The 60,948-nt window shown below is 43.1% G+C and overlaps 4 protein-coding genes and 1 long non-coding RNA gene across 5 annotated transcripts in view; 4 read left to right on the top strand and 1 right to left on the bottom strand.

Annotated features, from left to right (window-relative positions):
- Positions 1-3,796, top strand: part of LOC134180837 (uncharacterized) — a 7,800-nt gene extending 4,004 nt beyond the window's left edge. Inside the window, exons 6-13 of the mRNA XM_062648022.1 lie at positions 1-118; positions 194-334; positions 393-1,671; positions 1,727-1,858; positions 2,165-2,250; positions 2,600-2,720; positions 3,546-3,668; positions 3,771-3,796. The exon at positions 1-118 is cut by the window's left edge and continues 25 nt beyond it. Coding sequence (XP_062504006.1) covers positions 1-118; positions 194-334; positions 393-1,671; positions 1,727-1,858; positions 2,165-2,250; positions 2,600-2,720; positions 3,546-3,668; positions 3,771-3,796 — 2,026 coding nt within the window. The remainder of the gene's footprint in view (positions 119-193; positions 335-392; positions 1,672-1,726; positions 1,859-2,164; positions 2,251-2,599; positions 2,721-3,545; positions 3,669-3,770) is intronic.
- Positions 3,797-8,167: 4,371 nt separating this feature from the next.
- On the top strand, positions 8,168-10,026 carry LOC134181586 (kinesin light chain-like). The gene is made up of 8 exons (XM_062648856.1): positions 8,168-8,288; positions 8,387-8,512; positions 8,577-8,702; positions 9,025-9,156; positions 9,217-9,342; positions 9,402-9,524; positions 9,574-9,699; positions 9,779-10,026. The coding sequence occupies exons 1-8, from the start codon at positions 8,279-8,281 to the stop codon at positions 9,829-9,831; spliced, it is 822 nt and encodes a 273-aa protein (XP_062504840.1). The 5' UTR covers positions 8,168-8,278; the 3' UTR covers positions 9,832-10,026.
- A 23,676-nt stretch (positions 10,027-33,702) lies between these two features.
- On the top strand, positions 33,703-33,976 carry LOC134181101 (uncharacterized). Its single transcript, XR_009970079.1, has 3 exons — positions 33,703-33,727; positions 33,798-33,890; positions 33,944-33,976. It is a non-coding gene; the product is annotated as an uncharacterized LOC134181101 (long non-coding RNA).
- A 12,440-nt stretch (positions 33,977-46,416) lies between these two features.
- On the top strand, positions 46,417-48,349 carry LOC134181608 (kinesin light chain-like). The gene is made up of 8 exons (XM_062648874.1): positions 46,417-46,633; positions 46,732-46,857; positions 46,921-47,046; positions 47,368-47,499; positions 47,560-47,685; positions 47,746-47,868; positions 47,917-48,042; positions 48,123-48,349. Exons 1-8 carry the CDS (start codon positions 46,624-46,626, stop codon positions 48,173-48,175), a joined length of 822 nt encoding a protein of 273 aa, XP_062504858.1. The 5' UTR covers positions 46,417-46,623; the 3' UTR covers positions 48,176-48,349.
- A 2,352-nt stretch (positions 48,350-50,701) lies between these two features.
- Positions 50,702-59,593, bottom strand: LOC134180838 (AP-1 complex subunit gamma-1-like). The gene is made up of 15 exons (XM_062648023.1): positions 59,484-59,593; positions 58,831-58,890; positions 58,035-58,095; positions 57,520-57,642; positions 57,330-57,392; positions 57,202-57,222; positions 56,159-56,286; positions 55,862-55,966; positions 55,630-55,733; positions 55,491-55,555; positions 55,313-55,427; positions 52,824-52,910; positions 52,558-52,724; positions 52,398-52,496; positions 50,702-50,803 (listed from the first exon to the last, which is right to left on the bottom strand). The coding sequence occupies exons 1-15, from the start codon at positions 59,591-59,593 to the stop codon at positions 50,702-50,704; spliced, it is 1,410 nt and encodes a 469-aa protein (XP_062504007.1).
- Positions 59,594-60,948: the final 1,355 nt, after the last annotated feature.

Below are 60,948 nucleotides of genomic sequence, written 5' to 3' on the forward strand. Positions count from 1 at the left end.
GAGAAATTTTCCTCATGCGTGTGGTCGGAATGCAATTATCACCACAATGTCGCGTTACTTTTGGAAAGGAGAACATGAACATGCAGTGAATGTCGACATTAGTGATTGTCGTTTGATGGTAAAAAAACCCATCAATGTTTCTGTTTAGGTAGTAGTTATGAGTTGTACTTGATTTTGATTTTTATGTTTGTAGTGCATTTGTGCTCAAGGTGGGGCGGGCAAATCATGTGTAGCAGCCAACTATGCAAGGATTTACAGAAAGTCATACGAAGGAGGAGTTTTCTTTATCAGCTCAAGAACAAGCGCATCTTTAAGACACTCAATTCAAAAATATGTAAAACAAATCATTAACGTTTATTTGAATTTTGACTCTACAATTGTATTTGTGATAGATCGTTCGCCTAAGTTGTGAGAAAGATGATGTTGCAAGTCAATCATTGGAAGAAATGAATGCGCGCTTTCTAGATCTCGTCAGTCAACGTGGAGGCAATGCTTTGTTGATCTACGACAGCAGTGATGATTTAGACGTCATCAGACATGTAGTTCCTTCTTGCAACATGAAAGTTCACGTTATCATTACGACGAGATGCAGAGATCACGTGCTGATGCGAGAAGGCAATGTGATCCAACTGCCAGAGTTGGATGAAGACGCAGCCGTCGAGTGTTTGTACAGTTGGGCTGGAAAATGCAACGATGACGGGAAGATGTCAGAAAAGGAATACAATGAGATCAAAGGTATAGTGACCGATGGACAAGTAAAGCTATTGCCACTGGCCATTCGACGTGTTGCAACATTGACGAAGAAAACAGGGGTTACTTTCAGGCAGATGAGAGAAAAACTGTCGTTGAAGAAAGAGAGCGTTCGTTATCCAGTCGATGATCTAGAGGACATATTACGTGGTTGGGGACTGCAGCATCTACAGCACAAGCTAACCAGTTCGGGCATTGCACGGATCGACCAAATTCTAGATGTCGATGTCGCCTCACTGGCCAAATCGTGCGACATTTGTACGAGTGATGAAGAGAAGCTGAAGAATATGAAGGAAAGACTAAAAGTCGACAGGGAAGCACCGATGCAATGGGATCTCGATCTAGAAGAAGTGGCAAGAAGGTCCGAAGATGCAGAGAAAATTCTCAGTTTTACTTCTCTGATGGAGACGAGCGCCATTCCTACTGATGTTCTTTTTGCAGCTGTGATGAGGGAAGGAGAGTCGAGGATTGGAGGAAATGAGTTTGACGTCTCTCTGCATTTGCTGTCCGACGACTTTTCTCTGCTCACATTGAATGACGAGGAATGCACATGTGCGATTCATGCGCTTGTTCAGCAGTCCGTTGTAAGCCACATGAAGAGAAGAGACAAATTCCTACCTTTTCTCATTTGTTTGACAAAGTGTATGCAAGACATGTTACCAAATTCTGGTGAGGCCATGGCACGCAACCTCAACAACAGCAAGTTGATTGCATTGGCTCCACACGTTTACAGCGTTTGTGATCACATCTTGAAATCGAAATGTATACAGCAAGAATGTCTAAAGCTCTTGCAGTTTTCTTGTTTGTTGGCAAAATGTTTGCACGACATTCCAACAGCCAAGCATTTAGCAGAAGAGATATTGAAAATTCGTCGTCAACTCGGCACTGGCAGTATTAACGATGCAATTGAAATGAGCAGCAGTGAGTATAAATTAACGTATAATTACAGTTTAGCTTTTGCAATTTGATATTTCAGGTCTGATTTCTGTTGGTGATGCGTACAATCTAATGAGTAGACCTGACAAGGGGAAGCCATACTTTGAAGAAGCCGTGCAAGTATTGCAAGCATTTGGCGACGACAGTTCTCTTCCTATGATATATGGTGTGGGTAAGATGAAATTGAAATAATGAGTTAGCGAGTTTTGTTTAAAGCAATTATGGGTTAGTATTTCCTGACCAGATGTTTAATACGGAGGAAGGAAACGTCTAGTCACTCTAATTGCCCTTAAGTATTTGGGCGACGGGAAATTGTTGGCACTCCATCAGCTTGTAGAAATGTAAATTTTGAAAAAGTGAGCTTGAGTTGTCACACTGTAAACAGATCATCGCTAGTTTTTATCATATTCTTTTCGTCATCAACACTGCATTCTAACCTTCATTGAATCAAACTAAGATCACTAGCGTTTGGTGTTAGGGTTAAGACGGATTTACTTGCAGATTGTGATCACTCTAGAGCTGTCGAGCTCTCGTGGCCATCACGTTTTCTTTGGCGATAGCATGGTATAGTAGTGACTAAACATTTCTTTTCCTATTCGTCGTCTGTTTGTTAATGGTGCCATAAGCCTAACTCTGGGTCATGACAACGATTAAAGTGTACAGTATATATACTATAGTTTACAATCATAATTTTCTTTTCCCATGTCGGCAACAGTCATAACATTATATTTATATATAATACATTTAAATAACATGAATTGTTGTTTTGTACTCGTACACGTGAGGTTTCACATTATTTACTAGTTCTAACTACATGAAAAACAATCGTTGCAAGATCAACGTAAGAAACGACGCAACTAGGAAAGTGCCAATGTTGCATGTTGTACACTATAGATGGTTGTATTTGTGTTAGTTGAGCCATGTCTACAATGGCAACTGGATCGCGATCAAATCGCGATCCGATCACGATAGATCATCCGATCCACATCGCGAGGTGGATTCGATTCACATCGGTTCGCTATCACTTGAATTCAGTTAGAAATGGTAGGCGTTACCTTCACGTACGCTGCGAGTATAGTCGGAGCATAACTCTCCTCGCTCATCTTTGTTCTCGCTTACCTTACGTTGCTGTATCAAGTACTGTCAACGCTTTGCACAAGCAAATAAACCACACCTACACATCAGTTAATAGTCACGTGATACCGAAAATTTGTGTGTGACGTACAGACATGTGACATAATATGTAATCGTGATTGGTCAGTAGACCGATGTTGTGTTTGACTGCGTAGATTTGACTGGGGAGCGGTAGCGAGTTTGAGTTACGTTGCTATATTCTAATAATCAGTATATTTACATAGAATTAGACGGCACGGTCAGCCGTTGGTGCAGTTTACGCGCCTTCTCTCGTAAGTGCTCCGTCTGCCCAGAGGCGTCGCTGGACGTCCAAAATTGAAGGGGCCAGCACTAGGATTATTGTCTATTGTCAATTGTCTAGACGGCCAAGCCTACTAATATTGGGGGGGGCATGGCCCACCCAGGCCCTATTGAGCGACGCCTCTGGTCTGCCTTCGCAAAAGTCTGACAATGTGAAAGTATCGTTTGCAAAGCGCAGTGTGGACACTCACGCTATCCCGATAGGATCACAATCCTTTATTGCCTAGTGTGGACGCAGCTAAGTGAAATTAATTAATTAGATCACACTACAAATTGCCATAATTTTAAATGTGATTAAATTGATATTCATGTGTGTAAGTCTGTAAGAATGGTCGACAGATCTTAATCCAGTTGTGTTATTTATCTGCTTTATTTAACTTAGTGTTGTGCTACTTCTATGTCTATTTGCTACATTCTTGTTACAGCTCTGCAACGTTTAGCAGATAGCTACAGGCAAATGAAAAACTTTGAAGACTCAGAGCGACTGTTTACTAAAGAGCTTAACTGGAGGAGAAAACGGGGAGGAGATGAAGGAAACATTTCAAGTGGTATGCGTTCTATTCATCTGCTAGATTTTGATTTCTTACTAATTTAACGTAACCCAAATAACAATTTGTTGCGTGTTGAATAAAGTATAATATTGTTGGTAGGATTTACATCTGCATCTCAATTTTAGTGTTACATCGTTAGCTTCCATAAACTAATTTGTACATCAATGTACATGTACAACTCTACTCTACAATTACGTCGAGGCCATATCAATACAATTTCTTGATACTTGTATTCGTACGTCTTTAAGGTTAACCAGAATGAGAATATAAATTGATGTGGGCATGCGTATTGATATTGATAAAATAAAATGGTACATACATTCCTTGTCAATGCACGAGTGCGTATTAATGGCTCCACAAGTGTTAACACTAAATGTGACCCATTGGCTATTCTCTCGTGGGTACATGTCTCAGCCAGGCTTCGGGGATTAGAGAACAACAATTATATACAGGCGCAATTTCTACCCTAGGCCCGGATTCCCGAGCTGAGAGTATATTCATCGTTCGATGACCGACCGATTGCGCGACAGTACTTGTACTCGATTAGAGCAGATGCAAATGAAGCTATTCCGACCTATAGACGAGAAGTGGTGTCATTACCGGCCAATAGACGAACGTGATGTCATCATGAGGCTCCACCTCTTTTTGTTTGGTAGGCAATAACCAGTCGTCTAGCTAGATAAGCCGCACAAACAACGAGACGCCTAGAGAAGTTGCACGACGACTTCATTCTTGTGACCTTAAAATTCGGTGGTGAGCTGCTAGTTTAGCTCTACATTTGTAACATATGTTTTCCAACAAACAGAGCAATGATCATGCGCGTTATTTCATCACGTAGGGCGAAGATGGCCAGCCTGCCTAGCGTCGAGGCTCTCCGACTTGTAACATTTGGCTTGTTCCAGCACTTCCAAACAACTGCAATTGTAACGTGCATGTTTTCTCTCATTACGACAACTACCAGACGTCTAGAGAAGCTGCACAAACAACCAGACGTCTAGAGAAGCTATACAAACAAACAGATGCCTAGAGAAGCTGCAGAAACAACCAGACGTCTACATTCTTGCGAGCTAAAAAATCGGTGGTGATCTGCTTGTTTTGCTCTACATTTGCAACGTGCCCACCAACAAAGAACATTGATTACGCGCGTTACTTCATCACCTAGGGCGAAGATGGCCAGCCGACCTAGCGTCGAGGATATACCCGACTTGTAACATTTGGCTCGTTCCAGCACTTTGGAACATCCTGATCTACATTTTGACGAGCCAACAACCAGACGTTTAGAGAAGCTGCACAAAAAACCAGATGTCTAGACTGTTGTAAGCTGGAAAATCGGAGGCGAGCTGTTTCTCTTGTTGTACTTGAGGGTTTAACACTTATAAACAACGCCTAATCTAGCTACATTTGTAACATTCATTTTTTCCCACATCTAATTTTGTTTTGGTTTTTCTGTTACTTATGCCACGCATAAAACCGCCCATAGCGGCTCCTTACGACCTCAAAAGCGACACAAACAATCAGACGCCTAGAGAAGATGCACAAAGAACCAGACGTCTAGAGAGAAAAGGTTGTAACATTATGCTTGTTCCATCAATAGTGTCATCTTCTGAAAGCTCAAAACATTGTAGGTGCATGAAATCGTGTTTCTGTTCACTGAAAATCAGTGCTGCTTCTTTTGTACCTATCTAGCCGAAATCTGGTTTTCCTGTGTTTTAGACTTTCGCTGTGCGTGGCGGTTGGTGTTATTTATACCATTCTGTCATAGCGCGACCAATTACCTTCAAGGTGCATACCGGCCGAAGGTTTGCACTTATAATGCGTCTTCATTTAATTAAAATAGCTGCAGGCATGTTGCAAACTAAAAATATTAGTTTTAGCTTTTCAAGTTTTAAAAATTAAACACTTTTGGTAATTGATTAACGAAGAAGTCAATTTGCATGCTCCAACGTTTAAGATGAATCTACTGTCTATACAGAAGACAGAAAACTTAAAGGTTAAATTAATTAATTTCAGCTTGCAATGATTACTGCTTCGTAGAATTTATTTGAAGGGTTTCCCGAGGAAGTTTCACTTATTACTAGAAATGTATAAGTGTAGTTTAAAGAACGCTACCTGGAAGTCTCTACGGGCATCCAACAATGTACATTGTAAAAGCGATAGACAAAGAAATGTGGAATCTATAGCATTGGAGAAAACCAGAAGTTTGACCGAATCGTATAGTATACAGCTACAGTATAGCTATTTATAAGTTAGAAGTTAGAAGTGAGGAAACTGCGTGTACCAATTTAGCATAATAGTACTGTACATCTCTATATAGAGTAACTTAGGGATCTCTACGAGATCAATCTACTGTCTATAGTCCATAGAAAATTATGAATCAATTTTAACTCAACTCTACTCCAGTTAGAAGTTACTCACGATAAACATTGCTTCGTGGCCTTCATTGAAACGACGTTCGACGAAGGTTCACGACATGCGGCAGATATATGGGCACGTTCTTTTCTTCTTTCTCAAGCAACTGAAATTTTTTACGCAATTGTCAACATTTTTATCTTTGTAGTAGAAAGGAAGCGCATGGTTTTCGTGAGAGGAATGATGTCATACCCAGGGGCATATCGTGACTTCTAGAAATTGGGGGCTAGACTTTACGATGCCACGAGACACGCCAACTTTTGGTTTCTAATTGACTGATACGGTAGAATTAGTGGCAGATCAAGACTGGAAGAAAGGCTGGTGCACATACTATATACAGCTTTCGCCCTCACACGTATGTACAGACCGCAATTATTATGACCACGCCAACAAATGATTGGGCTATAGCCAGGTGTACGTTTCTTTAACTAATTTAGCTAATCCAGATTAGATGGATTACTAATCCAGAGTAGTCGAATTAGGTAGACGGATGAGAAACGGAGCGAAGCAAACGTCTTGGATGTGATGAGCATGGGTATTGAGTTTGCCTCGCCAAGATGGATATGCCGTGTGGAAGCGAGTCTCGACCTGTCGGCGTTCTGACTAATTCCTTACTACTTAGGTTGAGAATGGCTTCTCTGCTAAATCGACCGCTCATTTTCGAGTGCAATCAACAACTCAGCATGCGCAAAGCTTATCTAATCCGCATATCTGCTAGATTAGCTGGAAGAGCTGGATTAGCAAATCCAGCATCTCCGAGGAGATGAAAGAAATGCACGCAAAGCTCATTCATGTAATCCATCTAATCTGGATTAGCTGGATTAGGTGAAAGAAACGCGCCCCAGGTACAGCCCATGCCACGTTACGCCTCTGTGACATGTCATACCAGAAACGTGAAAGATACGCGCTTTTCTGACCGACAGAATTTGTCCGCCATTATTGAAGTACGGTTAATCGGTGGCTGCGAATAACTGAGGTTGTACTTTGGTAAAAATAGGAAAATGCAAGATGAGAGGTATGCTCAGTAATTACACATATATGAAATAGATACGTACATTCTCAATGTCTGTTTCTTACGCAGTCTAATATAATCATTGAGACTAGTTGTACGGTATCCGTAGGCGACTCGCGTTGGCGAGTAACACGTTCAACGGAGTTTTCTGACCGTCTACTGAAACGCCGCGTCCTATAGCTAGACAATACGTATTTGTTGAAACCCTAGCTGTCATGTAAGTAAACATGCAAACTTCCTAGTAATAGTAATTACGTATAGAGACCTGGTATAGGTAGTCGTCGTTTCGTGATCAAGACAATTGAAATGATGTACAATTAAAGTATGCTCTCAGTAACGTTGTAACGATCAACAGCAATTATGATATTTACTGACATATAAATTGATATCGACAAACATCGACTATCAACAGTGTTAGATGCAGCACAGTGTGGTAAAGGATTGATCCTAGTACGGGACATGTGAATCGTTGACTGTAGGTGGCATTCAGCTAATAAAGGTGTTTCTTGGTTGTCAAGTATACACAATCCCTAGCTACAATACAAAAGGATGGAGCTACGGAACTTTATGAGGCTTTTTCTTCGCCGTTTGGTCACTGGCACGAATACTGATCATGATCTGTAGTCGGACACGAAAACGATTTTTTGAAATATATACCGAGAGCTCGATGGATTGCCATATGACCACGCCCCTTTCTGTTTGGCGACCATGATTAGAAGCCTCGATCGGCAACTAGTAATAGTAATATCTTTGGGTATTTTTCCTATTTACCCATTTGAGTTCAATGATAGAACATATCAATATTTCTCCATTTGCAATCTCTTAATTAAGGAAGACTTGAGTGCAAAGAGTATTAATTAACAGATGTAGGAAATTAAACTACTAGCACATGATGAGAACATAAAGGAAAGCTTGAGATAGAATATAGTAGATCAATGATAGAAAGAGATCTAACTATAAACGCGGTGAAAGAGAAGGCAAACAATATAATTAGTCAGTAGTATGGTTGGAAATGAAGAATCTAGATTATATTAATTTACACAAAATTAAATATTTAATTGTATTTTTAGCGCTACATAACCTTGCTCTCACATATCAAGAAGGGGGAAAATACGACCAGGCGATAAAAACATACCAAGAATCGCTGAAATTGGACAGGCGATGCGATGACGGGAATCTAGTGGAAATGTCTGCGAGTACGTACATGGAAAGACGCAGTGATTTTCATTTTTCTAATTGTCCATGTTGGGATATTTGAAAGATGGAAATTATAAGCCAATGTTTTCTATTTTAGCTCTCATCAATCTTGGTTACTGCTACAGAGAGAGCGGGAAACTTGAGAAAAGTTTGAGTTTCATGGAGGAGGCAGTCACAATTTGCCGATCATGCTACTCATCTTCTCATCCCTCCTTGGCACTTGGTAAGAAATCGTGAGTCATAAAAGATATAAATTCATATTTATTAATATTATCATGTTTACCTAGCTATATATCACCTTTCCTCTACGTACGATTTACTTGACAGAAAAGATGAAGCTTGGAAATTGGCAAGAGAAGCGTTGGATATTGCAAGCGTATCATTACCGTCATCACATTCTCAATTGCCCGTGTGTGAGTACAGTAGTCTAGACTTTCTTTCTATCGTAATGATATGTAGACCGCACTCACTCACCCAACGTACATCACGTGATCATTTTTGTGCAATGTACGATATGCCTAAAATCTAACAAGTAACTACTGTTAATCTCTGCTTAAGTTTCCATGTCCAAATTTAAGTTATGAGCCTGTTACCGCAACGTTTGCAAGACTTTGAGCATGATGCATTCCTGGAATGAAAATATTGTCTTGCGAGCATTTGTGTTCAAGGATCGTCTGCTCTTGATTGATGGTACTTTCTGTGAACTAATGTTGCTTGCAATTTACTATGCTACAGATATGAATCTTTTGGGCAATTGTTGTCGATCACGAGGAAACTACGATGAAGCCATATCGTGGCATGAGAAAGCAAGACAATTGCTGCAACAACAACATCAATCACCTCAACGAGACGAAGACGTTGCTACAAGTTAGTTTACATTTTGCTTTCAACGTGAAGTTGGATTGCTGCAATCGAATTAATAATTAGATTTATATTACTTGTCTCGAGACCATGACGAGAAAGGATGTTATGAAGAAGCTATAAAGTTGTGTTTGGAAGCATTAAAAATAGACCAAGAAAGTCATTCTCCAAATCCTCTTGATATTGCAATTTGTAAGTTAATTGATTATCCATCCTCGTCACATCAGCTGGTTGTATGTGAATGTGTGTAGATACGATGAGGTTAGGTTCGTATGAAATGAAGGCCGCACGACTTGAAGCGTCTATAACCCATTTGCAATCTTCCTTATCATTTTTGCAAGACACACTACCTACTAGTCATCACACCGCAGATTGTGCGTTGATCTCTTTTCGTCGTTCGTTTTTCTGATTGTATGTGTGCAGGCCACTTTTACCTTGCTACGTCGTTTCTTGCTATGAAGGAAGCGTCCCAATCCAGTCTACATGTAGAGAAATGTCTTGAGATACGAAAGACGATTTTTCCAGTTGGTCACAGCAAGATAGGGAAAGGTGAGAAACATGTCATACATTTATTCTTTAACTAATAAATCTATTAAACGATCACTCTTTCTTTCTATTTTGTTTCTAGCCGAGTGTCTCAACGAACAAATGGAAGGGCTGAATGAAAATGCAAGTGACTGACATGATATTCTTACTTTTCTGATTATAATTATGTGTTACGGTTTGCTTGTGCATGTTCTTATTAAAATCGATGGGATTGGTTTGCATGTCGCACAAACTCTATAGGTACGGATAGGATTGCATGGCGCTTGCATCTTGTCAATATCCTAGCCAACAGTTTGTACACTGTTGCACTCTGCTGTTTTAGTGACAATATGTATGCATGTTCACTATCAATGATGTTACACTGGTAGTTAAGACCCAGTGGTCTACGCCTGGGTTCACTCATAATGGGTGGCTCATGGCTAGCGCGCACTAGTTTGCTGTCAACTGCTCATGACGCTTCTAGAAACGTGTAAAGTATTACCGTTGCCGTGGAACATATCTCTACTCTCCGAAGCAGTTGACTGTTAGGCAGAGTCTCAGTCACAGTTACTACGTACGCACTCACACCACTTCACTAGAATTCGATGACAGACTGAGACCATCATCATTACTTCTCAACAGCATTGCAAGTACGTGTACGTGTACCAGGCGAGCTGCGGAGGGACGCCTGAACGGGCCTGGGCATCCCCAACTTTTAAGCACAAACTCAATTTTTTATGCAACTAGTACTCTTGTAGTCTTTCACGCCTCGCCCACTACTCCTACCTTGCGAGTCGCTCCGCCGATCCTGAGTACAGTACTTTACTGCACCACATGTAAGCACCACGTGATAGCCTTGAATTCCAAATCTTGCCGGACTTGGGACACCAAACATCAAACGAGGGCATTAAAGTCGGTTGGGACGGGGATGAGAGTCCAATAATTTTATTTGGCCTATAGCGTTGCATGTCACGTTAGACGGATAAAGTGTAGCTATACTTCTAATCAGACTGTAGTAATTACCCGAGACCCGGATATCTGGGCTAAGGTTATAGTACAGTCGTCCGACGTGCAACCGTATTTATACTCGATTAGCGCATATGCAAATGAAGCTATTCCGACCAATAAACGAACGTGATGTCATCATAAGACTCCACCTCTCTTTGTTTGGTAGCTGCTAACGAGAATTCGGTCATCGGGCGTCCGTTCTGTACATGGTGTTTAGTCCTTTGCTTTACAGGTTTAGAAACAACGCCTACAGTCTACAATTGCACGTGCATGTTTTCCAACAACCAGGCGTCTAGAGAGCGAAGGTGCTGAATAGGAGCTATGCGGTACGTGTTGCTGTACCTGACGGTCACTTGTAACATTTTGCTTGTTGCACAGTGTTTCTGCATAGTGGTTTCGCAGTCTGACAGCTTGAGTTTTTGGTGCGGGTAGATGAGCGGCTGCAGCGTTGTTGCAACCATCACTAGTGTCGTCTTCAACAGAACTTTGGCGCTCCGTGGAACCTTGCGAAAGAAAACGTGTATTGTCCATGACAGCGCGTCTGCATGTTTGTCGGCCGAAGCGACTGACCTCTAAGTACGCTAGTGCGTCTCTATTCATTTTTGCTACGGTATCCAAAGTCAGAGCGAACAGAGACGGTTAATCTACATTTGCACGTGCATGTTTCCCATATTAATGTTTTGTTTCGGCTCTGGGGTCACCTCATTACGACAACCTGTGCCTATTTAGCTATTTAGCGGTTAGACGGTGACAGCTGTGTAATACGGTAGACGAAACCACCACGTGAGGGGATTTCAATGGTGTCACATTCATGAGCGTTTGTGCCTCCTGATCCTCAGCTGCCTTAAGCTACATTCAAAATATGAGCGTGCAGCTGATCGTCGCGTCGCATCGCTTTCCAACGCGTGGTCAATTCACAATACGTGACGCGTTCTTCGATCACGTTGTGCAATCAGTTTAGCGCTCGCTGCCACAGTCGGGCTATTCTCACGTTGACGAACTTAGTCTCGCGTAGTCATAGATGCATAGGAAACGCCGAACACCTTCAATGAGAAGTTCAATGTCTAGATCCTCCATGATCTAACAACACGTGTCTTGTACCTCGCAATATTATTGGATAGTGTCAAGGCGTCAAATCCGGTTGGACGCAAGAACACTTCCGGCTGGACGCTGAAATAGAACTCTGTTCTATCCTCGCGTCGCGCCATTCAATTCACAAATAGCCGGCATGCTTTGACGTCAGGCGACGCGACTCGACGCGACGGTCAGCTACGCGTCGCATATTGTAAATCAGCCTGTATACATAATGTAGACGTGTCTTTAATGACTGATCGGAAGGTAGGTCAACGAAAGTGACGACGGTCTACATATTTATTCTTGGCGACTGAATAGTTGCGGTGCAGTGGTAATGACCGTCTTTCGCATTAGTGTCATTACAATACCGAAACATAGCGCCTCATGATGTGACGTTAAGGCGGGTCGTAGGCACGCTCATTCTTCGCTATGACGTCGCACCCGCAGCTAATTCACTAGTAATCAAAAGCTCCGACAAAGGCAACGATTGTATTTACCGGCCTTGGCATGTAACATTCTGCTGGTTTTTCACAACTGTCAAAACCTAGGCTTTTGTATAGCAACACCCACTTATAAAGACGATGACTGTCTCTTCTGTTGCGGTTAGTCAAGAACTTTCTGCTTTCTTGGAAGAACTTGAAGAAGCCGCTACAAACATTGCGTTTACTATGAGCTCGGCTATTGAAGATGTGCAAGGCATTGTTTTGCAACCGGAGTTACTGCTGAGGGATGTTACAATCATAGAAGAGATACTCGAACCAGAAGAAGGTGATCTCTTGTTTCAAGCAATTGGGAGTTTACTTGAAAGTGTTCGCGAGCTAGCTGACAGCTACCGTTGTTCTAAGAGCAGAGGCCGCCAAAGAATTCAAGTGACAGAAGAGCAGATAGCTACGCTTTTAGAACTACATTTCTCTAATCGGGATATTGCAGGCTTATTAGGTGTCTCTGCGCGAACAATTAGAAGAAGAATTATTGAGGACGGACTGGAGCAAGATGCTGAGTACAGTGAACTACAAGACGGAGAACTTGATGATTTTACCAAACAGTTTGTCGACACACATCCAAACTCAGGCCAGAGATCTCTAGCTGGATATTTAAGAATGACTGGATTGCGAATTCAGCGTTCCAGGATTAGGGAGAGTTTACTACGAGTCGACCCAAGAGGTGTTCGGACGCGATTCAGGCAAGCTCTACACCGAAGACAGTACAATGTTTCTATGCCGAACAGCTTGTGGCATATTGATGGCTACCACAAGTTGATAAGATGGCGTATTGTCATACATGGTGGTATTGATGGCTACTCAAGGTTGCCTGTGTACCTTCAAGCCTCCACTAACAACAAATCAGAAACCGTTCTCCGTGCATTTCTAGGTGCTGTAGAACAATATGGTTTACCGTCACGAGTGAGGTGCGACCATGGAGGTAAAAATGTTTTAGTATCAAACTTTATGCTAAGTCATCCAGAACGTGGGCCTGGGCGAGGGAGCTAACTGGTACAAGCGTGCACAACCAGCGAATTGAACTCCTATGGAGAGATGTGCACACAGGATGCATTTCGTTGTTTTATGATCTTTTCTACATGCTTGAAGATGAGAAAATGTTAGATGCTCGCAACAACGTCGACCTATATGCACTTCACTATGTATTTGTTCCTCGAATTAACAATCAGCTAAACGTTTTTAAACGAGCATATAGTCACCATCCTCTGCGTACCGCCAGAAATCGGAGCCCACTACAAATGTGGATGTCAGGTTTCGCGCAAGTATCCACAGACGATGCAGTCTTAGATGGAGTGCTAGACGACAGTTTGGTAAGACCAATTGAGATAATCTTAGTTGCATACTCAAAGTTATGAACGGCTCCATCCATTGTATACTCTCTTGTTTTAGGATCATTATGGAATCGACTGGGATGGACCTGTTGCAACAGACCTTTCCTCAGCCCTACACATTCCCGAAACGCCCGATTTGCTAACACCGCTACAGCTAACTGAACTGCAGCAAAATGTACATCCCTTAAAGCTGTGCGACGATCTGGGTGTTTCGCTATATTTGATGGCACGCGAGTTTATTTTAGCTGCAATTAATTAAAATTTTTGATTGCTTTACGAACAACGCCATGGTGAGTAGTTTCACTCACTACAACAGCGAGAGTACACGTCTGCACGTAAGTACGTATGTTTGTATAGGTCCATCAGTCTGAATTCAACCACGGTTTAGTTAGTTGTGCCGATCTAATCCAATTTGTAACACGTACAATAGCGCCGCTACGTTAGACTCAAATCAGCAAACAAAACAAACCAGACTTCTCTAGCAACTGCTCTTTGCTATTTCTATGCTAGATCAATCCAAATCCGCCGTGATCATGAAACGCATACAACATCTTCTCCTTGAACAGCACAGCGTTATTGTAATGTGTCGTTGGCAACGTCAACTGCAACGCGCACGTAGATGCTGTTGGAAATTGGGATATTGGGGAAAAGTAGAGTGACGCTGGACATTCAAATCTTCCTGCAGGAACTTCTTCGGCACCAGTAAAAAGCTTAGCACTTGATTAAGTGTTACTTCTGGAATGTCTGCGTCTGCAAAAAGAGCACCGAAATAACAACAAAGAATGGCACTTACGTGCTCTTGTTTTCTGTACATTACGCAAATACTGTGATGCGTCACTGTGACAACACCGTACCTTCTGCCTCATATAAGAGATCAAGAAATAGCATGTTCGTCGCTTCTTCTTTCTCCCGTTCCACAGTCCCAGTATCTGAAAAGTGCTTTGTAGCAAACAGGTTCTTAATAGATTCTATTGATAACACAACCAGATGATTAAAGCAAAGGACTAAACACCATGTACAGGACGGACGCCCGATGGCCGAATTCTCGTTAACTAACAGCTACCAAACAAAGAGAGGTGGAGCCTCATGATGACATCACGTTTGTCTATTGGTTAGTAATGATACCACTTCTCGTCTATTGGTCGGAATAGCTTCATTTGCATCTCCGCTAACCAACTATATATACGGTGGATGGGTCGTTGGGTCGTACGTACGTCGAACGACTACTATACCCTCCACCCGGAAATCCGTGCCTCGGGTAATAAGGCTGTAATGAGTCTATCGAATAGGAAATAACGCATGTTATGATGTGTACATTGTTGAAAACAATGCGCATATAGGCTAAATTGATATTAATTATTTAAACAACTCAAATTTTTAAAGCGCGTTATAATTAGTAGCGCACGCTGCATTTTTGTACAAGCTACGTAAATAGGGTGTAGCTGTGGCCGAGAGTTGCTTGTTGATATAAATGCACCTACCCGCTTCGGGTTTGGCTATAGTGACACGTCCCCGATCCACACACCCGTATAATGCTTGCGTGCGCTAATAAACCTCTCAATCCACTCACCCGTATAAGGATTGCGTGCGCTAACCAACCTATACTACAATCCCGTAGGTCCACGCACAACACGTGCATTGACACGTGACACGAAGCCTTACCATTACGCGCGAAACCAACACCATCCTCAGACAACTCCATTGACCTGTATTTACAACAAGCAAGAGAGTCGAAATCGCTACTGTGTGAAGTGTGTAAACCGGTGCCCAATTGAAGAAGTGGCAGTTCTAGTAAACGTATCGAAATAGAAGTGTGGGGTGTGCACGTGTCTGACTGTCAAGGAATAAATTAAACTAGCTGTGAACGTTCAGTGATTCACAAAAAGTGAGTGACTGTAGCTAAGCAGACGGTATTACTGTATTTGAACGTGGTTACAGCGAGAGACCAAGGACTGGAGACAGTGATTGTGACATATGTTGGCATGTCACTTCCTATTTGGTCACAGAGTATCTGTGGAGCTCACAGAGATGGAAATTGTGTTAGTGGTCATGTTGATGGAGAAACATCTCTTGAAGCTCTGCTCCAGACACATCAATGTGCTACCACATCTACGTTTGTGACACGAACGTCTACAGTAGCAGACATCCACCAATCTTTGAAAGAAGAGTCTAAAGCAGAGCTGAAGAAGACTCTTTCGAGGATTCTATTTCAGTGTTCAGCTGGTGAGATAGTTGTTCCATTTGATGGCACACCATTCTGTTTATGTGGAAGGAAGCAGCTGGAATGTCAGTTTGGTCCCTCTCGCCTGAAGTCTGGAGAGACGTATTCAGCAAGGAACAGAGACAGCAGTGGCAGTGGAAAGAAACGTCTCCTACTCCAGACAACTAGAAAAAAAGGATGCACAGCCCATATTAGCATTCGACAAGTCATTAGATTTCCTGATTTCAAGTTACCATATGATACTCCATCTACAACGTCCGACTTCAAGAAGGCAAGAGCAGCCATAGTGAGGGAAGTGCAGAATGCAATGAAGAGTGGTACAGCCAGCTACACCAAACGATATTTTGTTTCACTTCCTGATGTTGATGCTCATTCCAATCATTCTTGTGGAGGAGCTGCAGGATTTGCACAAACAGTTCACCCTGCAATCATACATGAAATCAGTAACATTGTTCGTGATGGCATAACCAAAGTGACTGAGGTGAAAGCAGCCTTACGAAGATTCGTAAAAACCAGACTAAATGTTGATCAAGGTATAAAACGTGAAGAGACAAACAGAGCCTACTATCCCTCTGGTGTTGACATAAAGAACCACATCAATTTAGCAAAACAGAAACTCAAGCTATCAAAACTAGACCAAGAAAATTTGTCATTGGGTATTATACAGTGACAAATAGAATCGCCTGGTACTAAGTATCATTTCCGACCTTACAGAAATGTAAAGGGCCCTCTAAACACAGCTACATCCTGTACAGGTACACCAAATAATGAATCAGTCAGTCTGTCAAAAAACAATTTTAGCAAGTCATGCAAAGCCAGTCCCGACGCACCAATCACCTTTAGCTCAACAGCTTCCCAATCTCAGCAACACATGCTGTATGTCCATCAAGAAAAGTGGCAACAAGATCTATTGGTACGCTATGCTAATACCATCAGTCTTATTGATGTAACATATAAACAACCAAGTATGATCTTGCGCTCTTTTCTATCTGCGTAAAGACTAACGTTAACTACACAGTAGTTGCTGATTTTGTAATACAGCATGAAACAGCTGAACAAATTGCCGAAGCACTACAAATCCTCAAAGATTGGAACCCAGCCTGAAAACCACAATTTTGGATGACTGATTACTCAGAAGCTCAAATGACAGGCCTCACTACATCCTGTCCAGAATCAACTCTGTATCTGTGTGACTTTCACAGGGAACAAGCGTGGACACGATGGGTAAGAGATTTAGAGCATGGATTAAACACCACAGAGAGTGAATCACTGCTAGAAATACTGAGAAATATGGCGTATGCCCCTCCATGCCAAGAACATGATAAGCCATTGATTACTTTTACAGAAAAGAAGAAGAGAACTTAAAGCAGAGTGGTGTGTGGCGTTGTCATGACCAAGTCAACCAGTGGCTGTCACGAAAGTGGCTGTGTATTCCTGATGTAAGACTCTAGTGTGTGTGTGTGTGTGTGTGTGTGTGTGTGTGTGTGTGTGTGTGTGTGTGTGTGTGTGTGAGTGTGTGTGTGTGTGTGTGTCTGTGTGTGTGTGTGTGTCTGACTGTCTGTCTGTCTGTGTCTGTCTGTGTATGTGTGTCCGTACATGCGAGTTTGTGATATCTGTGTACATGTCAGAGAAGTTTTTTAGCAGGTTTCTGATACATAGTTGTGTTTATAAATGACTGCTTGCTGATTAGAAATGGGCTCGATGTTTTCGTGACAACTCCTATCATGCTGCAGTTGAAACAGACAATGGGACTGAGGCTCAAAACAAGCTATTGAAATATTCGTATCTGCCAAGGAAGAGAGACCTGACACTATCAAGCATTATCAAGATTCTCATTCACCATTTCCTACCAGATCAAAGAGAAAGATATCTTTTCCTAAACTGTAAAGCAAGCACAGACTATCGTTCCTATGACAAATCCATACCATCATATCTACATAATAGACCATCTAGTATTGTGGCTCATTGTCTTGAAAGGAAGTCATCTGCTCTCAAGTTTTGTGCTGAAGATGTTTACTGCAATCCTATTAGATCTGGTGTCTTTCATGTGAAGTCACAGTCCAAAACAGATGTTTGGCATACCGTTGAATTCGGATCTTTTCATAAATTACCATCAGGTACTTGCACAGACTGGAAAAAAGAACAAATTCCATGCAAGCACTTTTTGCTCTGTTTCGCCTTGTTGAAGGATGGGATTGGAAGAATCTGCCTCCAAGCTATCTAGAGGGGCCATACCTGTCAATAGACAAAAGTGCTCTTTATTCTAGATTTCATAGCAACCATGAATCTGTGGAAGATCACAGTGTAGACAGTCTGGACTATGACAGCCAACCAGATTCTACCATGGTTACAGAACAAGATTGTAGTGAATCAGCCAGCAGCGTGCTTCACTGCCTGCCAGAACGAAGGGTATGTATTGTGTCCAAAAGAAATATTAACTTATAAGACAATCTGATACTAACCCAGACAAGTTCAGGCCCGGATCCAGATGAGGGTTCAGAGGGTTTCAACCCCCTATTTTCCAATAGGCATGGTTCAATAATTTCATTAGAAAAGAGAAATTTAGTAATGCTATAAATAACTGCTACCAGGTCAACCCCTCTTTCAAAAATAACGGGATCCGGGCCTGAAGTTACATCTAGCACCATGTTCATTCCCGCTTAGGTGTACTTAGACAGTGAAAATGTGGGTTTACAGCTTGAATTAACGCTGTTGTATTGTGTGTGGAGACAAGCCACAGAGCTAAAGGATGGTCACTTGGATGCAAGAGAAACCATAAAGGAGGCAGAACGTCTTACATACCTAAGTCAAAACGTGCAAGCATTACGATGTCTGGCAATAGTTATTCGACAGTCTGTGACAAAATCGAAAGAGCATATGCCACAGTCAACAGAAGGCCTCTTGCTTCTACCATCATTACGCAGGAAATCCTTGAAGAGAGCAACAGCCAGAAGACTGGTAAAAGAAGCCAAACGAGTAAAGCAAAAACAAAAAGTGAACAAACAGTAAGTGAACTACCACCAAGAAAGAAACGTAAGACAAGTCATAGCAAGAGAGTGGGGATAAAGGCTGACCGCATGAGACACGAAAACTCAACAATGAAAGACCGGCAAAGACGGAAACGGAAACTCACAGATGCAGTCAACCCTCACACTAGAGAAACAGAAGCTACAATCAGCTGTAACGCCTCCATTGACTTCAATCAGAATGCAGCAAATGTAGACTTTCCATGCAACAGTAAATCACTCCTCCCTGTCACATCTACGTTGTGTGAACCAACCTTCCAGAGCAAAAGTAGAAGCAGTCTTGACTTTCTAAGACGGGCATTCAGCATACTAACAACTTCAACACCTGGTTTACAAAAAGAGAAACGACTTCAACAAATAGCTCATTCCTATGCCTACAGTCAGGCGAGGGTAACACAACTGCCACTTGAGTCTGTAGAGACAAACACAAATTCTGCAAACCATGTAGAACACTTTGATGAGCCAGAAACTGATGGCGCAAAAAGATTTGAAATCAGACAACTACAAAGACAACTGGATAAACAACAGAGTGACATAGATAATTCAGTGAGGAATAGATGAAATTATATTATGGATTGTTAATGATCACGTGTGCTTTCGTTGTTGCAGGCAATGAAATCGACACAATCTACAGTAAACTGCCAAGTGATTAATACTACACGTGATCCAATAGGTTCTGACAATGAATTTTACAATTTCATCATTTGTTGCTATAGTTCAGTTGCTGTTTTCTTTATAGATTGCACAAGAACATCAACACAGGTTTGAAAATAACACATTATTGTATGATCCCTATTATCATTCGCCAACACTCCAACAACAATCATCATTATTCACTACTAAGAGGTGAATAATGATAAATGTTAGAGTGTTGGCCTCCCTTTGATACATGCAAGCAAACAGACACCCTCATCCCCACCCACCACTTACCCTCACACAATTTAAATTTCTTTATTACAGCTATCCTATCTTTCAAAACCAAAGGAAGTGCTACATCACCTGATTAGCAATGCTGATCGACCCAACCGTTGCAGACGGCCAATTGCGTTTGACATTAGAAGACGTCCATCTGATAGCCAGCAGCAAACAGTCAAATGCCAAACCAGTATAATCTATGTATCAAAGCAATTCTAACACTTACAGAATGAGACATGTCTGGGTCTTTATTTGTTTAATTGTTTGCTATACTTGTGTGTTTAACTAGAGCAAGATTCAAGGACTAGTCTAGTAGTGTTACATTATTCAAATACATCTTAGTGTACGAGGGTACGCCATCATACCTTCATACATTTTCACCTAGGCTACTATGCTAAGTTCACACAAGTAAAGAGAGACACACAGACACACAAGTACACAACTACAAACTGACAGACACACCAGATGTACAGAAGCATACACAAACAGACACAGACACAGAGTCACACACAGACACACAAACACACACACACCTAAAATCCAAAATCCTAAATGTCAGGAGCTGCCTCTCAGAGGTCACGCCCCCAGCTGTTAAGCTGGGCCCTGTGCGCTACTCAGGAAACTTTGGGCCTGCGCTAGCAAACTCCTGGAGCCGAGCCAGGCACTCGCAGGAGCACCGACTTGTGAAGGCAACTGTGGTGTGAGCACCCAAAGTCTCACCAGGACCCCAGTGGCTGATGTCACGTCACAGCCGATGGCCGCTTAGGACCCCAGTCAATGACCAGCTACTCATTTATACTCCTGAGTCGAGAGAAGCAAATGTGTGTTAGTTTCTTGCTTAAGGAAATTATGTCATAGCTCGCCATCACTGTGACTTGAACTTACGACCCTTCAAGGTCCCGGATGTAAACACTCCATAAAATTGACTCTCTAACCAACTGAGCTATCACACCACACACACACACACACACACACACACACACACACACACACACACACACACACACACACACACACACACACACACACACACACACACACATACACACACACACACACACACACACACACACACACACACACACACACACACACACTCACGCATACAAGGTAACGTAGATAATATTTGCAATTCATTGGTGTTGTCGGTATGTCACTGCTGTAGAAAATTAAAACAGAGACCAAACTTCAAAATCATTTAATATGTATTTGCAATCTTTGCTTAAAGCCTAGATGGACTATGCATCTAATAATTACCAGCATATTAAATCAATTACCATAGCGATAGTCTAACAGATTTGTTTATTTCACCCTTCGCAAATAGAAGAAAGATCTTTCTGCTTCTGAAGACAAGAAAGCATGTGTGCCTTGCCTACCTACAGCATCTTACCAGTCGCGTACCCCTAGAGTTAGGGGAACGTAAATCACTCTAAGTAATTTAAATAATATAAGTATAGTTTCACTATACAGAATTACATACTACCGTAAACCATCAAACAGATGGTGACTGTCACATTAAGCTTATACAATTCAGTTGAATGTTTCACTTGAATAGAAAACTTACTGAAGCGTGGTGTTTCTGCTTGACACAATAACTCGGTCACAATGTTTGGGGAGGCTGAAGCCTCCCCCAGCCTCCCAATCCTACGCCGGTGCATGTATTATGTTTCCAATAAATATACCTTTGCTATAATATACATATATTCATTTTATTGATCGCCATCAAGTTTTCTAGCTTTGAGAATAATCGCTTTGAAAACAACTGGCAAAAGTGCTATTACTTTTCAACAGACTTTTGAAAACTTGATGCAACAGTTATCAGTGTGCTTGTAGAAACACAATGCCAATATATATATATATATATATATATATATATATATATATATATTATAACATACAGGTTTGGTCACACCCTAGTCACGTGACCTGACTGCATTACTATCCATAACGTTTCACGTGTCGGGTAATGACTAGCATTACATCTCAGTAGTAGCTATAATGTAGGTACACATCACTATGTTTGTATTATGCAGAGACGTAAATAGACACTACTGTGTTTCTACAGTAATAGATTGCAATTGCATGTGAACCTCCACTGTACCCTAGTGTTGCTGTACTTTATTCAGAATCACAGTAACATATCCTTAATTAATTATTACAGTAGTATATGTACCATGGTTCACCGGATTCTTTCAGGATGATGTCCAGTAAGTAGCTAAGCCCTATATACTAGCACTCATTCACTCTCGATTGAAAGAAGAGACTTAAAAAGATTCCTCATGCTCCTGTTGCAGAAGGAGCGGACAGAAGTGTGTTGCAGTCACATTACAACGTACGAGCGAATGAGGCTTCAGCACACTAACGCACGCAAGTATTATACGGGTGTGTGTACTATAGCCAAACCTATCGGCTTCCGCACAACGGACGTGACCCCGCGCTCAAACTGCGTGCGTCATGGACTCAAGACAAGCAGGTCAGGCTGTAGTTTGTCTTCGTTTATCAGAGTTTTAGGACGTTGGAAAGAGGGCTGTTCTCGCTTTTGTAGAGAATGGGCGCGGCTTAGACGCAGCTTGTCTTTACCAGAGTCGCGATGCGTTTCAAACAATGCCAGGCTGGGTTAGCGCGGGCTGTCTCTACAATCATTGCGGGGCCACGTTAACGCAGCACCGGGATAGAGTGGTGTTGCAAATTGGCGGGTATTTGAAATATCATTGCAGATCAGGAATGCCTTTCTATGGGTAAATCATTTTATATAAGGACACTCCCCTAAATTAGCGTTTTCGTACACTAAACACTTACACTAATTTTAGATCCTTTAGTTGTTGGCTTGAGTGTTTGCTCGGAAACGAAGTATCAATTCATTAGACCTAGCCTCGTACCCAGGCTCTCCTGCGCGCCTAGCCTCGTGTACCCTCTCTTCGCGCTGTTGTGCCCGTATGGTTCAAACGTTGCAGATAATTGTCGAGGGTAGCGAGGCTTTTAATCCGGCTCGCACAACAGAAATGGGCGTGATCCTATATGGCTTTTGGTGTGTATATATATATATATATATATATATATATATATATATCCTATAGAATAATACGGGAACGCTCACTTCCGTTTGTCCACCTGTCCACATGTCTGTCCGTAACGCGCCGATCGACACGACGCCGGTCTCGGATCGTCGCCAAAAGCGGTGGGCTGGTCGAGATCGCGCGTCCGAGACGAACAGTCGCGTCGGATTTCGCCTCAACCGCCTCCGACGGCCGGAAACGAGACTTTGCCAGCCTGAAATGAGATGCGCGGATGTATCTTTGAATACATCATGACGTTTTAGGTTGGGAAGAGTCTGAGATGGGGATGCTGGAAAATGCGTTGTCTGAGACGAACGGTCGCGTTGCATTGCTTTGGGCGCTGAAATTAACCTAAAATTAGATTGCCCCACGAATGTGTCTTGCGGAAGTGCCGACGTGACGTGTTTGAGATGCTCTGGAACGCCCACTTCCGCCTATCGACATGTCTGTTTGTCTGTCTGTAACGCGACGATCGACGGTCTCGCAGAAGGTGCGTCTTCTTTGCAGAAGTGGCGTACAACGATAGATTGCCACCGCTCAGATTGCCACCGCCCATAGGGCGGGTAGTACTAGTATATATAGATGTGTGTGTGTGTGTGTGTGTGTGTGTGTGTGTGTGTGTGTGTGTGTGTGTGTGTGTGTGTGTGTGTGTGTGTGTGTGTATGTACACACAAATTTCAAATTGCTCCTCCCCACGACCACGTTTCATGACAGGACCTACCTTAAAATATCGTTTCCGTGTCCGACTACAGATGAGTGTAGGAACGATTCGTTTAAGTAAGCAAACGGTGACGGAAATCTAGGGATTGTGTTGTACGTGACAACCAGGAAACAAACACCTTCAGGAGTTGAATGCCACTTACAGTCAAATATTCACACGTCCCGTACTACAGTATGATCAATCCTTTACTACACTGTGCTGCATCTAACACTGTTGATAGTCAATGCTTACCGATATCAATTTCTATGTTAGTAAATACCATACCACTGTCGTTACAACGAAACTGAGTGCATACCTAGACTGTACATTTCAATTGTCTTGATCACGATCGCAAAACGACGACTACCTATACCAGGCCTATATACGTAATCTAAACTACTAGGAAGTTTGCATGTTTACTTCCATGACAGGGTTTTAACAAATACGTATTGTCTAGCTAGGAATCGGCGTTTCAGTAGACGGTCTGAAAACTCCGTTGGACATGTTACTCATGAACGCGAGGCGCCTACGGATACCGTACAACTAGTAATGTAATATTTCTCTTTTTAGACTGTTTGTTAAAACCAAGCAACCAAACCAAAAAGTTTTGTGAGGAAGGAGTTGCAGAACGGTCGTCTGTTGCTATCAGTCAGCTAACGGAAGAGCAGCCAACGTCAATAACCAATCAGAGTAATGGAGGAACAGCAACCCGTCCTCAAGAGTACGAATAGGATATATTACGTACAAACTGCATGTCAAAAAGGTCCAAAATTCACGGGTATCATTACAAATTATAACTGTGAACTGAATCTCTCTTCACAGTTAATTGGGTTTGATTAATTTTAATGGAATTAAATAACGAAACGTTAATGGTACGTAATAGTCTAATAAGTTGCCAGACGTGTTTTTGCAGCTTTTAGATGGACATCATTGAAGTGACTTTTCAGGGTTGGCCTCTAACACTTTATGTTGCCACAAGTGGCACCAGAGGCTAGTCTTGGGTAGCCTCGTACCCAGGCCCTCTTGCGCGCCCGGAGAAGAGGGCCTGGTACACATTGTATTCGCATGCGCGCATAAATTAGAAGGAAATCGTGGTAATACATGCACGCATGCGGAACCGACGTTGTTTACAATCTCGAGCCGATAATGTCGCGCGCAGCGAGACTCAATTTGGCTGAAGGCAGAGCTTCTGGTTTTGATATGGTGTTGCACTACGCTCTAGGCAAGCTTAAGCTGTGTAATGTAGAGCTGAAGGAGCAGCAGCGTGTTGTCGTAGAGCACATCTACAACGGAAACGACGTCTGCAGCTGGCTTCCTACAGGATACGGTAAATCGCTGTGCTATCAACATACACCGTATAGGGTTGACTGTAAGCTAGAGAAATGTGGTGAAGAAGATTGTGGATATGTCGTCATTGTCGCGATCGTGTCTCCTATAGTATTGCTGATGATAGAACAAGTCAAAGATTACGCGAACGCGGAGTTTCACTTGACCTTGGATCTAGATCTAGGGCTTCATCACTACTGAACACGGAAGCTGTTTCACAGTCGATTGCGCGTGACATTATCGGCTCGAGATTCTAAACAACGTCGGTTCCGCATGCGTGCATATATTACCACGATTTCCTTCTAATTTATGCGCGCATGCGAATACAACGTGTACCAGGCCCTCTTCTCCGGGCGCGCAAGAGGGCCTGGGTACGAGGCTAAGTCTTGGGTAGCCTCGATCTTCCAGACCCAAGGCTAAGTCTTGGGCACCATGAAAGGTGTTGTGTCGTTACCGACTATATATTGGTTCTGTTGCAGCTCGCTTACAGTGTTTACGCAATACTACAGCAGACTACACAAGACTGGCTAACTACATGCCACAGTCTACTATCTAGTGTCATACTCTATGCTAATGAGTACAAGGGGTAGTCCCATAGTCCCTTACTCTACTACACTCCCTTGCACTAAATATCTCGATATCTCTTGGGGGTCTTCTATATTGTTCCTTGTGGAATATCGTCGATTTTCTCTCTCTGTTGACTTTCCATCGGTTTCATTGTTGGCATGTTATCGGTCTGTTTCGACTGTGTCTCTGTTAACTCAGGGTGGCTAGGAGTAGTTGGTACCGAGTCTTCCCTGGTAGAGTCTGTTGATGAGATTGTCTTCTCAGCACTGACTTCGGAATAGCTTTCAGCTTGTGGTGGAATCATAGTCGCTGTACTATCATGAGTATTGGAAGCTTGCTCCTGATGTACATCGTGTGGAAAACTTCCGATATCACAATGTAATATATGGTCTACATGAACATACCTAGCCTGACCATTCACGTTTACAAGATAATTGCTCGGTCCCAGTTTCTGAACTACTGGTCCAGAGAGCCATTGTCGCCGACTAGTCTTGGGTTCCATACTGCCACTGATTCTCCAGGTAACATCTCACGATTTCCAGATGCTGCTTCTGTTTCGCTCTCCTGTCTGTCTCGAATCTTTCCACTAACTGTAGGTTTAACAAGGCTTAGCCTTGTTCGTAAAACTCTCCTCATTAGCAATTCGGATGGCGTTTTTCCTGTTGAGGTATTTGGAGTCGACCTATACTGCAGCAGTAGTACAGATATTTGATGTGGAATAGTACTTCCTTTAGGTCGTGCCTCCATAGGTCTCTTGAAGATTTGAACTGCTCGTTCTGCTTGTCCATTACTCGATTGGTGATACGGGGGGGGGGGGGGGGTTAAATTGGTGTTTGACACCATTTCTTTTTTTCATGAACGTCTTAAATTCTACTGATCTGAATTGTGGACCATTATCTGTCACCAATCGTCTTGGAATGCCACGAAAACTGAAAACTCGCCTTATCACCTCTATTATCCTACTAGCCGTTGTACTAGTGCCCGTTTCATACACCTCCGACCATTTCAAATAAGCGTTAATCATAATAGGATAACGTTGACCTTCCAACTCTGCAAAATCTGCGTGAACTCTCTCCCAAGGTGCTGTGGGATACATCCATGGATGAGGAATACTAGCAGGCGGTTTATTCCTCTGACTTTGGCAAATTTCACATTTCTTGCACAATTCTTCCAACGTCATGTCCAAACTCGGCCACCATATATACGATCTAGCTAATGCTTTCATTCGATTTGAACCCAGGTGGTTTTCATGAAGATCTGCTAGAACTCTTGACTGTACACGTGTTCCCCAAAGTAAACAGTTCTTTCCAACGCTAAGTTTATATGACCGTCGTGAGTAGGGTTGTAACCTTGGATCCATGTGACTTTTCCAGTTTCATCCGGACAATGTATAATGGTATGCCTGTCTCAAAATTGGATCTGCTTTAGTCTGTTGTGCTACTTTTGCTGCTGTTACAGGAAGATTCTCACAGCAATCTACACGGTGCAATTCCTGGTTGGGGTCTATAACATTCACTTCCATTGGCAGTCGGGACAGCATATGTGCTTCCTTATTCTCCTCTCCAGCCATATACTTCAGGTTGTACTCGTATGCACTTAAAATTAGTGCCCACCTCTGCAGCCTTGCTGCTGCTATCGCCGGGATACCCTGTTTAGGTGCCAGAATTTTGACCAAAGGTTTGTGATCTGTCACCAGTGTGAATCTTCGGCCATGAGAAACTTGTGGAAATGACGAACGCCGAATATTATTGCCAGCGCTTCACGCTCTATTTGGGCGTAGCCCTTTTCTGCTGATGACAGTGTCCGTGAAGCAAATGCTACCGGTCTTTCCAATCCATCCTCAAACTCGTGACTCCAACAGGCTCCTATTCCATATGGGAATCGTCACATTTGAGCTTGACTTGTCGAGACAAATCATAGTACGTAAGAAATCCAGACTGTAATAACTTGTTCTTTGCCGCATTGAATACGGCCTGTGTTTCCTTGTCCATCTCCACTGTTTTTCTTTTTGAAGTAACTCATACAATTCTTGTAGAGTATTCGACAGATTTGGTAAGAAATGGCTGTAATAGTTCAACAGCCCCAGAAATGCCTTCATCTCAGTCACATTTCTTGGCTCAGGTGCTTTCCTGATGGCCTTAAACTTGTCTTCTGTAGGTCTCAGACCTTCGTGATCTACCCTGTGACCTAAGTATGTCAAATCAGACTTCCCAAATTCACATTTATCCTTCTTTAGCCAGACTCCTCGTTGCTTTAGGCCTGGTAATACTTGCCTCACTCCTGTATCGTGCTCAGCATCAGTTGAACCGACAATCAGTATGTCATCAAAAAACAACAAACTCCTGGTAATCCAGACAATATCATATCCATCGTTTTCTGGAAAATACTCGGTGCTGTTCGTATACCAAAAGGCATCCTTGTATAAGTAAACAAACCCTTCCTAGTATTATGGTTAAATACTGTTGGCTTCCGTTATCCACTTCCATTTGTTGGTAAGCTTGCTTTAGATCAAGCCTGGTAAATCGTCGACGACCAGCTAAAGTAGGAAATAAATCTTGAGCATTTGGTGTGGGATACTCAATATTTCCAAATATTCATTGATGGTTACTTTGTAGTTACCACACAATCTGATACTGCCGTCAGATTTTCTCACCAATACTATCGGTGAAGTCCACTTGCTCTGTTCTACAGGTATCAGTACTCCTTTACTGACTAAGCGATCGATTTCAGTATCCACTTTAGCTTGTAACGCAAATGGTACTGGTCTTGCCTTACAATAGACTGGCCTTGCATTGGCACTCAAAGTAATTTTTGCTTGCACTCCTTTCAGTTTTCCCATTCGCGCCTCGAAAAACTCAGGAAACTCGTGTAGGGGATCCAGGACATTCAAGCTAAATAAGGACGCCCAGTCCAACTTGAGTTGTGACAACCAATTTCTGCCAATCACTGCTGGCTTATTTGCAGCATTGACGACAACTACTCTACCTATTATTTCTTGGATCCCCATAGCGTACTGTTACTACAGCTTCTCCGCGTACAGACAATGTCTGTCCACCATATGACTGTCATTTCACGTTGCTGTTCTGGAGTTTGACATGGGATGGTTGTTTCTCATAGGTCTCTCTGGGAATCACGGTAATAGTTGCACCCGTGTCAACAATCAGCTCTAATTCTTGTCCAGCTGCAGTCATATTGACTTTGATTGCGTCCTGACTTCCCAGACCATAAAGTCAACATACTTCCTCTTCTTCCACTTGTAACGTGGCTTGTTTCTGGTATTTTGTATTCTTGGTACCCGTTGCTCCGCTCCTGCTCTTGAAATCGCCTTGCTTCTTACTTCGGCAGGCTTTTGCAATATGTCCCTACTTGTGACATAAATAGCATATTCTAGATTTCATCTGATACTTATCAGGAACGTACCCCTTGCCATTGCATCTGTAGCATACTTTCACATCAGACTGTGTTGTCTTTGACCTCCCACTGCTACTACTTTGCATGCTAAATGGCGTCTCGTGGTCCGTTGTTGATCCTTGTCTGCGCGTGTCTCCTCGCAAAGCTATCGTCTCTTGTCTTGCAGATTCAAAGTCTTGCGCGATTCGTACTGCTTTATCGAGTGCTAAGTCAGTTTCTGCCAGAATTTTCTGCTGTACGGCTTCTACTCGTAATCCACATACGAATTGGTCCCTCAATGCAACTGACAACTTGTCTGCGAACTCATATGCAGTGTTTAGCTAGACGATGCAGTTCTGACAATAACACTGTAACAGTCTTACCTTCTTTTTGTTGTCTCTTGTAATAACGGAATCGCTCGGCTATAAGTATATTCTTTGGCTAGTAATGATTTCTCAGTTGCTGAATGATGTCATCAAGCTCCAAATGTTGGGGTTGACAAGTTCGTACCAAGGTCCGCAACAAACTGTAGGTCGATGCACCCACAGACTTTAAAACCAGTGCCTTCCTACGAGCTACGTGATCGTCTCCTATGGGTACTGCGTTTGCCAGGCGGTAAAGCTCGAACCTTTCCTTATATTCGTCGATTCTTTCTACTCCCGCTCGGAATTCGCCCAACAACCCGTGTTTCAAATTCCCGCCTGCACTTGCCATCTTTCTTCGCTACTGTTCTGTCGTTACCCATTATATATTGGTTCTAGTGCAGCTCGTTTACAGTGTTTACGCAATACTGCACCAGACTACACAAGACTGACTAACTACATGCCACAGTCTATACAGTGTCATACTTTATCCTAATGAGTACTAGGAGTAGTCCCATAGTCACTTACTCTACCACAGAAGTCATTGTCTTTGCCTATCGAACTAGCTTCGTTGACGCTATTGGCAACACGCCATACTACTTTGTGCACGGTCGTGATCCACGCCTTCCAACTGATGTTCTCGCTGGTACTTCATGCGTTCTGGACATTGATGCTCAGCATTACGGTTTGTTTTCACCCAAAAGGCCTATGCAACTGCTCAAGCTCATCAAGAGTCAGGCGATCGTCATGGCAAACGCTATTACGATAACAGCCATCACCTGGTTCACTTTGCCGACGGAAGCCTTGTCTTTCTTCATTCTTCCGCTCGGAAGCCCGGTCTTTCTCCCAAGCTCACTAACCACTATGAACGTCCTTTCCGAGTTCGACGCAAACTCTCCGACGTGCTTTACGAGATATTCATTTCCAGACCGGTCGACTTACTAAAGACCGCGTATATCAACAAGGACATCGGCCACTGTAGTTGCAGTAATATCAGGTACCGCAGCGAGTTCCGTCTAGCGAGAAAAGCTATCTACTATAACGACAACGTAGCGGTTACCGGGAGTGGTACATGGCAAAGGACCGAAGATGTCAATTCCCACTACTTCAAAAGGTCGAGAAGCGCTGAATAGCTGTAGTTGCCCGGAATGACATGGTGGTGGCGGTTTACGCAACTGGCATGGCAAACGTGACCAGACAAAGGCTTTGACGTCTTAACCAATACCTTTCCAATATTACTGAGTATGAACGCGATGATACGTTTTCTCTTATCTCAGATGACCAGACTTGGAGGTCGTGAAGAACTTTTGTCTCAACCAGCCGTCAAGAGGGCGGAAGAATAGGAGCGTAATGACGTCGCTCATTTGTTAAAGATGTATGTATACATCAAAAGACCGGTATTCGAATCAACGGTAATGTGACCAGTATCACGCAATACTTCTTTGACTTTCTGTCGAGGCAATGCGGTGTTCAGGATGCTTGAGGAAATCGATGACGGCATAGAGCAGCAGATAATTCCTGTTGAGAACGAATGTCATTGAATGCAAGAACGCCATTTGAGGCCAGCGAGAACAGAATCCATTGCCCGTTGAAAGGAAGTGGGAGCGTTGCACAATCAAACGGCATGGTGGGAAATTCAAACAACCCGAAAGGAGTGGTAAAGGCTGTTTTCTCAATTTAATCAGGAGCGAGAGGAAGCTGCCAGTATCCTGAGATAAGGTCAAGGCTGGAAAAGAACTGCGTACCAGAAAGTAGATTCAAGCTGTCGTCAAAGCGAGGAATGTGATACCTGTTCTTCTTGGTGCAAACATTCACTCGGCATTAGTAGGCACAGAAACGCTCACTGCCATCTGGTTTATCTACCAACACGACGAGACTAACCCAAGGCGAACGAGATGGGCAAACAACACCTGTGCGCATCATGGATTCAATTTGACGTTCTACTTGATCTCTCTTGGAAGGAAGTAAACGAAAAGGCGGGTTAATTGGCGGGTGCTCTCCAGTGTCAATGTGATGTGCTAGCACACTAATACGACACAAATTGTCCGAATGCTGCGCAAACACTTAGGAATAGCTGTTCAATTGAGACTGTTGTGAAGACGAGAGTTGGTTGTCAATCAAAGCATACGAGCTGACGACAGAGCCCGAGCACGACGGAGGTGCATCATTGCACAACGCCGACGACAAATCGCTATCAGCAACACCAAATGGTGTGACGGTTGTCGGGTCTAGAATAGCGGTTGAAGAGTGCAAGACGGTAAGAACAACACAAACACGACCGACTGAGCCATTACTAAGATCAACAGCAACATCAGGGCGGAGTTAATCGGTAAAGACAGTAAATATGAGAGTTGTGGTTGCGGTACTAAAATCGAGAAGATTGAAACGTCAGTGCACCGTCACCGTACCGAATAACTGCGTGAACGTAGCGCAAGAATTCAGATCCTAAAGAATAGGAAATGCAAAGTCACGAATCACCACGAAACAATGATGAAATTGCATGCCACCAACAAAAAGCGTAAGATCAATCTTATCTACGACATCAAGCTGACCACCATTTGCTGCGATAAAATTGCCATGTACACCAGACGAGTGGCTAGCAACGATTGAAGAAGCGGCTCCGGAGTTCGTAACTCACGTCGCAGGTGCAGTTCCTTCAACAGTAATTGTGCAGACAGGAACCGAAGAAGAAGGTTGAGAAGCCAGAGAAGAGTTGTTGTGAAGGGCATACACAGGATTGTGACAGGAGGATGGTGGTTGACGAGGGCTGACAACACTTGTATTGTGTGGCTGTTGAACATAATCGGTGTTATGGTTTGTTGGTAACACGGAATTGGCAGGTGCTGGATGACACGACTGATGCGACTTGGTTTCTCTGGCAAGGCGTTTACGGCAATCAATAATTCTATGACCGTATATGTATACTTATGACATTAGTGACAGGTGCTACGAAATGTGGGGGCTTGGGAAACCGGAACTTGAAGTACAACAGAAGACGAAACTGAGTTCGAAATACCAGACGGTGACCCAGTAGCGTCAGGTTGCAACAAACTTCAGAACTTCTCCCTGTTGGTTACGAAGTTGTGTTTGCTGCATAATCATCTGTTGTAGAAGCTGGTCTAACTGACCACTGGACGTGGGCGATACTTGTAGCTTTGTTGTAGGTGACCCAACGGCAAGAGAACGTTGAGGCTGGGCGTATTGTGACTCCGAGTGGCGAAGAACAAAACAATCGTTCTGGTCACTAGCCATGCTATTTTTTCTCGATCTCTCTTCTATATCTTTTGGGCTTTTTGTGCACTACGCACTGCTTCAGACAAAGTACTCTGTTGGTCGGCCGGTTTGAAACTCCGGACGGTGACCTTCGTGAACCACGTAACATTAGTCAGCTCTGGTAAGATGCCATCTTGAGCTCCATTGAGCTGAAGAAGGGTACGACGAAATCGAGAGCAAAACGTATATAGAAACAGGTCCTTACGATATCAGATTTCGCGTAGAATGAAGTGAAGGTTTTTTGGACCAAACTGATTGCGAAGAAACCCTCGAATTTGTCCCATGTAACTCCTTCTTCTGTTGCAGTCGACAATAAAACGCTATACTTGGCGCGAGCGCGTCCAGCAAGCGCGACAGTGTCGTTCTGTAAACGGTGTGCTGGTGTCCAACGTTCCAGATCAGAGACAGCATGAACATGGAACAGCCAACTGTCGAGGTCTTCTCAGTCGTCTCTCCAGAATTTATCTAACCGAACGGGAACTAACGAACTACGAACAGACTCACCCGCATCGTGGCGACTGATTGGACCAGGACTGACAGAACGAACGGTCGGTGAACGAACATGAGCTCTGCGGCTTCTCGACTTCGGCATAGCTAAGAACTTGAATCTCTGACAAACGTAAACCTCAGAACAAATCGGTTCTCCACCAAATGTAGACGACAGGCTGGAGAAGTACACAAGGATCGTACAGTAGACGAAAAGCAATGTATTGAGTTGTGTACTACGTAAATAGTCTCATAACGGAAGTGAGTAGGCGTAGATACGTAATAGTAACATTAACATAATTACTCTACAATACATTCTGAGATGTTTGTAACGGTAACGACAAGAAATTTCTATACATGCAAAAGGCTCTAATTAAGTGACGCACTCAAAGTCTTATATGACCTAAAGTTTATATAATATCACTGTTGCTTGGTTTAGATCACCAGATTATTTATGGAAGAAATGGATTCTTTCTCTATTTTCTGATTTGGTGCAAATACTCCCAGTCGAACCCATTCTTGATAAGCTACTGAGTACGAATCAGGTGACACTAGAGGAATTTGATAGACTGAAGCAAATGAGTGGAGACGTCGAACGAGCTCGTTATCTGTTGATTAGCATCTTACCTTATCGAGGCAACGAAGCTTTTCACAAGTTTTGTGATACGTTGTTGGAAGTTGGTGGTTACGATCAAATATTACATCTTATACAACCGGATAAACATCCAGGTTATCAAATGAATGAATATATTGTTTACTAATTATGAATAATATTTATGTGTATTGTATGCAGATCCACACAAGAGAGAAACCAAAGGTGCCAACTTTTATCTGGTGGAAACATTATAATGAATTGATTGTCATGATTGTTTAATGTAATGATTTAGAAATAATTGCACAATTGTTACATGAGGCAAGATCTAGTCGGCTAATTGCACCCGAAGAGTCCCCACAAGACAAGGGAAAGCCAGAGCGGAAAGGTTATAGAATTTATTGGATGAGTATAAGCACAAAACTACATTGTCATTTACAGAACTTTTTCCGATTGAGCTGGCAAAGAGAAACTTTCCTCATGCGTGTGGTCGGGACACAATTATCACCAAAGTATCGCGTTACCTTTGGAAAGGAGATCATGAAAATGCAGTGAATGTCGACATCAGTGATTGTCGTTTGATGGTAACAAAACAATCAATGTTTCTGTTTAGGTAGTAGTTATGAGTTGTACTTGACTATTATTTTATGTTTGTAGTGCATTTGTGCTCAAGGTGGGGCGGGCAAATCATGTGTAGCAGCCAACTATGCAAGGATTTACAGGAAGGCATACGAAGGAGGAGTTTTCTTCATCAGCTCAAGAACAAGCGCATCTCTTCGACACTCAATTCAAAAATATGTAAGACAAATCAAAAAGGTTTATTTCAATTTCAACTCTACAATTGTATTTGTGATAGATCGTTCGCCTAAGTTGTGAGAAAGATGATGTTGCAAGTCAATCATTGGAAGAAATGAATGCGCGCTTTTTAGATCTCGTCAGTCAACGTGGAGGCAATGCTTTGTTGATCTACGACAGCAGTGATGATTTAGACGTCATCAGACATGTAGTTCCTTTTTGCAACATGAAAGTTCACGTTATCATTACGACGAGATGCAGAGATCACGTGCTAATGCGAGAAGGCAATGTGATTGAACTGCCAGAGTTGGATGAAGACGCAGCCGTCGAGTGTTTCTACTGTTGGGCTGGAAAATGCAACGATGACGGGAAGATGTCAAAAAAGGAATACGATGAGATCAAAGGTATAGTAACCGATGGGCAAGTGAAGCTATTGCCACTGGCCATTCGACGTGTTGCAACATTGACGAAGAAAACAGGGGTTACTTGCATGGAGATGAGAGAAAAACTGTCATTGAAGAAAGAGAGCGTGCGTTATCCAGTCGATGATCTAGAGGACACATTACGTGGTTGGGGACTGCAGCATCTGCAGCACAAGCTAACGAGTTGGGGTATTGCACGGATCGACCAAATTCTAGATGCCGACGTCGCCTCATTGGCCACATTGTGCGACATTTGTACGAGTGATGAAGAGAAGCTGAAGAATATGAAGGAAAGACTAAAAGTCGACAGGGAAGCACCGATGCAATGGGATCTCGATCTAGAGGAAGTGGCAAGAAGGTCCGAAGATGCAGAGAAAATTCTCAGTTTTACTTCTCTGATGGACACGAGCGCCATTCCTACTGATGTTCTTCGCGCAGCTGTGATGTGGGACGGAGAGTCGAAGATCGGAGGTAGTGAGTTTGAAGTCTCTCTACATTTGCTATCCGACGACTTTTCTCTGCTCACATTGAATGACGAGGAACGCACGTGTGACATTCATGCGCTCGTTCAGCAGTCAGTTGTAAGCCACATGAAGAGAAGAGACAAATTCCTACCTTTTCTCATTTGTTTGACAAAGTGTATGCAAGACATGTTACCAAATTCTGCTTACGCCATTCAACGCAACCTCAACAACATCAAGTTGATTGCGTTGGTTCCACACGTTTACAGCGTTTGTGATCACATCTTGAAATCTAAATGTATACAGCAAGAATGTCTAAAGCTCTTGAAGTTTTCTTGTTGGTTGGCAACACATTTGCACGACATTCCAACAGCCAAGCATTTAGCAGAAGAGACATTGAAAATTCGTCGTCTACTCGGCATTCGCAGTATGAACGATGCAATTGAAATGAGCGACAGTGAGTATAATTTAACATAAAATTACAGTTTATCTTTTACAATTTGATATTTCAGGTCTGATTTCTGTTGGTAATGCGTACGATCTAATGAGTAGACCTGACATGGGGAAGCCATACTTTGAAGAAGCCGTGCAAGTATTGCAAGCATTTGGCGACGACAGTTCTCTTCCTATGCTATATGGTGTTGGTAAGATGATATTGAAATATTGAGTTAGATAGTTTTGTTTAAGGCAATTATAGGTTAGTAACTGGAGACCAGGTGTTTAGTACGGAGGAAATGAAACGTTTAGTCATTCTAATTGCCATTCAGGATTTTGTAAGCGACGGGAAATTGTTGGCACTCCAATCAGCAAGCAGAAATGTTACTTTAAAAAATGGTACTCGAAAAGTGAGCTTGAGTTGTCACACTGTAAACAAACCATCGCTAGATTTCATCATATTCTTTCCGTGGTCAACGATGAATTCTAGCCTTCATTGAATCAAACTAAGATCACTAGCGTTTGGTGTTAGGGTTAAGACGGATTTGCTTGCTTCGTGTGATCACTCTCGAGCTGTGGAGCTGTCTTGGCCATCACGTTTTTTCTTTGACGGTAGCATTGTATACTAGTGACTAATAGCCCGTTTACACGAGCACTTGTAAGCGTGTCAGCCCGTGTCAGCTCGGTTTGAAAGCTACGTCTAAACGCCCGTCGAGCCGTGGCGAGCCGTGCTGGCCCAGCCCAGCTAGAATGGTGGGGCCAGCCCGGGCTGACCCAGGCCAGGTACGTCGTGTAAACGATATATGTACTGCACCGAGGGCGGGATTAGAGCTGTGCATGCTTATTTGGTAGTCTCGCGTAGCCAGACCCCTTTCGACACGTCATACTTCTGCCCGAAAATGGCACAAATAGTGTGGAGCGACACGAAGACTCTATTAGGGAGCGAACAAGATGAGCAAGAAGTTTAGCGTTTGAACTCCGTTACCGCATGTGAGCAACTGTCGCCTGGCGATAGACCTACGACGTCTCGTATATGTCCTACGCATTTTGGATATGACTGTTGTAAAGTCATAGAGAAAAAACGCGAGCAGCTTGGGTTCTGTCTGTTACAAACGTGAGTTAACGCGAGCTATGTTAAACTCCATGAACTAACGCACGTTAGCAACACGCATTGGCTTCCTTCTACGGAGTGGGTCGTGTAAACGCGGGATGGAATACTGGGCTGGCACGAGCTGGCGCGGATCAGCTCGGCTCGGCTCGCTATGCGTGCTCGTGTAAACAGGGTATAAACGTTTCTTTTACTACTCGTCAATTATTTGGTGATGATACTACCTTGTGTACACGAGCACGCATAGCGAGCCGAGCCAAGCCGAGCCGCGCCAGCTCGTGCCAGCCCAGTATTCCATCCCGCGTTTACACGACCCACTCCGTGGAAAGAAGCTAATGCGTTTCACTAACGTGCGTTAGTTCCTTAAGATTGACATAGCTCACGTTAGCTCGCGTTTTCAACGGACAGAAGCCAAGCTGCTCGCGTTTTTCTCTATGGCTTTACAACAGTCATATTGAGAATACGTAGGAAATATACGAGACGTTGTAGGTCTATCGCCAGCCGACTGTTGCGCACATGCGGCAACGTAGTTCAAACGTTAGCTAAACTTCTTGCTCATGTTAGTCGCTCCCTAACAGAGTCTCCGTCTCGCTCCACGCTATTTGTACCATTTCGTGCGGTAGTATAACGCGGCGGAAAGGGGTCTGGCTATGCGATACTACCAAATGAGCATGCGCGGCTCCTTTTTTAGCACCCTATGCGTTCACACGATGCACTTGACCCGAGCCACTCCGGGCTGGCGCGCTGGCCCGGCTAGAAAGACCAATACACTTATTAGACGAGCACGCATAGCGAGCCGAGCCGAGCCGATCCGTGCCAGCTCGTGCCAGCCTAGTATTCCAGCCCGCGTTTACACGATACATTTCGCAGGAAGCCCATGCGTGTTGCTAACGTGCGTTAGTTCCATGATCTTGACATAGCTCGCGTTAGCTCACGTTTGCAACGGACAGAAGCCAAGCTGCTCGCGTTTTTTCTCTGTGGCTTTACAACAGTCATATCGAGAATGCGTAGGACATACGAGGCATTGTAGGTCTATCGCCAGGCGACTGTTGCGCACATGCGGCAACGTAGTTCAAACGCTAAACTTCTTGCTCATCTTGTTCGCTCCCTAACAAAGTCTTCGTCTCGCTTCACGCTATTTGTGCCATTTTCTCGCCGAAGTATGACGTCACGAAAAGGGGTCTGGCTACGCGATACTACTAAATGAGCATGCGCGGCCCGTTTTCCAGCACGCTATGAGTTTACACGATGTATTTGACCCGAGCCAGCTCGGGCTGGTGTGCACTGGCCCGGCTAGAAATACCGAGCCGCGCTGGCACGGCTCGGCCCGCGTTTACGTAATTACACGACGATTACAAACCAAGCTGACCCAAGTCAGCACGGGCTGGCTAGCTTACAAGTGCTCGTGTAAATGGGGTACAAGCCGAGCTGGCACGACTCGGCACGGTTGGACACGAATCGGCCCGTGTTTACACGTACTGTAGAAACCGAGCCAGCACGGGCTGGCCCGCTTACAAGCGCTCGTGTAAACAGGGTATAACTATAGGTCATGATAACGATTAAAGCGTACAGTATATATACTATAGTTTACAATCTACGTTTCTTTTCCCATGTCAACAACAGTCATAACATTTTAGTGATATATAATTTATTTAAATAAGATGAATTGTTGTTTTGTACTCGTACACGTGGCGTTTCACATTATTTACTACTTCCAACTACATGAAACATAATTGTTGCAAGATCAACGTAAGAAACGACGCAGTTAGGAAAGTGCCAATGTTACATGTTGTACACTATGGATAGTTGTATTTCTGTTAATTGATCCATGTCCACAATTGCAACTGGATCCCGATTTGATCGTGATCTGATAGCGATAGATCATCCGATCCACATCGGGAGGTGGATGTCATTTACATCGGATCGTGATCGCTTGAATTTGATTAGAAATAGTGGGCGTTACCTTCACGTACGGTACGAGTGTAGTAGAAGCATAACCCTCCTCACTCATCTTTGTTCTCGCTTACCTTTCGTCGCTGTATCAATTACTATCAACGCTTTGCACAAGCAAGGAAACCACACCTACACATCGGTATTTAGTCACGTGATGCCGATAATTGGTGTGACGTAAAGACATGTGACATAATATGTAATCGTGATTGGTCAGTAGACCGGTGTTGGGTTTGACTACGTAGATTTGACTGGGGAGCGGTAGCGAGTTTGAGTTACGTTGCTATATTCTAATAATCAGTATATTTAGATAGAATTAGACAGCACGGTCAGTCGTTGGTGCAGTCTACGCAATTTCTCTCGTAAGGTGCTCTGTCTGCCTTCGCAAAAGTTTGTGACAATGTGAAAGTATCGTTTGCAAGGTGCAGTGTGGACGCTCGCGCAATCCCGATAGGATCGGAATCCTTTGTTTTCTAGTGTGGACGCGGTTAAGTGACATTAATTAAGTAGATCATACTACAAATTGCCATAATTTTATATGTGATTAAATTGATATTAACTTGTATAAATCATCTGTAAGAATGGTCGACAGATCTTAATCCAGTTGTGTTATTCATCTGCTTTATTTAACCTAGTGTTGTGCTACTTCTATGTCTATTTGCCACATTCTTGTTACAGCTCTGCAAGGTTTAGCAAGTTGCTACATGGACATGAAAAACTTTGAAGATGCAGAGCGACTGTATACTAAAGAGCTTAATTGGAGGAGAGAACGGGGAGGAGATGATAGAAGCATTTCAGTTGGTATTTGTTCTGTTCGTCTGCTAGAATTTGATTTCTTGCTCATTTAACGTAACACAAATAACAATTTGTTGCATGCTTAATAAAGTAAAATGTTGTTGGTAGGATTTACATCTGCATCTCAATTTTAGTGTTACATCGTTGTCTTCCATGAACTAATTTGTACATCAATGTACATGTACAACTCTACTCTACAGTTACATCGAGGCCATACGAATAGAATTTCTTGATACTCGTATTCCTTCGTCTTACTTTGAGGTTAACCAAAATGAGAATGGAAATTGATGTGGGCATGCGTTTTGATATTGATAAAATGAAATGGTATATACATCCATAGTCAATGCATGAGTGCGTATTAAGGGCTCCACAAGTGTTAACACTAAATGTGGTCTATCGGTTAGTTCCTCGTTGGTACAAGGTCTCAGCCATGCTTCGGGGATTAGGGACACAATTATATACAGGCGCCATTTTTACCCGAGGCTCGGATTTCCGGGCTAAGTGTATAGCAATCGTTCGATGACCGACCGACCAACCGAGCAACCGTATTTATACTCGATTAGCGCAGATGCAAATGAAGCTATTCCGACCTATAGAGGAGAAGTGGTGTCATTACCGACCAATAGACGAACGTGAAGTCATCATGAGCCTCCTCTTCTCTTTGTTTGGTAGGCATCAATCAGACGTCTAGCTAGAGAAGCGGCACGAACGACGAGACGCTTAGAGAAGCTGCACAAAGAAGGAGACGTCTACATTGTTGTGATCTGGAAATTCGGTGGTGAGCTGCTTGTTTGCTCTCCATTTGTAACATGTTTCCCACCAACGAACAGAACAATGATCACGCGCGTTACTTCATCACGTAAGGCGAAGATGGCCAGCCTGCCTAGCGTCGAGGCTCTCCGACTTGTAACATTTGGCTTGTTCCAGCACTTTGAAACAACTACATTTGTAGTATCATGCATGTTTCCCTCACTACGACAACTACCAGACGTCTAGAGAAGCTATACAAACAAACAGACGTCTAGATGGTTGTGAGCCGTAAAATCGGTGGAGAGCTGTTAGGTTGTACGTGAGGGTTTAGCACTTAGAAACAACGTCTAATCTAGATAGACTGTTATCCAGTCTTTCTCCTCGCGTGCGCTTTACGTGTTTTAGCACGTGCTTTTTGTTCCACTAGCCAGGAGAACTAAAAGCACATGACAAAACAAGTGGAGCGCGCTCGAGGAGGAGGACTGGGTACGAGTCTATAATCTAGTTACACATTTGTAACGTTCATGTTTTCCCACATCTAATTTGTTTTGGCTCTGGTGTTACCTATGCCACAACTAAAACCGCCCATAGTGGCTCCTTACGACCTCAAAAGTGGCACAAACAATCAGACGTCTAGAGAAGTTGCACAAAAAAACCAGACGTCTAGAGAGCAAAGGTTGTAACATTATGCTGGTTCTATCAATAGTGTCATCTTCTGAAAGCCCAAAACATTGTAAGTGCCTGAAATCGTGTTTTATTCACTGCAAATCAGTGCTGGGTCTTTTGTACACCTATCTAGCCCAAAGTTGGTTTTCGTATGTGCTCTAGGACTTTCGCTGTGCGTGGCGGTTGGTGTTGTTTAGAACATTCTGTCAGCGCGACCAATTACGTCCGAGGTGCATACCGGCCGAGGGTTTGCACTTCTAATGCTTCTTCATTTAGATTAGTTGTAGGCATGTTGCAAACTAAAATATATCAGTTTTAGCTTTTCAAGTTTTAAAAATTCAAAACTTTTGGTAATTGATTAACGAAGAGGTCAATCTGCATGCTCCAACGTTTAAGATGAATCTATTGTCTATACAGAAAAGAGAATTTAAAAGGTAAATTAACTTCAACTCTATTTTAGATAAAAGCTACTTACAATGATTACTGCTTCGTAGCTTCTATTTGAAGGGTCTCCCGAGGAAGTTTCACTTATTGCTAGAAATGTATAAGTGTATTTCAAAGAAGGCTACCTGGAAGTCTACATGGACATCCAACAATGTACATTGTAAAAGCGATAGACAAAGAAATGTGGAATCTATAGCATTGGAGAAAACCAGAGGTTTGACCGTCTTTTATAGTATACAGCTGCAGTATTTCGATATATATGTTAGAAGTTAGGAATGAGGAAATCCTGCATGTACTAATATAACGGAACATCTCTGTACAGAGTTACTTACGGATCTCTACGAGATCAATTTACTGTCTATAGACGATAGAAAAGTATTAATCAATTTTAACTCAAATCTGCTCCAGCTACAAGTTACTCACACTGAATATTGCTTCGTAGCTTTCATTTGAAACGGCATTCGACTGATGTTGACGTACATGCGGCAGATATATGGGCACGTTCTTCCCTTCTTTCTCAAGCAACTGAGAATTTTCACGCAATCGTCAACATTTTTTATCTTTATAGTAGAATGGAAGCGCATGGTTTTCGCGAGAGGAATGATGTCATACCCAGAGGCGTATCGTGACCTCTAGAAATTGGGGCCTAGACTTCACGATTCTACGAGACACGGCCACGTTTTGGTTTTTAATTGACTGATACAGTAGAATCAGTGGCAGATCAAGAATGGAAGAAAGGCTGGTGCATATACTATATGCAGCTTTGGTCCTCACACGTATGTACAGTCCGCAATTATTATGACGACGCCAACAAATAATTGGACTATAACCATGTGCGCGTTTCTTTTACCTAATCCAGCTAATCCATATTAGATGGATTACTAATCCAGAATAGTCGGATTAGGTAGACGGATGAGAGACGGAGTGAAGCAAAGAAACGTCTTTGATGTGATGAGCATGCGCACTGAGTTTGCCTCGCCAAGATGGATATGCCGTGTGGAAACGAGTCTCGAACTGTCAGCGTTCTGACTAAGTCCTTACTGCTTAGGTTGAGAATGGCTTTTCTGCTAAATCGACCGTTTATTTTCGAGTGCTGTCAACAACTAAGCGTGCGCAAATCTTATCTAGTCCGTCTAATCCGTGTATCGGCTGGATGAGCTGGATTAGCTAATGCAGCATCTCCGAGGAGAAGAAAGAAATACACGCAAATGTTATCCATGTAATCCATCTAATCTGGATTAGCTGGAGTAAGTGAAAGAATCGCGCCCCAGTTATGGTAACTCTAGAGGGATTTTGTGTTTTTTAACTAAACTTTTACCCGAGCGCATTTGAAACCTTACCTTCGCTCGTTGAGATGTTCCTGCACCACACCACACCTGCCAGGTCTGAGATTGTGGCCGTGGCGCGAGGGTCAAGACCCCGGGCCTCTGCGCATGCGCCACTGGCTTCTGGTTCTGTTTTTTAAGGAAACGGGTATTTTTAGGCCTGATCCCGGTCCAAACGAAGTTTGTTCTTTGAGCTAACCTTCGGTGCAGGTACGGTAAGCAGACTTGAGACTGTACTCTAGGTCTGCCGATCACGAACGGTTGGGTGACTGTCCCACGGGACAGAGAGCAGCTTGCAAAGACGAGCGAGTCCTCGGGAAGCATGCATGAAAAAATTGGGTGTCCAGCAAGCGTCCGGATGGTGCTTGCACAAAGATCCTACATCAATACGCCATGCTGCTTGTGTTCTCTACATTATATGTATTATAAGTATACAGCGATAATGACACACACTAAGAGGCTAATATTTTTGAGCAGCGTGCAAAATGCCTAGCAGGCAACTTTATGTATGCCTCGAACGCCTTTCCTTCCACCGACCCAACTCTTTGATGTTAGAGTCGTCTATTCCACTGGCCTTGCAGTATATATATATATATATATATATATATATATATATATATATATAGTGGCGGCAGCGATTCGGAAGCTGTGGCCAGTAAACCCAGAGCAATCTATATCTGCTGACGACAACGCCCGCAGCACCTCTTGCACCAGTCTGACGCGGGATAGAGGACAACCGTCGCTAATGAAAAACAGCGGTCCCGAACGAGTGCCCCTGACAGCCATGTATGCCAAGAGCGATGATACCAGGAGATATCATTGGCGCTCCGTCCAAGATAGACATCGGCACCGCAGCGGAAGAGGTCTGTCTTTGACTGCTTGAGGTGCAGACGCACAATTGTTGGGTTCTCGTGAGAATCGGTCATAATATCTTGAGGTGTGGGGTGAGATGGGGGGTAGAAGGCAGACAATGATGACAAGGTGAATTCGCCCGCCCTCAGAAAACCGAAGAAACCCGTGCAGCAAGGCTGCCCAGAGCATAAGGGTATCGTATTTAAGAGACTGCTGAGACCAGACGGTTTTGATCGAGCGCAGCTCCATCGGTGTGATGGATAGGCGTTGACGGGTGTGGCGCTCACCCTGCGTGCGGCGCACTCCACTCAGGACATATGTTAGTTGGGGAAGAGCAGACGCAAACGGATCTTCGTGACCGTATTGAATATGCAAGTGACTTACGGCAGATAAGTAGCATTTGATGGTCTTGTGCGTAAGCTGCTGTTCCCTGAGAGCCGCGAAGAAAGACACAGAGTACGTTCGGATGTAGGCAGTGGAAGAATTGAGAGTCTTTGGCAGAATCGGCGGTACCGAGATTGACCGGTAGCGTACGACCTCAGAGTCGCCGGAGCTAAGCCGGACGAAGGAGTCGACTAGCCTCGACGTCTAGCTGTGTGAGCTACAGTCGATGTCTGACGGTTGCAGGAGCGCTAGGAATTGCACCGAGACTTGATCCGGGGCTGAACGTAGTTGTTGGTGAAGAAACGGGCCGCTATTAGGTTGTTACGAGACAGGGCATCCGCGACGTGATTATATTTCTCCAGGATATGTATGGCCTGCCAAGTGAATGAAAAATGGGTTGCCACAAACGTGAGAAGCATCACCAGCTTGTCGAGACAGGAGTAGTTACGCAAGGCGGACACAAAAGTGGTATTGTCGCACGGAAACTGAATGCACTCGCGATGCCATTGACGACCCCAAGCGACGCTACCGAAAGGAACGGGCACGCACTCCTTTGCTGCCATAGTTCAATCACGCCACGCTATAGACCATTCCCATTGCAGCCAGTGCTCGCGCCAGAATGCCCCACAACCCCATAGACCAGAGTCTTACGAACTCATTTGCAGCTTTGGGGGATGCGAGACAAGAGTACGTAAAGAGCACGTGCCATTCCACTGGACAAGGAAGGTATCCCACCAGAGTAGATCTGCTTGGTCGTCCGCATTCAGCCGAACCCAGTAGTGTAGGCGCTTGACGCGGCAAGATAAGTCGATAAGGCGGCGAAGGAAACATCTGCCGGCCTTGACTACCGACGCAGCGTGCTGCAGGGTTCCAACCAACGACAGCAGCTCTCTTTTGGTGCATGAGCGACGACCACGCCAATCGCTAACCATTCGACAGGTTTGTTGCAGCTTTGCTTGTGGCAGGCATATCGTACCTGCATCCGACTTTAGCTGCAGCCCCAGGAACTCAAGGCACGATGACGGCCCCTTCAGCTTTTTTGCGGCAACTGGAACCCCAAGGAAGTTGCACGTGCGAATCGCTGTAGCCAAGTTCTCTGCACTCGCTGGAGTTCGTCGCTGCGAAAAAAGGAGATCGTCCAGCTAGTGAACACCGGAACTGATCTCTCTGTGATACATGGTCCAGAGAAGAGCGTCTGCCGCGGCCGAGAATATCTTGGGCGCCGAGTGAAGACCAAAGGGGAGAGCACGGTCAAGGTAGACCACGCCCTTCTATCGCACGCCCAACAAGTAGCGATCATCTGGGCGTACCGGGATTTGGCTTTAGCCACTTTCTATGTCAAGCTTATCCATTAGCGGTCCAGGACCCATCTGCAAAAGACGCCGCGCTGCCTCATCGACAAGAACATAGGACAGAGACCATACGTCCGTAGCGATGCCTTCGTTGACGCTGGCCAGACGAAGTGAGGAGAGATCAACGATAAGGCGCCAGCGGCTTGGTTGGAAAGCAAAATTGCGTTGGCTGCCACAGAGGCTATGAGCGTAATGACACGGTTGCGGCGGCAGGACTACGCATATACACTTTTTTTCGATGCGCGCGCTACGTTTTGGCGTGCAGTTAACTCTGTCTAACTGCTTTAAACCGCATTGATGTAGACGGTGTAGATGGTACTGTAGTACGTAAGTTGCTTCCACCCTGCACAGTGTGTAGACTCGTGACCATGGCAATATACCGCCTCTTCGTCATTTCCGGATATCCAATCCTCTATCGTGGCATCTAGAAGCCGTGCTGATCGCCAAAGTTGAGCACACCGAACTGCTAACAAAATTGACGTGGTCGTACGTACGACTAGAGAACAACAAGAAGGGGCGTGTCCACCTACGCAGGTTTCTCGAAGAGAAAGTCTACGCTTCCTTGACATACTTGAACCTTACGCGTGTTTCTCCTCATAAATCAATACAGCGAAGGCTGACGCTAATTGCAGTTGAATTTCATTGCTCTAGCTTCATCTTATGTGAGAGGAGAGGGTCAAGTCTGCTGGGAGAGAACGGCATTTAGCATTCTACTTTCGTTACAAAGAGCTCTTCCAGGGTCTTAACCACACACGATCCCTCCATAGCTACCGTTTCCTTGTAGTTTTCGTGTAGTTTGCCTGCAAGATAACTGAGCTAGGCAAGCAATTCGTTTGGTGTAGGCGGAGATTAGAGCTACTGATGTATGAGCCTGGCGCATGATCCGTACCTAACACACGTTTACTCCGCTATCAAAGCGACAGTTTGCCTGAAAGTAGCGCAGCAGGAAGTTTCATGATAAAGCCTATATTTTGAAATCAGGTTGTATTTTTATTGGAGTTCTCCTATTATTAAAGCAAGAATTGAGTATAAAGAGTATTAACAGATTTTGCCACAAAGATGTCGGACACAGAAATATTTGCACACGATGGGAACATTAAGGAAAGGTTAAGATAGAATATAGTAGATCAATGATCGAAAGAGATTGAACTATAAACGCGGTGAAAGAGAAGGCAAACAAGATGATTAGTCAATAGTATGGTTGGAAATGAAAGAATCTAGATTATATTAATTTACACAAAATTGAATATTATGATTGTTTTGTAGTGCTACATAACCTTGCTCTCACATATGAAGAAGGGGGGAAATACAACGAGGCGATAAAGACATACGTAGAGTCGCTCGAGCTGGAAAGGCGATGCGATGATGGGAATCTAGTGGAAATGTCTACGAGTACGTAAATGGAAAGATGCAGCGATTTTTGCTTTCCTAATTGTACATGTTGGGATAGTTGAAAGATGGAAATTATAAGTCAATCTTTTCTATTTTAGCTCTCATCAATCTTGGTTGTTGCTACAGAGAGAGCGGGAAACTTGGGAAAAGTTTGACTTTAATGGAGGAGGCAGTCACAATCAGCCGATCATGCTACTCATCTTCTCATCCCTCCTTGGCACTTGGTAAGAATCGTGAGTCATAAAAGATATAAATATATATTTATTAATATTGTCATGTTTACCTAGATATATCTCACCTTTCCTGCACGTACGATTTACTTGACAGAAAAGATGAAGCTTGGAAATTGGCAAGAGAAGCGCTGGATATTGCAAGCATATCATTACCGTCGTCACATTCTCAATTGGCCGTGTGTGAGTACAGTAGTCTAGACTTTCTTTTTAACGTAATTATCTGTAGACCGCGCTCACTCACCCAATGTGCATCACGTGATCATTTCCATGCAAGGTACAAGGTACCTCAAACTCACCAGTAACTAATGTTAATCTCTGCTTAAGTATCCATGTCTAAATTTAAGTTATGAGCCTGTAACCGCAACGTTTGCAAGACTTTGAGCATGATGCATTCATGGAATGAAAATATTGTCTCGCTTGCATTTGTGTTCAAGGATCATCTGCTCTTGAGTGATGGTACTTCCTGTGAACTAATGTTCATTGCAACTTACCATGTTACAGATATGAACCGTTTGGGCAATTGTTGTCGATCACGAGGAAACTACAATGAAGCCATATCGTGGCATGAGAAAGCTAGACAATTGCTGCAACAACAACATCAATCACCTCAACGAGACGAATACGTTGCTAAAAGTTAGTTTACATTTTGCTCTAACGTGAAGTTGGATTGCTGCAAATCGAATTAATAATTAGATTTATATTACTTGTCTCGTGTCCATGACGAGAAAGGATGTTATGAAGAAGCTATAAAGTTGTGTTTGGAAGCACTAAAAATAGACCAAGAATGTCATTCTCCAAATCCTCTTCATATTGCAATTTGTAAGTTAATTGATTATCAATCCTCGTCACATCAGCTGGTTGTAATGTGAATGTGTGTAGATACGATGAGGTTAGGTTCGTATGAAATGAAGGCCTCAAGACTTGAAGCGTCTATAACCCATTTGCAATCTTCCTTATCATTTTTGCAAGACACACTACCTACTAGTCATCACACCGGAGATTGTGCGTTGGTCTCTTTTCGTCGTTCGTTTTCTGATTGTATGTATGCAGGTCATTTTTACCTTGCTACGTCGTTTCTTGCTATGAAAGAAGCGTCCCAATCCAGTCTACATGTAGAGAAATGTCTTGAAATACGAAAGACGGTTTTTCCAGTTGGTCACAGCAAAATAGGGGAAGGTGAGAAAACATGTCATACATTCATTCTTTAACTAATAAATCTATTAAACGATCACTCGTTCTTTCTATTTCGTTTCTAGCCGAGTGTCTCAAAGAACAAATTAAAGGGCTGAATGAAAATGCAAGTGACTGACATGATAGTCTTACTTTGCTGATTATGATTATGTGTTACGGTTTGCTTGTGCATGTTCTTATTAAAATTGATGGGGTTAGTTTCCATGTCGTACGAAGTCTATTGGCATGGATAGGATTGCATAGAGCTTGCACCTTGTCAATATCGTAGCCAACAGTTGGTACACTGTTGCACTCGGCTGTTTCAGTGACAATATGATATGTATGTTCACTATGATGTTACTACACTGGTAGTTCAGACCCAGAAGTCTAGGCCTGCATGAGTTCACTCATAATGGGTGTTCATGGTTAGCGCGCAATAGTTTGCCGTCGACTGCTCATGAATCTTTTAGAAACGTGTAAGGTATTACCGTCGCTGTGGACCATATCTCTACTCTCCGAAGCAGCCGACTGCTAGGCCAGAGTCTCACAGCACTTCACCAGAATTCGACAACAGACTGAGATCATCATCATTCTGCTCAACAGCATTGCAGTACGTCTACCAGCCGAGCTGGGTTGGTGGGTGGGGGCTGAGCGGGCCAGGGCATCCCCAACTTTGAGCACAAACCTAATCTTTTATGCAACTAGTACGCTTGTAGTCCTTTCATCCCTGGCCCACTTCCCCAACCTGTTAGTCGCTCCATCGCTACTGAGTACAATACTCACTGCAACACACGTAAGCACCACTCGATAGCCTTGAATTCCAAATCTTGCGGCACCAAACACCAAACGAGGGCACTAAAGTCGGTTCGCACGGGAATGAGAGTCCAATAATTATATTGGGACTACAGCGTTGCATGTCACGTTAGACAGATAAATTGTAGCTATACTTCTAAAAAGACTGTGGTAATTACCTGAGGCCCGGATATCCGGGCTAAGCGTATAGTCGACCACGTGCGATCGCACGACAGTATTTATACTCGATTAGTGCAGATGCAAATGAAGCTATTCCGCCCAATATACGAGACGTGGTTTCATTACCGACCAGTAGACGAACGTGATGTCATCGTAAAGCTTCATATCTCCTTGTTTGGTAGCTGCTAACGAGAATTCGGCCATCGGCGTCTGTCCTGTATGGTGTTTAGTCCTTTGCTTTATGGATTCACAAACAGCGCCCACAGTCTACATTTGCACGTGCAAATTTTTCGACGACTAAGCGTCTAGAGAGCGAAAGTGCTGGATAGGTGCTATGCGGTACGTGTAGCTGTACCTGATGGTTACTGGTAACGTTGTGCTTGTTTACAGTGTTTCTGCATAGTAGTTCTGCAGTCTGACAGCTTGAATTTTCTGTATACGTGGCTGAGCGGCCGCGGTGTTGTTGCAACATCACTAGTGTCATCTTCAACAGAAATTTGGCGATCCACGGAAATTTGCGAAGGGGAACGTGCATTGTCCATGACAGCGCGTCTGCACGTTTGTCGGACGAAGCGACTGACCTCTACGTACGCTAGTGCGTCTCTATTCATGTTTGCTACGGTATCCAAAGTCAGAGCGAACAGAGACGCCTAATCTACATTTGCACGTGAATGTTTTCCCATATTAATGTGTGGTTTTAGCTGTGGCCGCTCTGGAGTCATCTCATTACAAAACGTGTGCCTATTTAGCTATTTAGCGGTTACACGGTGATAGCTGTGTAATACGGTAGGCGTAAGAAGCACGTGAGGGGATGTCAATGGTGTAAAGTTCATGAGCGTTTGTGCCTCCTAATCTTCATGCAGCTGCCTCATACATACTGTACACATGGCTTAGCATGTGGTGTGCATGTAAACCATGTGACCAGCCGAGGCATTAGCACTGTAGTGTTTCTCTATTCAATTACCTAAAAGGTTTTGCGTTGCCATCCCCTCCTCTCTTAGACTTCCGGACGACCGGAAGATTGTGGTGAATTGCCTTTGAACCTGTTGTTTGCCACACTTAATTACTCCCTTGCAGGATTCCGGGAGACTAAAGATATCTTCAGTGGTCGACATACATCACCGTCGACGCGGGGATCACTGGTGGAACAAAGTGAAACCAGACCCTTTCCAACGCCCGAAGTCGAAATGAGGAGAGGCATATGGGAAGGCTACATGAAGTACTTTCGCGGTGTAACACTGCCTAACTCGGCGAAGACTACTACTAGTCCACACGTAAATGTCAAGCGAGAGAAATACACAATCACGACAATACGGAGGCAAACGCGGCCAGTCTGCTACCCTGTCATATTCTAAAGTCTAGACATGATCGTCTACATCTCCTTTCTGCATAATCCAAGTCGTCGACATTACAGCCACTAAAGCGATAGACAGACTCCTAATTCATCTCGAACCACGTGGCCAACAGATTTCAGCGCAACCCCTATCGTGCGCTAGACTAAAATGTGACGCGTTTATTTCCACTGTAGCAAAATACAATTTGAAAGCAAGTCATAGCCAACAGCTGCAAGGCTACAAGTGTCATCTACCTAATAATCTACAACAACTTGACCAGATAGCACGACGACAACAACAAACACACAACAAGCAAGATGATCGACGAGCAGTACAAACTAATAATCATCTGATTCTCATTACTGAGAAACTGCTGGTGGAAATTCGCCAATCTCACCTTTTTCCGTAAGAGGGGATCCATTAACACTGTATGAAATCCACATTCTTATCCTCAACTGTTGCTATAAAAATAGTAAAAATTAATTACAAGACAAGCAACAAAGCGCACATTCTGTGACTCATTAAAAGACAGTCGAGCCTTGCTAATTGAAATCCTCGCTAATCCAAATTACCATTGGGTCCTTGCCTTGCCTACACAGATGCTATTGTGTACGTTATGGTTACAGTAGAACCTCACTAATCTGAACAGCCCGTGCCAAGCCTTGATTCGGATTTGCAAAGATTAGAATTGGCGAGGTTCGACTATATCTAGTTTCCAGCAAATGCGAGTATCTGACAATCTTAAATCATGGCTGTCACATTATGTAGTTGTTACAATAGTGTCCTTTACCACAAACATGACACAAGTGTAGAGAAAACAAAAATGCGCAAGTAGTCTGCGGGTCCTAGGCAAACTCTGAATTTCCTAGGTACGCATTTTGAAATTCTGGTAATCAGTAAAACAACGTCAATAATCTTAACGAGGCTTGGCACAGGACTGTTTGGATTACCGAAGTTCTACTGTAGCCATGCATGCGACATCCACCATTGCAACCAAACAAGCAGTTTCATACATGCTTTACTGACTGACTACCCACATACAGCAACATACCTAAACTATAAGAATCCACACACACACACACACACACACACACACACACACACACACACACACACACACACACACACACACACACACACACACACACACACACACACACACACACACACACACACACACACACACACACACACACACACACACACACACACACACACACACACACACACACACACACACACACACACATACACACGCACACACACACACACACACACACGCACGCACACACACACACACAGACACACACACACACACACACACACACACACACACACACACACACACACACACACACACGGACACACACGGACACACACAAACACAAAAAAGTCACGGACACAGACACAGATACAGACACAGACACAGACACAGACACAGACACAGACACAGACACAGACACAGACACAGACACACACACACACACACACACACACACACACACACACACACACACACACACACACACACACACACACACACACACACACACACACACACACGGACACACACGGACACACACAGACACAAAAAAAGTCACGGACACAGATACAGACACAGACACAGACACAGACACAGACACAGACACAGACACAGACACAGACACAGACACAGACACACACACAGACACACACACACACACACACACACACACACACACACACACACACACGGGGACACACAGACACACACGGACACACACGGACACACACGGACACACACGGACACAAACAAAGACACAGACACAAACAAAGACACAGACGCAGACACAGACACAGACACAGACACAGACACAGACACAGATACAGGCACAAACACAGACACAGACGCAGACAGACAGACACACACACACACACAGACACACACAAACACACACACACACACACACACACACACACACACACAGACTCACACACACACACACACACACACACACACACACACACACACACACACACACACACACACACACACACACACACACACACACTTACCCGTTGACGATTCGAAACCTGAATGATTTGCGTCAGACTGCTGGAATTAGAAGGCGGAATTACATTCCCAGATGGTGATTGCATGTTTAACTGGAATGCCTTGAAACAAACACACACAGATAGACAGGTGTCATTCTCACTTTCCTATTGTAAGGAATACCTTTGGTACTGCTACTTGAAATAGAAAGGTTGTCATTGCGACAGGTTGGGAGTTACGAGCAAACATCGAGATGTCGACTATGTTGCTGGGAATGTTGGCAATTTCTGAGAACGAAAATTCAACTGTCAATCCATTCTTGTTGAACACAGTCATTGAAGGTATGGAACCTACGAAATTCATAGTTCAGACATACAAACTGATAAACAGGCTGTACATACAGACAAACAAATTTAAACAAACAGACAAAGATATGCAATAAAGCATGCCTGTATCAGTTGTAGGTGGGGTTCCGCCGCCCAATAAATTCATTAAGCCTGAGCCAGAAGATGGAGCATTAGACTGCACAGGCTGAACTGGAGTCACAAATACAAACCAAATATAAACCACCGCCAATCATGCAAACATATAGACGAACAAATCATATACACATAAACAAGAAAAAAACAAAGACACCATAAAAACAAAAAAGAAACCATAAAAGAAAAACGGACTCAAAAAGACTGCTGTGGTCTGAGGAAGGCACCCCATCAAGGGCACCTCCTTTGGCCAGTGCTCTTCTCATTGGGTATTCACAACATTCTGGCTACTGTACAAGGCAAGTTCCAAGACATTGTTGTCCTTGCTTATCTGGATGATGTGTTCCTGGTTGCATCATCATTCAATGTTCAATGTGCTCGACGCTTTCGCATTCTTTTGCATTCTTAAAGCAAATGTTTGGCAATGTCGGACTTCAAATTCAAGACAAAAAGTGTGAGCTGTACTGCCCATTGCCTTCAGCAGTACCAGATTTATTATCAACAGATATCGCTATTTCCAAACAGGAAATGCGATTCTTGGGATTCCTATTGGCAGCCATGACTTCATCTCAAATGTCTGTATTGACGTCGCAAACTCTGGCAATGTGTTTTGCCAGCAGTTACCTGACTTGAATGAGCCTCAGGGAGCAATGCTTCTTCTGAGACATTGCCATGCAAACCGACTCAACCATTTGGCTAGAGGATTTTGTCCGCATAGCTTGCAACCTGCTGCCACTATTCATGATCGGCTGACTAAAAAGTGCTTTACAACTCTGATCGGTACCAGAGACTTCATAGCTAGACAATGGGAGCAAGCCACAATCCCCATACGCCTTGGTGGGTTCGGAATGACACTGTTGCAAACTGTCTCCCGTTTTGCCTTTTTATCCAGCTGGGATCATTCGCTCATGAGTTACCGAACCAGTTCACTTGCCTGGAAGATCATGTCAGGACTCTTTTATCAAATTGCAAGGAGAAGAGAAACATTGGTTATCAACTGGATCAACTATTGGATGATGACAAGGATCTGTCAGAGGTGGTATCTAATACAAAGAAACTCCAACACAGATTGACATATGCTTACAACCAGATTACAGTTAATGCTTTGATTGACAGTTCATCTCAAAAAGACGCTGCACGTCTGCTAGCGCTGTCTCTGCAAGGTAAGGGAGCTGGGGCTTGGCTCAGTGCTGTACCTTCTTCAAAGAAGTTTGCGCTATCACACAATAATTTTATTTCAGCAGCTTCAATGAGGTTAGGGGTTTCTGTCCCCTTCCCTGAGTGGGTCAACAAGTGCGATTGTGGTCGAACTTTAGATATAAAGGGCTCTGACACAGATGGATTCCACCTCCTAACATGCAAGAACGATGGCGGCCCTGTGTGGACCCACGAATCGATGATGTCAGCATGGTCTGAGTGCCTGAGTTCAGTTCATCTGCCCCACAAGTGTGAGCCTAGGGACTGCTACACACATTCGAACAATCGGCCTGACATCCTAGTTTATGACCCGGAGACAGGATCTAACGTTGAGTTAGACGTGACACTAGCTCACCCATGGGCATCATACATCTTACCTCGTGCAGCTACAACTGGGGAAAGAGTGGCAATGAGAAAAGAGCAAATTAAGGAAACAAGTACGCCCAGGAACGACTACCCGGTGGATACTCGCCAACCTTTGTAATTCTTTGGAATTCGAAAATTTTGGCCATTGGGGCAGAAACCGTCTGAGTACTGGAGGGTCCTCCCTGCTTTGTGGAGGGATGACAATGGACGATCTAACAATGCCGAGTTCAAGACACACTGGAGAAGACGATTCTCGATCAAGCTGCAGCAATGCAATGCAAATGTGATCTCTATGAAGATGGCAGTAATTTCAGCATGACAAAAATCTTGCAGTGTCCTTGACGAATATCAATTTGTTTTAAACTAAGTGGTTAAACGTATTCTGATTCCCCATGGGATCATCTGTTGTAGCCTTAAGTGTTTGTTGTTGATTTAGAGAAACTTTACTTAGAGACTACCTTTCAAGCTCTTGATAGGATTTTTTTTGCATTTGAAAAATATACGTATTTGACAGACAGACAGACAGACAAAAGACAGACAGACAAAAAGACAGACAGACAAAAAGATAAACAAACAAACCAACAGAGACACACACAGATAAACACACAGATAAATAGGCAAATATGTAAATCAACAAGCAAACAAACACAAGCAGACAGACAGATACCAGCCAGCCAGCCAGCAAGCTAGCCGGCCAAATACATGCACTTGCCCACACACACACACACACACACACACACACACACACACACACACACACACACACACACACACACACACACACACACACACACACACACAATGCCAAATCTACAAATTAATGTCATAATACGATAATGTCCCAAGAGTCTCATTCAGTTCACACATTCTGTTTCACCATTACTTGTCCTCCTCACCTGGTGCTGATACAGACAGCCCTCCCAAGATGTCCAGAAGCTCATTGCCAGCTTGACTGGACACTGCCTGTTCAGCAACAGCTTCAGACTCTCCCAACAAATCTAGAAGACTAACCTAAATGTTACATTACAGCATTGATTAGTGACTTCCACTACAGAGTTCTGATTCAAATATTACTTCTTGAGCTGCAGGTTTAACAGGCAGTGGTGCTGCTTCTAAACCAGGTAAAGCTGCTGCAGTTGCTGTACAAGACGAAAGAAAATGTATATTTACAACGTACTAGCAATTCAATCAAATCATGAATCAAGCAACCCACAAATATTATCTTCTGTAGGTAGAGACTCTCCTGCTCCGTTTGTGTCATTCACACTAGCTGACGCCTTAACACCTGGCAATGGCATCCTTTCTAACAAAGCTGATCTAACACAATAACTAGATAGTGACTAGGTTATTAATGTATATACACACATACTCACCCACATACTCACGCACACACATACACCCATGCACACACAGCAAGAAATGACAGGCTGTACCATCATTAATACCTCATATGATTAAACGCACTAAAGAGCTGTGAGTATTCAACTGATCGTTGTTGCAGTTCGACATCCAAATTTGTTCCATATTGAGCAGCTAAACCCTGAAAACGTCTACACATATCACACCATACATAAATTAATTCATACACCCATACATAATCAATTGCTACAAGGACTCTCAGATTAACACAGACAAACATACAGACAAACAAAACACAAAAATTGTTGGTACAAACTTATAAATGCAATAAACTCTAACACGACTTACACCTACTGAGAGACAGACACTATAATATTTCTCACTCTACTGTCAGTGTGAATCTGGTTCTGAGCTTCATGGCGCTTGTCATGGCAAAATTAAAGAAAGTTGGCAACAAATGAGGACTCTCCAATACAGCTTGCAATACATTGAGCACATCAGACTCACTCACCTACAGTACACAACACAACAAATAATCATTTCCCATAAACTAATCAAACAACAAACTACACAGTTTTGCATTAAATCAATATACCCTACTTGCTCAAATATATCCCAGGGCTCAAGAAATCTCCCATCTCCAGTTTTGGCCAATGCTCTAACATTGTCACACCTCTTTCTACAGTGACTGTCTGCTAGATTTGCCCTGCCTGTAGGAATGCTAATACAATTATTCTTCACTTGCTTACACCTTTGATATCATGCAGCAGCTATGCAGAGGAGAACTTGTTCATTGACTGAAGTTGTAGTGTTGCCAATGCAATGGCTTGGTTGCTGTCAAAATCTGCCAAGGAATTTAGCATTAGCATTAGCTTGAGCTAACTAATTAATTACTTCCGCCAATTAACACCTCTAGGTGTCAGATTATCTACTAATGTCCCATCCCATACTTTTCCTTGGATGCCAACCATGGAGTGGGGTAATACTCGGGAGATTACATTGCAAAACTATTTTCCAAACCTCTGCAAATAGTTCTAGATATTGTAGGTTATCACGCGGTTACAAGAGCAATAAAGTAGACTGAGGGTAAACACTCTAATAAATTCCATATCATCTGAGTGACATGTGATATCTGATATATCCTATTTCCAATCTCAAGGATGTTAGTCAGGCATTAGATTGAGCCTGTTAGTGGAGCAGTGGAATGTCTTTCTTGTTCAGTTTCTATGTCAAGTGACTAGGAATTGTTGAGTAGTACATGTATCACAGTTGATGTGTATGTTGACAACTTGATAGACTACACTTTGGCACTGGATCATATAGTAATTAGAGGTTGTCCAAGAGCCTGCACTGGCTGCTGATAACTCATATCAGACCCATATCAGTCCATCTTGAACAGCAGGATGATATACTAAGTTTACCAAACCTCCAGCTCCTTGGAACTCCCCTAGCAACAAGATATACAAAGTACCTACACAATCTACATCCTACAAGAGCATCATAATCTGCTCCTACCACTAGAAATTCAATGTGAAATGATCTGACCAAACTTACCTCAATAACTTCTTCTCCCTGAGTCGATCCAAGCAATAACAGATCACCATACTCATCAATATACTAAACACCAAGTTGAACAAGGGATTGCTACTACAAGATAAACAACAGAACTGTCACCAATTCACACAAACAGCAGCAATAAGCTCAGGCCATTCCAGTTGCAGTGCACAGAGACACTTCATTATACCTGGCTAATGTCACCAATGAAAGCAACATACAGCTGCTGCACAATGTTTGTATGCAGTTCTGTCATGCCAGTAAAACCCTGAATGAGACCAGGAACAAGGTCTTCTTCTATGTACGCTCGTGCCTATAATATATCAACAACAATTATTGTTGCTACATAATGCATGTGTCGTGTATCAAGAAATGCATTTTTCATGTAATCTAATGTATTAACTAAAATATCCATCCCTCCACTTTCAAACCTTAGCAAAATGCTTTAGAGAAACCGGTTCAGACAAAATCAATAAAAATGCAATTTGATTGATTCGCGAAATCGACTCAGCATTGTCAACACTTGCAATACATCATCTACATGCCATTTCTGATCTGTAGCATGTCTAACTGCACAAACATGCATGTCTTTCAAACAACATACACATCCACGACCGCCTCTCACTTCTCAGTTGCAAGAATGAGATTAGATGCAATATATGCCTTAAACTCCATGTCTGTATCGGACAGAAAAGACACAATTACCTTAGTAAGACTCTTCACGTTGCTGTCATTGATTAGAGCAAAACATAACTCAATAGCCCGTCTGTAAACAAGACACAAATAATCAGTATTCATTAGATTCACTCTGTTTGTTTCAAACCACAGAAAAAAGCATTCTTCCAATGCACATATTTAGCAATCGGTTTCTAGCAGTGTTCAATTTCAAGTGTTTCAATGTAAATATCTCAGCACTGCTGTGCTCAAACAAATTGATGCTTACATAAAAACGTAAAAACAGACTAGGTGGATGAGAATGCTTCAGATACAAATCTGAATACAAATCTGAATGACATGCTTTCTAACAACGCAAGATACTTTGTTCACTCTAACGTGTTAAGCCTGCAGATTTAAACAACTTGGCTATTTTTTTGTCTCACTATTAAGTGTTGTGACTATACAGTTGACATACAAAAGGACTATAGCGATCGTAATCAAAGGAATTTCCTTGCAGGCCCTGTTTAAAATACGTAACTTGAGGCATCCAATATTAGAAGTCAATTACAGAGAAAGAGAGTATTAGTTGCAAACAACAAACATGCTAAAACTAAAGTCCAGAAAGGCCAAGTTAATGATCAATGCCTGATTGACCTTCAATTCATACCACTATACCATGAAGTCTATTTTGCAGTATGATAATATCCTCTGCTTATACGTAACTATTCAGCCATTTCAAGAACTACCATTAAGTTGTGCACACAATGATAATACAATGTTCTTTCTCTTACCTTCTAATGGATATGTCTGGATCCTTAAACAATCTAAAACGGTGCTCCTGTGCCTTTGAACAGCTGTATGATCAGTGTGAGCTGTTTTTAAAAGAGAGTTCACAGCTAGATATCTAAAGAAATACAGTAGACATAATCACAACAATTGTCATTTTGATATGCTAACACATAATACACAAAAAAAGCAGAGCTGATAAATAGATAGCAACAATGTATAAGACAAGATCACTGACAGGCAAAATAGCATACGTACTGATCAAACATGCATACGTACCTACATAAATACAGAAGAAAGTGGATGCATAAACCCATGAAGACACACACACACACACACACACACACACACACACACACACACACACACACACACACACACACACACACACACACACACACACACACACACACACACACACACACACACACACACACACACACACACACACACACACACACACACACACATACACAAACAAACCACTACTACTACCACCAGCACCACCACCACCAACACCAACAGCAACACCAACACAATGACTACAACCACCCACCAAAGGGCATGATGAAAGATGACATGTAAGCCACATATAATGTTGCACAGGGGTGTCTAAGTTGTCGCAAAATTGGCAACAGACTTTTCATTTTAGCAACAAAGAAGTGAATTTTCGGTGACAGACGTTCTCTGAACTGACTCAGACTAGCTCACATTCGGGGAGCAGGCACCTGTCGCCAGTAGACTCCCAACTGCTGTATTAGTCTTGACATGGCTACTGAAATAGGTATTGTCACCTCAACAAAATATAATCCAGTACACATTAGAGTGCGAGGTACCAATTGACGCACATGTTGCGCGCTATTATTTTATCCTTCCAGAGACCATGCAGTTTTCTGCACATATTCTGTGCTAACAGCAAGATGTCGGCATTAATTGCAGTACAGCAGCTGAGCTGAATTAGTGAATGTGAAAAGGTTTCAATTACACCATGCAGCCATAGATAGAGCTGCCAATTCTCCAGCACTGAGCGTGAGACTCCGCATTTGGGACACTTCTCCCACCTACGCGCAAATGGCATCAAATCTCCTGTATTCTGATCATTGATGGGCGTGCTTGTTCTGTGTAACAACAACTCTGACCATAACTTTTGACTTAATAACTAATTAATTAATTACACTAAGATAATACATATACTTGATATCCAGATATCAATGTCTATGTGCAAGCCCCTCTCTCCATCCGGCTCTTTCATACATAATTGGTCACAATGTTGACATAAAACGAGGATTCGGTCAGACAAAACTATCCGAAAGTGAAAAAGGAGGAGGGGCTGGCTATCCTAAACTATGTCCGAAGGAGTTGTATTGCTGGAAAAGCGATCGAAGAAGGCCACAAAACAATAGAATCTAGAACATCCCAACTAGCCGCAAGAATGTATAAATATACCTCGTTCTTATATTTAATTAATCCAGGCTTATTTCTAATAACAAACATCAGTACATACAAGTTCTGTGTTTTACATTTGTTGCACTCTGCTTCTTTAATTGCACTGTAATTAATTAATTAATGGCTTCTATGTACTCCAATCAAGCATGCAAATATTTAAATTTTGATAATTACATATTATTGATATATTATTCAACACTTATGACTATATAAAATTATTGATATTAATTCTATTGTAGGCGTTTTAAAAAATCTTAAAACTCCCGCATTCTCCAGCATTTTTCCTGTAAACTCAAGAATTTTGATTCAGCTACAGTAGGATGGCAGGTCTGCATAGAACTTCGTACTGAAATTATATATGAAAGTAATGCATGCATGGCCGTTGGTCTTGAAGAAAGATCTGTCTAAAAGTTTCTTTTTGTGAACTTTGTGTGGGTTAAAGATATCCAAATAATAGTGAATACGTTGCTCTGATTACTCGATTTCAACAAAGCCTGGATTAGTACTTTTAGCCAGTTGGCGCCTTAGCTGGAATATGATATCCCTTCTGTCGCCAGAACATGCCAATGCTTGGGCTACAGTCGACACTTCGGGCTGCACTTCTAGTAAAAAAGTAAACAGAGTGAACGTGATGGTGAATAAGCCAGACGTACTACTTTATGTGGCGTTACTCGTTACTGACTCGTATTGTAATTAGAACACCACGCTACTAGATAGAGAATACAACAGA

This window comes from Corticium candelabrum, chromosome 6 (genome assembly GCF_963422355.1).
Source record: "Corticium candelabrum chromosome 6, ooCorCand1.1, whole genome shotgun sequence".
NCBI lineage: Eukaryota > Metazoa > Porifera > Homoscleromorpha > Homosclerophorida > Plakinidae > Corticium > Corticium candelabrum.

What these genes read in the sequence shown, in the direction of transcription:
- LOC134180838 (XM_062648023.1), bottom strand. Translation starts at nt 59,593, where the DNA reads ATGTGTACTGGATTATATTTTGTTGAGGTGACAATACCTATTTCAGTA. An exon ending in ACCTACAGAAGATAATATTT is followed by an intron (nt 55,556 to 55,629) that starts GTGGGTTGCTTG and finishes CGTCTTGTACAG; the next exon opens with CAACTGCAGCAGCTTTACCT. An exon ending in GCTGTCTGTATCAGCACCAG is followed by an intron (nt 52,911 to 55,312) that starts GTGAGGAGGACA and finishes TTGTGACTCCAG; the next exon opens with TTCAGCCTGTGCAGTCTAAT.
- LOC134181586 (XM_062648856.1), top strand. An exon ending in TCATCCCTCCTTGGCACTTG is followed by an intron (nt 8,513 to 8,576) that starts GTAAGAAATCGT and finishes ATGTTTACCTAG; the next exon opens with CTATATATCACCTTTCCTCT. An exon ending in ACATTCTCAATTGCCCGTGT is followed by an intron (nt 8,703 to 9,024) that starts GTGAGTACAGTA and finishes ACTATGCTACAG; the next exon opens with ATATGAATCTTTTGGGCAAT.
- LOC134181608 (XM_062648874.1), top strand. An exon ending in ACATTCTCAATTGGCCGTGT is followed by an intron (nt 47,047 to 47,367) that starts GTGAGTACAGTA and finishes ACCATGTTACAG; the next exon opens with ATATGAACCGTTTGGGCAAT. An exon ending in TAGTCATCACACCGGAGATT is followed by an intron (nt 47,869 to 47,916) that starts GTGCGTTGGTCT and finishes GTATGTATGCAG; the next exon opens with GTCATTTTTACCTTGCTACG.